Raw genomic sequence first — 72,089 nt, forward strand, 5'->3', positions numbered from 1 at the left:
TGCATACACTTCAGTTATGCTGTCCTCCGTTTTTGTACATTTTTTAGGTTTCTGGAAAATAGTTATAATCTGAGTATTTTTTAATTTGCATACTTATATTCTAAGTAGCATATACAACTTTCATGTGGATACTCTGAATGTTAGTAGTGTAACAAGCAAGTTAGTAAATGTTAAACTGGCAAGTCAAATGAGAATTCTTATTCTGAATTGCTCATAGGCTACTGCTTTTGTTTATGTAAAGAATTTTATTTTTTTCTGTAAAGGAAAAGATGATAGTTGTTAGGTGGAGTCACAGTAATTCAGACCAGTTTGGCAAGATGGGTTTGAATATCCTCATGCTATTTTTTCAAAGATTATGGCCCCATGATAAATTTTTAAAATACGTAAAATAGTTTATATATTCTCCACTTAAATAATCCAACAATGGGTAGTCACTAAAGTGTTGTCAAATAATATCAATGTTGAAGGCAAATTTTTCTGTTGACCACATTCAAAATATATATTTATATCCTAACATTATAAGGAGGGAAAACTGACTAAAAATAAAATCAAGCTTTTATTTGCAAAAATCTGTGCCTGCTGTCCAAGAACGTACCTTCAGTTCTCAGTTGTTGACTTCTTGGTGATTTGCTGACTCGCTGCGTACATTAACAGAAACAGAATTTTCATAAGCTGGCACCTAAACCACATCTCCTCCTTTCCCTAAACCAAAAGGGCAACTTCACTGATTGACATGAAATGCTACCCAGGAGATCGTAGTCATACACATGTATAAGCACAAGGAGATTGGCAATAATATATGACAAGGCAAAGTTTAAAAAGGAAAAACATATTCCCTGTTTGCCTAAGACCAGTTTTCTATATTCTTTAGTACAGAATCAATACAGCATTATATGAAAACTGCAGTGGCAAATATCATGCTGGGTTTCAAGCAAATCCTACAGCATGAATTCTTGAGTGACGACATGAGAATTTTAAAAATGAGCAGTCCCCCAAAGCTGCAGTCATCAGCCAACCTTAGAACTGGCCTTTACCTTTTTTCTTCCTTATTCCTCCTCCCCCATTTATTCCTTTCAGGAAAATGTGAATCATAAAAAAATGTTTAATAATTTCAAGTTGAAAGCAACAAACTTGTGGGATTAGGACTTATATTACAACTGCTAGAATTTAAGACATAAAAATAAGTCCCAATTCACATGATGAAAGTGAATTTATTCATTCCTTCTACAGCTAAAGAATAGAAATGAGTATAGTGCATAGCCCTACCCTCTTGTATCTTACTGACTAGGATTTTTCTGTCTCAGTACAGATTTTTATGGTCACTCACTCCAGTCTTTGGCAAAGACAGAGAGTTATGCACAATTCCCTGAGTGGTACCTCTACCTCCAGCCTTTGCTCAAGCCTGATTCCAATACTTTAGAGAGCTAGGATACTTCCGTGATAAAGACAAACGTGTAAATAACTAATTACAATAAAGGGCTAAAAGTTCAAGGACATTGTAGCCAAACCAGAAGAATGCCCCTCCCCAGCACACTACGGAAATTCTGGCCTTCCCTTTCCTCACAGTCATCCCAACCCCATTATACAGAACCAAGTCATCAATGAGGGCAGAAAACTAAGGAATCTAAAATAGGGGATTCATAATTCATGGAAGCATCTGTGGGGCTCTGAGAGAGTTAGAGATGGGAAGAACGGGAAAGTGGCTAGTTTAAAAAGTGGTCTTTTAACAACTGTATAAAAATGTAGCTTATGAGGGGTGACAATGTGATTGGGAAAGCCATATGGACCACACTCCCCTTTGTCTAGTTTATGGATGTATGAGTAGAAAAATGGGGAAGGAAACAAACAAACAAAGGGACCCAGTGTTCTTTTTTACTTCAATTGCTCTTTTTCACTTTAATTTTTATTCTTGTTATTTTTGTGGGTATAGTAATGAAGGTGTCAGGGATTGATTTTGGTGATGAATGCACAAAATGCACATATGTGGTGGTACTGTGAACAATTGAATATACACTTTGTTTTATATGACTGCATGGTATGTGAATATATCTCAATAAAATGAATTTAAAAAAAAGAGTGGTCCTTTAAAAGATATGACTCAGCTTCATGGCTCAAGCCAGACACAGAGAAAGAAATGGGAGAATAACAAGTCAACAGGCCTAGCAGTAATCAGACAGCATTCTTTTTCCCACCTTCTCTCTAGAAAACAACATATTTGTGTGTCTGTGTTCTGGGTACATTCCAGGCTAGAAAGAGGCAAAGCCAGCTAGAAAGGCAGAAAGTGACACTAAGTGTAGGCAGGACTAACCTATGCATATTTGGTTGTCCTTCAGTGTTTTAACAAATGCATTTGTAAGCAATATAGGATACAGTAAGATTTTGTTCTTCCTTTGGAAAAATAACTACTCTCTGTAAAATACTGGAAATTTTTCAGGTCTCTTAGGAGAGGTAAGAAGAAGCAAAAATTCTGTCCCCAGAGGAAGCTAAAACTGCTAAAATAGGACCCTGGGCATCAGTCCGAACTACATTTAATGGTACCAGGAAACTAAGACAATCCTCTTCCTCCCCTCTCCTGGCTCATTTTAGCAGCCCTGAGCCTTTCTGAAAGTCAGTCATCCCCTTTCCACTTTTGGCCAAAAGCATTTCTTTATGCTCAACTGACAAATTTAGCCCAGTTCCCCCTCCTTGGGATGTTTGCTCCAGGTCCCCTCTAGTTTTACAATTCTATTTTTCTAACCTACATTTACATCTTTCACAATCATAACTTAAATTTTAGCCATGCTTATATCTACACCCAGTCACCCAAGCCAGAAAGCTAGGAGTCATTCTTTTTTGTTTGTTTGTTTTGTTTTGTTTTTTCCCCAATCTAATTTTTTTTTATTAAATTCAGTTTTATTGAAATACATTCACACACCATACAATCATCCATGGTATACAATCCACTGTCCACAATATGATAACATAGTTATGCATTCATCACCACAATCTATCTCTGAACATTTTCCTTACATCAGAAAGAACCAGAACAAGAATAAAAAATAAAAGTGAAAAAAGAACACCCAAATCATCCCCCCATCCCACCCCATTTGTCCTTTAGTTTTTAACCCCATTTTTCTACTCATCCATACACTAGATAAAGGGGGTGTGATCCACAAGGTCTTCACAATCACACTGTCACCCCTTATAATCTACATTATTAAATAATTGTCGTCAGGAGTCCAGACTGCTGGGTTGGAGTTTGGTAGCTTCAGGTATTTACTTCTAGCTATTCCAATACATTAAAACCTAAGAGATGTTATCTATATAGTGCATAAGAACGTCCACCAGAGTGACCTCTCGACTCCATTTGAAATCTCTCAGCCACTGAAACTATTTTGTCTCATTTTGCATCCCCCTTTTGGTCAAGAAGATACTCTCAGTCCCATGATGCCAGGTCCAGATTCATCCCCGGGAGTCATATTCTGCATTGCCAGGGAGATTTACAACCCTGGGAGTCGGGTCCCATGTAGGGGGGAGGGCAGCGAGTTCGCCTGTCGAGATGGCTCAGTTAGAGAGAGAGAGGGCCACATCTGAGCAACAAAGAGGTACTCAGGGGGAGACTCTTAGGCACAATTACATGCAAGTTTAGACTCTCCTTTGCAGTAACGAGCTTCATAAGGACAAGTCCCATGATAGAGGGCTCAGCACATCAAACCGCCAGTCCCAATGTTTGTGACAACATCAACACCAGTCCAGGTGATGATGTCCAACACATCCGCACCTTCCCCCAGATCCTTGGGGCTGGGTAGGGGGAGGCTGTAAATATATTTTTTATTATCTGCCCAAATTACTCTGGGATGTGTCACTATTTCACTCCAGCCTATACTAACCTACCATATCTCACTTCCTATTCAAAGTTCCATGCAATTGTGGTGTTTGAACAAATCGACTGTAGAGTTGTACCGTTTAGAAAATTTAGATCTTGTACCAAATAGATATCTCTTCCCTTGGTCTCATATGGAAGTTGAAGTTTTAAAACACAATCAGTTTCAACCTTTACCCTTTGGCCTGGCTTGCGCTGGTCTTAACCAGACCTGCTTCATTCATATCACTGATTGAAGTCTGGGCTCTTTTTCAGCTTTTTTTTTTTTTTTTTTTTTTTTTGACAGTGGCTGTATGCACTAATACTGACATTCATATCTGCCGAGCTCTAGCTCTGAGTTTCAGGTGTCTCAGAGATATGCATTGTTCCAGAGATCAATCAGGTTATACACTAGGGGATGAGCATCTCAAAGTTTAAAGATAGGCATTACAATTCAGGGATAGAGTTAACTGCTGTAAGAGCTTACAATCTAGGGACTATTACAATTATTATGTCCACGTTAGGCTATGTTCTAAGATTCAATTCTGAGTTTACACATTGTAGTTAGTCCATATTGGTGAGGCATCATCCCTCTCACCATGTTTTCTCCAACACTTCTACTCCTATATATATATTTTCCTACAATTTTATAGTTATATTCACATACCATACATTTATCCACAGCGTACAATCAGTTGTTCATGGTATCATCATAAAGTTGTACATTTATCACCACAATCAGCACTTGAACATATTGATTACTACAAGAAAAAAAAATTTTTTTTTTAGCAAGAAGAAAAAAATGATAAAAAGAAAAATAACATGTCATACAATACAATATAATAGTAAGGACAGCAAATAACACCACTACCAAGAATCCCATATTCCTTCCCTATATCCCCCTCTCATATACATTTAGCATTGGAATATTGCCTTTGTTACATTTAATGGAGGTATATTACAATGTTACTGTTGACCATAGACTTCAGTTTGCTTTGATTATGTTTTTTCCTGAATACCATCCCCTTTTCAACTCTCTACATGGTTGACATTCATTTGCTTTCCCACATGCAAAAACATTTTTATATTTGTATATTTAGTAACAGTCATTGGCCACTCCAGTTTTTACCAAGTTATACAGTCCCAGTCTTTATCATCTATCTTTACCTCTGGTGTCATATATTCTCCTATCCCACCTCTTTCAGCTTTACTCACAGACATCTTTGTTCAGTGTACTTACAATACTGTGCTACCATCACACAGTATTATGCTATCTATTTCTGGATCTATGCAATCAATCCTAAACATTCTGTAGTCCTTCAGCATCAAATGGCTGGTCTCTGCCCTCTTTCTATCTCCTGGTCGCCTGTGTTGTCAGCTTTTAACTCCCAAAGTTTGTTCATTAATGTCTGTTCATATTAGTGAGATCATAAAGAATCTGTCATTTTGTTTCTGGCTATGGGAGTCATTCTTGCCTTGGCTCTCTCTAGTATTGGACTTTCAGTCATGGGAATTTAACTTCTTAAGTATTTTAGATTCATTCCCCTATTACTGCTGTCTTGGTTTAGGCCTTCATCATCTCTGGTCTGAATAACTGCTCTCCACCATCACCGGGTACTTTTTCTTGCAGCCTCAATCATGTCACTTCCCAGATTTAAATCCTATAATGCCCCTCTCCCCACCCTGCAGGATAAAACCTCAGCTCTTAAGCATGGCTGACATGGTCTTTTTTCACCTGGTCCCTATCGGCTGTCCCTGTAGCTTGTCCTCCGTCTGCCTACACACACTCACCCAGCAAGTTCATAATACTGAACCTCAGGAAGTTTTACAAATGCACCATGCTCCTTCCTAGCTCCATGATGCTGCATGTGCTCTTCCACTGCTTGAGACACCCAACCACTCTTGTCTACCTTTAGGCCATCGCTTGAAATTATTTCTAATCTCCCAGGTGGAGGTAGGAAGTTTCCTCCAGAACACCTTGTCCACTCTTGCACAATAGCACTTATAACCTGGCATTGTGATTGTTTGATTATGAGTCTTATTGCACAGTGCCCTCCTTAAGGGCAGGGACTGTATCTTATTTCAGCATGGTGCTTGGCACATTTGTCGAATGAGTGAATAAATGAATCAGAAAAGGGATAAATTAGAAAATAGAGGGTAGTTTTATCACTGGCCCACAGCCTCAGTTCAGAGACCCCAAAGTTATGTCTTTCAGGAAAAAATTGCAAGTAGATGAGCTCTGAAATGAAGTTCCACATTGTTTTTCAAATGTGCTAGATCATCTTTATGGTCTCTTGTTCCTTGCTCATATTTTCAACATTCCCTTTTTTTTTTTTTTAAATTTATAAAACATTATATCTTGTTACCTGTACCTGACACAGCTCTCAACTATAAGTTCCCAAGCACCACAGCTAAACAGACTCTCTCAGGCTGAAATCGCTCCCTGGGATTCATTCTTTCACTTTGTTTTTGGTTTCTGTGGTTTCCTTACTTCCCTCCCAGCTCAGCAATTCATTTCTCATGATAGTTGCTATGTCTTATTTAGCTTTTGTATTTGTTTCTGTTTGGAGGGTCCTTAGGATAGCTGATCAACAAGCTTGCCCTCCATTTATCCTTGTAACAGACCCAGCACATTCTGTTCTCAGGACGGACAGATGACCCAGGCTGAGACCATCTAGTCTTCACTCCCTCTGGGCCATGCAATTGGTCCAGGCTGAGAATGTGCCCCAAGTAGAGCCAGAATCCCTCCCTAGGATTCTTCCAACCAGAGCCAACAGAGGAAGGGGATTTTTAACTGTCCTTGGTTTTGAGCTATTTCTGGCACCCATTTTTTTCCATGCCCCATGAGGCAAAAGCCTGTTTGCTATGGAAGAAGCTAAAGCCAAGCAGCGATCAGCAAAGATTAGAGATGAGTTGAGAAAGACAGAGACAGAGCAAAAAAGAGAGCAATTTGGTGGTATCAAGTCTCCATTTTCAATCCCTGAGATCCTTAGAGCTACATGAGTTCCTACAGCTCTTCCTTTTACTCTGTAACAAACCCAAATATCCTTCTAATAAATTGCTTAAGCTAGTGTGAGTGGGCACCCTATGGAAACTCGGGGCCTAGGGCCGTGAGATAATGAGGAGACAGCCTTAGAGCCACTTTTACTAATACTACCCTGACACGAGCTGGCAGCTGGTGAAAGTAACAATCTGTTATCACGTCTAATCACAAAGGAATGGCTATACCCAACAGAATGGCTCTTGGGCTAAGGATTCAGGATGAGGGAGATTAGGTAAGATCACTGTGCAGGTTCCTGATTCAGAAGCAGAATCAGTTAGCTGAGAAGAGGCAGTCTTTGCAGTATTGTCCAAGACAAAACTAAACCTGCAGCCTCTAAATTTGTCAATTCAGATCCTTTACCAACACTCTATTCATTCATATCAATATTTAAGAAAAATTAGCTCTCTTATGGTAATTGTACACTTCACTCTACATTTCCACAGTTACTGCCCAAATCTTGGCAGATACAATATCTTGAAACGTGACTGAATACTTAACATACTTTGGAAAGTAAATAGGAATAATTAATTTCAGGATTATTTTCAGTTTTTGCTTTTAGAAAAAAAACTAACACCAAATTTTACAGAACCTTTTAAACATTTCTCAAAAAGAAATGAAAAGCACATTACATTAGCATTCATGTTCCTTCCACTTTTAAAGCTTGTCAGACATTGAGGTTTAATTTATTTTAAACAGTTGATAAGCAAAACTGAGTCATAGCACTATAATCAAGTTACTTATCAAACTCCCTCTTGATGTCATGGGGGTGTCTCTTGGTGCAATTATCTTCACCTGAAGTGGAGTCAGTAGGTGGAGATGGACTGGGCAGCTCTTCATTATCCTTGATTAGCAAGCACCATGTCCTATCAGTTTCCTGGGAGATCCAGTAAACTCTTAAGGCCAGTCAAATTTCTAGTCCTTTTACAACACCATTAGTGGAGCTCCTGACCTCTAACAAGGCAAACTATATTAAATCATCTATGAACATTTGAGGAAAGAACCTCTACTCTCAACCAGTCTTTAAAGGACCAAAATCAACTGAAATGACAAAGTCAACTCTCAGTCCGAGACATCATCAAAGGAGCTAAAAAAGCAAACAGTAGGTGGCTTGAAAGTGCATGTACCCCAGAAAGTATGTTCTTAAAGTTAATCCATTCCTGTGGGTACGGACCTATTGTTAGCAGGATCTTTTGAGTGAGTAGGATCTTAAGTTAAGATGCAACCCACCTCATTCAGGGTGGGTCTTAATTCTCTTACTGGAGTCCTTTATAAGAGAATGAAATTCAGACAGAGAGAGAGAAAGCCAGGGAAGCAAGAACCTGGAAGCAACGAAACATGGAAGAGAAGGGAAAGGCCAGCAGATGCCACTATGTGCCTTGCCATGTGACAGAGGAGTCCAAAATTACCAGCAGCCAGTCTTCAGGAAGAAAGCATCATCTTGATGATTCCTAGATTTGGATGTTTTCACAGCTTCTAAACGGAAAGCTTGTAAAGCTAATAAATTCCCACTGTTAAAGCAAGCCCATTTCATGGTGACTGCTTTCAGCAGCAAAGCAAACTAGAACAGTACCTAATAGCTGTTTATCTCTTCCTCCTTCCCTTACCCTCCCTCCCTCCTTCATTCTCCATCAGTACTAATTTTCTATGGCTACGATAACTACCACAAACTTGGTGGCTTAAAACAATACAAATGTATTATCTTACTATTCTGGTGGTCAGAGGTCCAAAATGGGTCTCACTGGGCTAAAATCAAGGAGTTAGCAGGACTGCTTCCCTCTGAAGGTCCTAGAGGAGAATCTGTTTTCTTGCCTTTTCCAGCTTCTAGAGGCCTCTGCATTCTTTGGCTCCCAGAATCAGCAATCATATCACTTTGACCTCTGCTTCTAGCCTCACCTCTCCTTCTCTCAGTGACACTGACTCTTCTGCCTCCCTCTTCCACACTGAAGGATCCTTGAGATTACACTGGGATCATGCAAGTAATCCAGGATAATCCAAATAATCTCCCTATTTTAAGGACAGTAGATAAGCAAACTTAATTCCATCTGCTACCTTCATTCCCCTTTGCCAAGTAACCTAACATAGTCACAGTTTCCAAGAACTAAGACGTGGACATCTTTAGGGGGGCAATCTGCCTACCCCACAATCTTTCTCCCTTTTAAGCCATTATAAGGCAAAAGTTACATTTTTAAGATTGAAAATAAATCTAGGATGATGAAAATGTTCTGGAATTAGCCTTGATAACTGCATAATTCTGTGAATATGTTAGAAACCATTGAATCATATACTTTAAAAAGGTGAATTTTATGAAACACGCAAAAAAAAGTCTAAGTTGACCATATGGGTTCTGTCTATCTTGCTTTTCTACCTATTGTTTTACATATATGCAAGCAGGAAATATCACTCACAATCACTCCTTTCCCAGCTTCATCCATGCAACTTTCTCCTAAGTGAAAACAAGGTTAATGGATCCAGAAGTTATCAATTTCTAGAGAAATTAAAGAAGAGATACTCAATGGAATAGGGTGTGTTGGAGTGTAGGAGTTCAGGGGATTTTAGCCACCTGAAGATTTCAGCTCTGAGACTAACCTTAGGCACACTCCAGCAGATCTTCTCATTGGGCTCTATATAATTTGAAATTATCCCTAAATAAATAAAGTATGTGCTTGGAAATGTCCTGGAATAGTATATGGAGAACGTTGAAAGGCACATGGTGGTAAATATGCTGAAGGAGGAAACAGCGACCATTAGATATCAGCTGCAGCCTCATCCCAAAATAAGCAAGTAGAAAGCCTATGCAACCAAGGAGAATTTCAGATGGGTTTTCATGACACTAAATCATGAAGAAGACAAAAGGAGAGTAGAGCTCTGAGTTCTTAACATGAGGCCACATACTCAAATCACATGGAATCAACTAGTAAGACTTATTTATCAGAAAACAGGAAAGTTGATCCAAAGAACTAGGGGCAGATATAACTATTAAGTAGATGGTAGGTTTGGAAAACTTCTCTTTGCTATACATGTCAAAAATCTATGTATAGAATATGTGTGGATGTTTGGAGCAAGCTCTCCCAGCTTCACTTCTCATCAGGCATCAACTTGATTAGAAGGGAGAAGATATTAGAAATACATAGTGAGTGTGGAGATGGAGAAAATGTACAATACTACAGTCAGGACTGAAAACAGAACACTTTGGGCTGCCATTCATGTTAGGGTACACTACAATAAAACAACTAACTGGTTATCCCAGCTGCCTCCTTTAGCTGACTACTCACCTTAGGGGAAATTTAAAACTTATGTTCAGAAAACGGTATTTGTATCTATTAAAACTACTGTCCTTCACTCTGTAAAGAGCCTTTATTCTTCAGGAAATCTCATAAAATTTATTAATCCTCCCACCTTGCTGTTATAAAAGACAAGCTGAGATAAGCTCTTTTTTTGTTTGTTTTTGCTTTGAGTCTCCACTGCATTTTAAAGAATATGATGCTGAAGGAGAGGTTTAAGAATTTACAACGAACTCACTGAGTTATTTACCACAGAACTTTTCCTTCACTTTCACCAAGGGAGATATATTTATTATATTTTCTCCTTCCATGCATTTACATTTCTGAGAAACCTCCAGAAATGGAAGGAACTGGGGAACCAGTATACTTACTTTGCAGCCAGGGAGACTCTTCATTTGTGAATAGTTTATAATGCCAAAGCAGTAGTTGAAGCAAATACATTTCTTGGCTAGAGACTGTGTCTGTCTGACTTGATTTTTCAAACTGTGATCAATCCATTCCCATATTGCTCGTACAACTGGATGGAGTTAATATTTCAAAGTCTCTAAAAACATATTACAAATTTTCTTATTTTAGATGCTGTAGGAAAACCCTTTGATGTTCAAAGAAGTGGATTTTAGTATGTGGGCCAGAAAAAAAATTATATCCTAGTACCATACTTGAAAAAAAAGAAGAAAAACAAAAACCAAAAGCCTATAATTCAATGAATACATCTGATTAATTTGGAACTTCCATAGTCATTTCACTCCAATCTCTCATGGGTCCTAAGAAATGTTGACAGTCAAACCAAAATTAGCAACAGGTATACCATACAAGCTATGACTTATCCACAATAAATTTTGAAATCCCAAATTGCTTCTGCATGCAATATTTCTGCTCTATTCCCCCCAAATTCACATATACATGCATTATCACTTGGTTAGTTTTGATGAAATGTAACAAAGCTTAATGCAATAAAATTCTGTTACAGGTGTATTAGTTAGGGTTCTCTAGGGAAACAGAATCAATGAGAGGTGTCTCTGACTATCAAATTGTGAAAGTGACTCATGCAACTGTGGGTATGCATGAGTCCAAATTCTGTAGAGCAGTCAGCAAACTGTCAACTCCAAGGAAGATGTCCAATGAGCTCCTCAGGAAACAAACCGGCAACTTCGACGAACTCCTCAGGAACTGAACTGGGATCTTCGACGAACGTGTTTGATGAACTCCTCAGGAAACAAACCAGCAACTTCGACGAACTCCTCAGGAAATGCTTCACTGGGCAGCCGAAGAAGAAGAAGAAGGTCTTCTATCTGTCTTGCTTATAAGTCTTCAACTGATTAATTGGATTAAATCCAGCCAATTGCATTCTCTCATTGTGGAAGGCACGCCCTTTGGTGAGTCATCAGTCACAGCTGCAGTCAATTGACTGATGATTTAATAAACCAGCCTGTTGGTTTATTAACCAGCCTCAAACGTCCTCACAGCAATTGTTAGGCCAGTGTTTGCTTGACCAGACAGCTGGGTACTATCACCTGGCCAAGATGACACATGAACTTAACCATCACACAGGGTACCTTGCTGTCCCACAGATTTGAAGGACATGAAACATACAACCCATTTCTTTTCCAAGCCTAAGGAACTGGGTTCCATTGCAATTAGCCTAAACTAGAAACTATCAGGAAAGATTTATAGGCAATCAGTTCCTCAAATAGGTCATTTAAATAGAGTCTCTCAACTTCAGAACAATTAACATTTGGGGCCAGACTATTCTTTGTTGTGGAGCACTATCCTGTGCCTTATAGGATACATAGCAGCATCCCTGGTCTCTACTAGATGTCAGTAGCACTGCCCCTCCAATTGTGACAACAAGAAATGTCTCCATACATTGCCAAATCACCCCCAATTGAGAATCACTAATCTAAAGTACTACAAATATTGGGTTCAGCTCTACTGCTCCTCTTCCTTTGTCAACATGAATAATTGGAAGTGCATTCTGTTATAGTTCATATAAAATACAAACATTTATGCAAAGTGGGTTCCTAGACTTATACCAAACACTAATCCTCATCCAGTGGCAATTCCACAGGGCAAACATCTTTTAGACTGATGACCAAATTCTTCTGCTCACAAATTTTTCAGTCAGTCTTTCCTTTACTCATGTAAACTCACCTCTTCCATCATGACAATCAAGTAAGCCACTGACTTGTTACCTTTCTCTCTTTGCTGCCTTTTTAGAGCTGTGGGCACCACTCACAAATTGAATCAGATGTTGTTTCTTGGGCCAACACTGCCCTGCTTGCCCTATTTTGTGGGCTTTCCAGATCCTGTCAATTGAGTAATATGCACATTTTCTCAAGAGATGCTTTTTACAGTAAAAGGCCTCTTTGTCATATAATATGCTGCTGTTTAGAATTTGTTTTGGTTGGTTTGCAGCTTTTTTAAAACACCTGTGGGTTTTTTTTTTCATTCCTGGCTTATATTTATCCCTAGATTGCAAAAAGATGGTTTAAATAGTCCCAAGGCTCCCCAAGCCTTTTTTTCATTTTATGTTTTTACCTATTCCTTGCATTTTTTTTTTTCAAATACCTGCAATTTATACTGGTACTTTTTCTGAATTTGAATTACCCTATGATGGATTTCTTGTTCTCTCTCTTTCACCAGAAAGGTGAATTTAATTTCACATGATTATATCAAGTCAGAATCATCTTTGGGAATCAGCAACTCATTAAGGACCTGAACTTCCTGAATTCACAGCTTACACTGGACTGGGGAGACAAGAACTGAAATGCCACAGGGAAGGAGAAAAGAAAGAACTGAGGCTCAGAAAATGGCATCTGCCCAGCCTCACCCTTTTGTGGCCTTTACCCTCATCTTCCCTTTATAGCTGCCATTAATGACCATTTTAACTGAGTCTCACCAGTACACAAATGAAGGACAGGACAAGGAGTGCTCATAGCTCACATGTCTGAACCCCCAGGACTGGCCCTGTGAACACTGGCCAGCTCTCCAGAATGATTCCTGAGCCTATTTTTATTCCACACTCAACTCCAAGACCAAAGAAATGCCTTTATTTTTTGACTCTCAAATAGCCTCTTTGTCCTTTACAGAAACCTAATCTCTATAAACCTCGTGCTACTGGAACTGAATCTTGTGCACATTTTTCTTTTGTCAGCTAGCAACATGTTAAGCTTTGCCAATGGAGGGCCCTAAAAAGACACTGCAGAGGGCGGGGCAAGATAGCGGAGTGGTGAGGTGCAGAATTTTGTCTCTCCCCTAGAGCAGCTGGCAATTATCCAAGAACTATATGAAACAGTGTTTTCGGGGTCTCCAGTAACCAGTCACACATCGGACGCAAGTTTGGAATTCGAGGAAAAGCTGAGAACTCAGCGAACATTGTTTAAGTTCCCCAGACCAGGGGTCTGGTGCCCCTCCCTAGCCTGACCTCACAGACTGCCTTGCTGTTGGCTCCCTGAAAGAGGAAAAAAAAAAAAAAAAAAAACAGCAATCTGCTGAGGGCAAGAAGGGGGGCTCAACTCAGCCTCAACTGCAGAATTAATTAACTAATTAATTAACTAATTTTGGGAGCTGGGGTTGCTAAAGAAGGGCTGGGCTCTGAGAAGGGGGGCCCATAAAAGCAAGCACCCAATCCCAGGCTCCAAAAAAGCCATTTTTTTTTTCCCTACATTTTGTCCCTTCTGGCTTCTCACTGATTCCTTATCTTTTTGCATTTCAATAGCCCCAGGCAGGGGTGGAATTGAACCTGTTGGAGAGTAATTATCAGACAACAGCCCAAAGTACATCTTTAAATGCTCTACTCTGACACTGACAAAACTTCCAGGCTGGGGAAAGACTATTAAAAGGGACTACATTTTTTTTTCTTTTTTCTTTTTCTTGTTTTTCTTTTCTATTTTTTTTAATCTAAAAGTAACATATGTGGTTATTTTCTATTGGAAAGCCCAGGTTGAGGGACTAGGCTGGGCTTGGGGGGAGACAGAGTACCCACGGTATCTTTGAGTTCCAGATTCACTTCTGAAGGTCCCCACCCCCATCTTTAATTGGCAACTCAGGCCGACCAAGGAATCTAGCTGGTGATGCCCCAAAAAGGAGAGGGGAGATGGGAATAGTGCCCCTGAGAGACAACTGGAGTTCCGAGGATTGGGAGAGTTAAGGGAGGTCCAGCTCAACTGGCAGTCCTCCTTCTGGGAACTCAGACCCCAGGGCCTGGAATTCAGATTCCGGCTTCAGTCAGCCACGCCCCCAACAGGATCAGACACCAGGAGAACTAAAGTCTCCATACCTCCTTACACTGGTGGGGGAGCTGCGGGCTGGCAAGTGCCACCTGCTGGACAGGAGAGGAAAAGCACCGATTCTAAAGGCCTCATAGGAGGGTCTCATTATCAGAAAAACTCCATACCCTCCCAATGAGACCTGGGCCTCTCTAGACTGGAAAATCTGACTGGGGTCGACCACATCTGAGGAGACCCTCTCACAAAAAGGCTACATAGAGGCAGAGCAAGAAACAGAAAAAACAAGAGGTGAAAAATTCTGATCAACTAAATAGAACCTAAGTTAGTGATCTAGATAAGTTGAACTGAATAACAGAGGCCAGAGAACAAAGTCAACTAACAAGAAAACCCCTAGCTAAAAGATAGAAAACAAGCTCCAGAATAAACTAATCAAGAAAATCAGATGCCTAGACAACTTAAGATAACAAGCCATACCAGGAAACATGAAAATATGGACCAGCCAAAGGAACAAACTAATAGTTCAACTGAGATACAGGAGTTGAGGCAACTGATGCTAAATCAATTCAATGAAATGAAGGAAGATATAGCAAAAGAGATGAAGGATATAAAGAAGACACTGGATGACCATAAAGAAGAATTCATAAACTTGAAAAAACAAATGGCAGAACTCATGGGAATGAAGGCCACAGTGGAGAAGATGAAAAACACAATGGAGGGACACAACAGTAGATTTGAACAGGCAGAAGAAAGGATCAGTGAACTGGAAGACAAGACATTTGAATTCATACACACAAAAGAACAGATGGTGAAAAAAATGGAAAAATACTAGCAGGGTCTTAGGGAGCTGAGTGACAACATGAAATGCACAAATATACATGTTATGGGTATCCCAGAAGGAGAAGAGAGGGGAAAAGGGGCAGAAAGAGTAATGGAAGAAATAGTCACTGAAAATTTCCCAACTCTTATAAAAGACAGAAAATTAGAGATTCAAGAAGTACAGCATACCCCAAATAGAACAGATCCCAATAGATCTACTCCAAGACACTTACTGATCAGATTGTCCAATGTCAAAGACAAAGAGAGGATTCAGAAGCAGCAAGAGAAAAGCAATCCGTCACATACAAGGGAAGCTCAATAAGACTATGTACAGATTTCTCTGCAGAAACCATGGAGGCAAGAAGACAGTGGCATGATATATTTAAGATACTGAAAGAGAAAAACTGCCAACCAAGAATTCTATATCTGGTAAAACTTTCCTTCAAAAATGAGGGAGAGATTAAAACATTTTCAGACAAACAGACACTGAGAGAGTTTGTGAATGAGACCAGCACTATAAGAAATACTAAAGGGAGTGCTACAGGCTGATAGGAAAAGACAGGAGAGAAAGAGTTGGAGAAGAGTGCAGAAATGAAGATTATCAGGAAAGGTAAAAGGAGAGAGAGGAAAAAATAAGATATGACATATAAATTCCAAAAGACAAAATGGTAGTAGAAAGTCCTGCTCTTACAGTAATAACACTAAATGTAAATGGATTAAACTCCTCAATAAAAAGACACAGACTGGCAGAATGGATTAAAAAACAGGACCCATCTATATGCTGTCTATAAGAAACTCACTTTAGACACAAGGACAAAAATAGACTGAAAGTGAAAGGTTGGAAAAAGATATTTCACACAAACAACAACCAGAAAAAAGTGGGAATAGCTATATTAATATCAGACAAATTAGACTTCAAAAGTAAAACAATTAAAAGAGACAAAGAAGGACACTATATATTAATAAAAGGGTCAATTCATCAAGAAAACATAACAATCATATTTATGCACCAAGCCAGAATGCCCCAAAATTCATGAGGCAAACATTGAGATCACTGAAAGGAGAAGTAGACACCTCTACAATAATAGTTAGACACTTCAATACACCGCTCTCATCAATGGATAGAACGTCTAGATAGAGGATCACTAAAGAAACAGAGATGTTGAATTGTATGATAAATGAACTAGACTTGACAGACATTTATAGAACACTACATCCAACAACAGCAGGATACACTTTTTTCTCAAGTGCTCATGGAATATTCTCTAGGATAGACCACATGTTGGGTCACAAAGCAAGTCTCAACAAATTTAAAAAAGTTGATATTATACAAAACACTTTCTCAGACCATAATGGAATGAAGTTGGAAATAAATAAAAGGCAGAAGGTTGAAAAATTCACAAACATATGGAGGCTAAACAACATCCTTTTAGAAAATCAGTGGGTAAAGGAAGAAATTACAAGAGAAATTAGTAAATACGTTGAGGTAAATGACAATGAAAACACAACTTATCAATACTTATGGGATGCAGCAAAGGCGGTACTGAGAGTGATATTTATTGCCCTAAATGGCTATATTAAAAGAGAAGAGAGAGCAAAAATTGAAGATTTAACTGTTCACCTGGAGGAATTAGAGAAAGAACAGCAAACTAGCCTTAAAGCAAGCAGAAGGGAAGAAATAACAAAGATCAGAGCAGAAATAAATGCAATTGAGAACAGGAAAACAATAGAGAGAATCAACAAAACCAGAAGTTGGTTCTTTAAGAAAATCAATAAAATTGATGGACCACTGGCTAGGCTAACAAAAAAAAAAAAGAGAGGATGCAAATAAATGCAATCAGAAATGGGAAAGGAAATATAACTTCTGACCCTGCAGAAATTAAGGAGATAATGAGAAGATAATATGAGTAACTATATGCTAATAAACTAGACAACTTAGACAAAATGGACAACTTCCTAGAAAAGCATAAACAACCAACATTGACTCAAGAAGAAATAGATGACCTCAACAAACCAATCACAAGTAAAGAGACTGAGTCAGTCATCAAAAAGCTGCCAAAAAGGAAAACCCAGGACCAGATGGCTTCACATGTGAATTCTACCAAGCATTCAAGAAAGAATTAGTACCAATCCTGCTCAAACTCTTCAAAACAATTGAAGAAGAGGGAAAGCTACCTACTCATTCTGTGAAGCCAACATAACCCTAATACCAAAATCATCAAAGATACTACAAAAAAAAAGAAAATTATAGACCAATTTCTTTAATGAATATAGACGCAAAAATCCTCAACAAAATACTCACAAATCGAATCCAGCAACACAATAAAAGAATTATACACCACGACCAGGTGGGATTTATTCCAGGTATGTAATGCTGGTTCAACACAAGAAAATCAATTAATGTAATACACCACATCAATAAATCAAGGCAGAAGAACCACATGATCATCTCAATTGATGCAGAAAAGGCATTTGATAAAATTCAACATCCTTTCCTGATGAAAACACTTCAAAGGATAGGAATAGAAGGGAACTTTTTCAATATGATAAAGGCAATACATGAAAAACCCACAGCTAACATCATACTCAATGGGGAGAGACTGAAAGCTTTTCCTCTAAGATCAGGAACAAGACAGGGATGCCCGCTATCACCATTGTTATTCAACATTGTGCTGGAAGTTCTAGCTAGAGCAATTAGGCAAGAAAAAGAAATAAAAGGCATCCAAATTGGAGAGGAAGAAGTAAAACTTTCACTATTTGCAGATGACATGATTCTACATGTAGGAAATCCAGAAAAATCTATAGCAAAGCTACTAGAACTAGTCAATGAATATAGCAAAGTGGCAGGCTACAAGATCAACATGCAAAAATCTGTAGTGTTCCTATACACAAGTAATGTGCAACAAGAGGAGGAAATCAAGAAAAAAATCCCATTTACAATAGCAACCAAAAGAATCAAGTATTTAGGAATAAACTTAACCAAGGACACAAAAGACCTTTACACAGAAAACTATAAGAAACTGCTAAAAGAAATTGAACAAGACCTAAAAAAATGGAAGAACATACCATGTTCCTGGACTGGAAGACTAAATATAGTTAAGATGGCAATTTTACCTAAACTGATTTACAGATTCAATGCAATACCAATTCAAATCCCAACAACTTACTTTACAGAAATAGATAAAGCAATAACCAAATTTATTTGGAAGGGCAAGGTGCCCCGAATAGCCAAAAATATCTTGAGAAAGAGGAACGAAGCGGGCGGTCTCACACTACCTGACTTTGAAGCATATTACAAAGCTACAGTGCTCAAAACAGCATGGTACTGGCATAAGGACAGATATACCAACCAATGGAATCGAATTGAGTGTTCAGAAGTAGACTCTCGCATCTACAGACAACTAATCTTTGATAAGGCAGTCAAGCCAAAGCAACTGAGAAAGAGCAGCCTCTTCAATAAATGGTGTTTGGAGAACTGGATATCCATTTCCAAAAGAATGAAGGAGGATGCCTACCTCACACCTTATACAAAAATTAACTCAAAATGGATCAAAGACCTAAACATTAGCCCCAAGACCATAAAACTCTTAGAAGAAAATGTAGGGCAATATCTTAAAGATCTTGTGATAGGAGGTGGTTTCTTAGACCTCACACCCAAGGCACAAGCAACCAAAGAACAAATAGACAAATGGGATCTCCTCAAAATTAAACACTTTTGTACATCCAAGGACTTTGTCAGAAAAGTAAAAAGGCAACCTACACAATGGGAGATGATATTTGGAAACCACATATCAGATAAGAGTTTAATATCCCGAATATATAAAGGAATCCTACATCTCAGTAACAGAAAGACAAACAATCTAATTAAAAAATGGGCAAAAGACATGGACAGACATTTTTCTGAAGAAGAAATACAAATGGCTCAAAAACATATGAAAAAATGCTCAACTTCACTGGCTATTTAGGAAATGCAAATAAACAAACCACAATGGGTTATCATCTCACACCTACCAGAATGGCCATTATCCAAAAAAACAGAAAATGACAAGTGCTGGAGAGGCTGTGGAGAAAGAGGCACACTTATTCATTGTTGGTGGGAATGTAGAATGGTGCAACCACTCTGGAAGACAGTGTGGAGGTTCCTCAGGAAGCTAAATATAGATTTGCCAGATGACCCAGCTATTCCATTGCTAGGTATATACTCAGAGGAACTGAAGCTTAAGACACAAACAGACATTTGTAAACCTATGTTTATTGCAGCATTATTCATGATTGCCAAGAGATAGAAACAGCCCAAATGTCCATCAATGGACAAGTGGATAAACAAACTGTGGTATATACACATGATGGAATATTATGCAGCTGTAAGACAGAACAAAGACATGGATCATATAATAATGTGGATGAACCTTAAGGACATTATGTTGAATGAAGTTAGTCAGAAACAAAAGGGAAGATTCTGTATGGTCTCACTAATATGAACAGACATTAATGAACAAACTTTGGGAGTTAAAAGCTGACAACACAGGTGACCAGGAGATAGAAAGATGGCAGAGACCAGGCATTTGATGCTGAAGGACTACAGAATGTTTAGGATTGATTGTATAGATCCAGAAATAGATAGCATAATACTGTGTGATGGTAGCACAGTATTGTAAGTACACTGAACAAAGATGTCTGTGAGTAAAGCTGAAGAGGTGGGATAGGAGAATGTATGACACCAGAAGTAAAGACAGATGATAAAGACTGGGACTGTATAACTTGGCAAAAACTGGAGTGGCCAATGACTGCTACTAAATATACAAATATAAAAATGTTCTTGCATATGGGAGAGCAAATGAATGTCAACAATGTAGAGTGTTGAAAAAGGGATGGTATTTGGGAAAAAACATAATCAAAGCAAACTGGAATCTATGGTCAACAGTAACATTGTAATATACCTCCATTAAATGTAACAAAGGCAATATGCCAATGCTAAATGTATATGAGAAGGGGATATAGAGGAGGAATATGGGATTCTTGGTAGTGGTATTATTTTCTGGCCTTACTATTATATTGTATTGTATGACATGTTATTTTTCTTTGTATCATCTTTTTTATTATTGCTAAAAAAAAAAAAAATTTTTCTTGTAGTAATCAATATGTTCAAGTGCTGATTGTGGTGATAAATGGACAACTTTATGATGACACCATGAACAACTGATTGTACACTGTGGATAAATGTATAGCATGTGAATATAACTCTATAAAATTGTAGGAAAAAATATATATAGGAGTAAAAGTGTTGAAGAAAACATGGTGAGAGGGATGTACCTATCTACTGTTGATGAGCAGGTAGAATGGTGTAGCCTTTCTGAAGGTCAGTGTGGTGGTTCCACAAAAAGTATGTGGGGACCATAAAGTCCTGCAACCTCATTATGGGGTATGTCATTTGAAGATCTGAGAGCAGAGACATGAATGGACATTTGCAAACTGTTATTCATGGAGACAGTAATCATGATTTGCAATGGGTGGAGGTGACCTAAGGGTACATAGACTGAGGAACAGAATGGTGAACTGTGGCGTATGCATACAATGGAATATTGAGCAACTACGAGAAGGAGTGAAGCTGTTGAGACACACAACGAGGTGAATGGATCCTGTACACAGTAATTGAGTGAAGTACGCCAGAAATAAAAGCAAACACTATAATGCCTCACCAATATGGACTAACTACAATGTGTAAACTCAGAATTGAATCTTAGAACATAACCTAATGTGGACATGATTATTGTAATAGTCCCTAGATAGTAAGCTCTTACAGCAGTCAACTCTATTCCTGAATTGTAATGCCTATCTCTAAACTTTGAGATGCTGATCCCTTACTGTATAACCTGATTGGTCTCTGGAAAAATACGTATCTCTGAGACACCTGAAACTCAGAGCTAGAGCTCGGCAGATATGAATGTCAGTATTAGCACCTACAGCCACTGTTAAAAAAAAAAAAAAAAGCTGAAAAAGAGTCCAGACTTCAATTAGTGATATGAATGAAGCAGATCTGGTTAAGACTAGGGCAAACCAGGCCAAAGGGTAAAGGTCAAAACTGACTGTGTTTTAAAACTTCAACTTCCATGTGAGACTAAGGGAAGAGATGTCTATTTGGTGCAGGATCTATATTTTCTAAACAGTATAACTCTACAGTCGGTTTGTTCAAACACCACAATACATGGAACTTTGAATAGGATGTGAGATACGGTAGGTTAGTATAGGTTAGAGTGAAATAGTGACACATCCCAAACTAATTTGGGCAGAGAATAAAAAATGTATTTACAGCCCCCCACCCCCACCCTGAGGAGCTGGGGGAAGGTGCAGAAGTGCTGGAGTTCCTCACCTGGACTGGTGTTGATGTTGTCACAGACATTGGGACTGGCGGTTTGATGTGCTGAGCCCTCGATTGTGGGACTTGCCCTTATGAAGCTTGTTACTACAAAGGAGAGGCTAAACTTGCATATAATTGTGCCTAAGAGTCTCCCCCTGAGTACCTCTTTGTTGCTCAGATGTGGCCCTCTCTCTCTCAAACTGAGCCACCTAGGCAGGTGAACTCACTGCCCTCCCCCCTACATGGGCCCCAACTCCCAGGGATGTAAATCTCCCTGGCAATGCAGGATACGACTCCTGGGGATGAATCTGGACCCAGCATTGTGGGATTGAGAGTATCTTCTTGACCAAAAGAGGGATGCAAAATGAGATGAAATAGTTTCAGTGGCTGAGAGATTTCAAATGGAGTCGAGAGGTCACTCTGGTGGACGTTCTTATGCACTATATAGATAACATCTCTTAGGTTTTAATGTATTGGAATAGCTAGAAGTAAATACCTGAAACTACCAAACTCCAACCCAGCAGTCTGGACTCCTGACGACAATTATATAATAATGTAGATTACAAGAGGTGACAGTGTGATTGTGAAAACCTTGTGGATCACACTCCCTTTATCTAGTGTCTGGATGGATGAGTAGAAAAATGGGGATAAAAACTAAATGACAAATAGGGTAGGATGGGGGGGATGTTTTGGGTGTTATTTTTTTACTTTTATTTTTTATTTTATTCTGATTCTTTCTGATGTAAGGAAAATGTTCAGAAATAGATTGTGGTGATGAATGCATAACTATATGATTGTACTGTGAACAGTTGATTGTATACCATGGATGATTGCATGGCATGTGAATATATCTCAATAAAACTGAATTAAAACAAAAAAATAAATAAACAAAAAGACACTGCAGGAGGAAAGGCCTTCTCTTTCTGGTCCCTGTGTGCTTTCCTTCCTCCTTGCTCCTGCAGTACTCAGCTAGCATGCAGGACGCACAGCAGCACTAACCTCCAGCGGTTTCCTGGCACCCAGGCAGGCAGCTTTCTAGCAAGTTCCATGGGCGCCCCAGCTGACTAACCAGCAAGTTCAGGCACATCCCTCACAGACAGCTTCCCACTGAGTCTTGTGGACCTGCCAGCCCGATTCCCTGTAGAATACCCCACTTCCTCTGCCAGGTGGGTGGCTTCCTAGTGAATCCCACTGGGAACTCAAGTCAACTTACCAGAAAATTCAACATCAGCTCCTCTGCAGGAAAACTTGCCAGTGATTTTCTTCAGTACCCTAGCAGGCTACCTACTGCTTGCTAGGGAACTTTAAGGAATTCCTTTGCCACCTATTGGGCCACAGCCATATCCTCCCCAATGAGGTGTGACTATCAGCCAAAGGTAGGGGAGAAAGGGTTCTCCCAATGTTGTTTCTTCCTTGGGCACTTTAGCTCAGCCCTAGGGGTAGTAGCTATTTCCTAAATCTGCTATTCTTGTTAATTTTTTTAAGTTCTCTTAACCTCTTAGTAGCCAATCCCCTGTTACTCCAATCTCTTGTTGCTAGTTAATAATTCCATGTATTAAACTTTCCCTGTTCTAATCACTGTGTGGTTTGTTTCCTGAATGGACCCTGTCAAATGCAAGCCTATCATCATTTTGGTTGAATAAGAACTCTGCCATCTCATTATTTTACTTGCGAAAAGCATGTTGCCAGTATAGACCAGGATGAACTGATAATTCCCACATCAGAAATCCATTTGAAAAAACAGTCATCTTGGGGTGAAAAGAATGATTCCTTGGTATAATGAAAACATTGTTTACAATATCACACACATTCAGAGCAAAAGAGGTAATTTATTAGTTAGGATGATTTGGTTACAAGTGCAAGAAACCAAACTTCTATTTAATTAAGCATTAAAAAGGAATTCCAGGATCTTCCCCATGGGGAGTTGGCTAATTATTCAATAAGCCTATTCACACTCTACATTCTGAATCTGAGGAAGTAACCAAAGAATGGGTACTTGGTACCTCTGGACCCATTGTTAAATGGACTCAGGCCAAAACTATGACTTCACCTGATTTCCATAATCCCCTACTCTGACAAGTGTTCTTGAGGCACCATAAATGTCTTGATAACCTACAGAATATCATTCTACTCCATTTCAAAGATGATATTATGCTATTGATACCATTTCAGGATCAGTATAAATTCAAATATAATATCTAATAACGTTTAAAATTTCTCATGTCTTCTGCCAACATCTGTGAAACTATGGCAGATTTCAAGTAGGATAAAATCTCAGAGCCGTTACAGTTCATGACATCTCATTGGTCTAACACCCTTAGAGACGTACAATCCTGCTGACACAGATTGGCGAGACCTTGTAACTGTTGCCGTATATAAAGCACCTCCTCCCAGATTTGGTCTCATACCTCTCCTAAAATTATGATCATAAGCCCTGAAGCAATAAGAAGTGGTGGGGATGGGTGCTAGGGAAATATCATCTTGTGAGGCAATTGTCCAGGTGTAGCCCTTGGAAGGCTTACAGGGAAAATACTTGATTTTCTCACACAGGGAACAGGGTCTGCATCCACCAAGAGAGTTTCAGAAAAATTTGGAGGTTCCAAATTGTCAGACTTGTCTATATTTGCTCGAATATTTGCTTGAATATGGAGATATTCGAGCATAAGAGAACTTACAGGGTTAAGTATTTAAGCCAAGCCTTATAATCAGACCCCAGTCTTGGTCCTCAATCATATCTGTCCTGTGACTACAGGTAAATGAGGCTCTTTCAAGATGCCATGGAGGCCTTCTGCTTCTCCTTGACTATTCTTAAAAATATGCTCAGAGTTTATGTTTTCCTTTTCTTCCTGATGGGCACTCTCTAAGGCTACAAGAAGAGGCTAGGCAGTTCTCCAAACTTTAAGATCCTTAGTAATTGCCCTATCAAGCTAAGTGGTCCAGCCACTTGATCTCTCAATGCCTTACCCTCTGCCTGCACTTCATCTCATGCTGCCAATATAAAATATAAGTGATGATGGTATCACCATGTACCATGGATTACCCTTTACTCAGGCAAAGACAGGAAAGTTATCCCTGTGCCACTCCAACATATGACAAATCTAATCCCAGAATCCCATTTGAAGGATCTCTTTCCTAAGACCCCTCTCAGTACCAATTATTGTATTAAGGTCCCAACAGGAAATAGATAGCATACACAGATTAATATAATCCAAGGAGGGTGTATCTCCAAACAAGTAGACAGGGCGTAGAGAATAAGGAATTCCAGAAACCCAAGCTAACAGCATCAGAACTGTAATTAACCATGGTCAAAAGAGATGAGGTGAGGGAGAGGTTACCAGAATCCAAAAGGAGTGAATCATGTAGAGTAGGCCACCTTGAGAGGAACAAGGGTCTTAGTTGAGGGACACAACCCTTGTAGGAAAGAAGTCAGGAGAATAATTAGCCTAATATCACTTTCCTCCTCTGATCACCAATTGGGAGGTTGGCCATACCCTAATGGAACTCAGAGGGCATGAGAACCCTGTTGAAGTAATCAAACAGATCAACCTCCCGGAACAGAGTAGAAGGTGGATCTCCAGGAACAAACAGAAGACATCTGGCACATGTATGTCCTAACTGGCCTCCTTGCTCCTAACTTTCCCCCATCCCCAACAATCCATATTTCACAGCAGCCAGAATTATCCTTCAAAATAAAATTCAATGGGGTTGCCATATGGTCCTGCAACCCCATTATTGGGTATATACCTGAAATACCTGAAACTGTTGGATTGCAATCCAGTATCCTTGATTCTTGGAGATGACTGTATAACTGTGTAGCTTACACAGTGTGGTTGTGCGATTGTGAAAACCTTGTGGCTCACACTCCCTTTATCCAGTGTATGCACAGATGAGTAGAAAAAGGGGGGACAAAAAGTAAATGAATAATAGTGGGGGGGAGAAGGAGTATGAGATGTTTTGGGTGTTCTTTTTTACTTTTATTTTTATTCTTATTTTCATTTTTATTTCTTGGAGTAATGAAAATGTTCAAAAAATGATTGTGGTAATGAATGCACAACTATATGATGATACTGTGAACATCTGATTGTACACTTTGGATGATTGTATGGTATGTGAATATATCTCAATAAAATTGCATTATAAATAAATAAATAAATAAATAAATAAATAAATAAATAAACAAATAAAATTCACTTCCTATTACTACCTTGATTAAACCCCTACAGCTCTTTCCATTCCACTTAGAATTCCACAAAGTACAATCTCCATATCTTGTCCTTCAAGTTTCTCTCTACATAATCTAGATTCCCATCCAACTCCACCTAGTTTCAGTTTTTTCTTGTTCACTATGCTTTAGCCATATTGACCTTCCATCAGTTTCCAAAATTTTTTCACCCTTAAAGTCTTTACACTTGCTGTTCCATGCTTCTGGAAAGTTCTTCCTTGACTTCATGTGCCTTTATAGCCAATAACTCAGCATAAATAGCACGTCCTCAGAGAAAACTTCAATGATCACCCCATCACAATGATTGGTTATTTCTTTAATAACACATAATGCAATTTGCAATTATTTCATTTATTCACTTGTTTACTTGCCTATTGTCTGTTTTGCTTACTAGAAGGTAAGATCCATGAAGACAAGGAACTTTCCTGCCTTGTTCACCATTGTATTCTTAGTTACTAGCTTGATGCTTGGCACAAAGTAGTGTTCAATAAATATTTGTTGAACAAATCAATCAATGAAGGGTTCCTGGCCTCAAGAATCATCCTTAGAATCCCATATTATGAATACTATGTGTCAATCATGTATTAACATTATTATTTTCTCAATGAGGTATTTTTGTCATGGTGCTGCTGTAGTCTTCTGTTTAAAACTGATCAAGACTCACTAGAAGTCATGGATCCCTAGAAATCCTCAGAAGCTAGGAAAAGTTGTACAGATGGTATAGGAGGTATTTTTTGAAGAGGAGACTGAGTAAACACAATACTTCTGCTTGGGCTTTAAACAAGAAACACAAGCAGAGGCTCAGGTACAGTGACCTTCAGGGGACTTCCTAAGAAAATAAGGAACAGAGAAATACCTGCAGTCTCAGAATATCCATTTGAGAACATGGAAATGATGTATGTATTCTTTGATTATTTTGAAAGCCAAACCTCATACTAAACTACCATCACTGCATCAGTAAAGGGAAGCTATCCTTACCAAACTGAAAACATATGAAAGGAGAGAGGAAGTCATTTTAGCTGCTGTGTAGGAAACCCATCATAGAAAGTTAGCATAGCTGGAACTTCTACAAAGTCAACTTTACTTGATCAGACAACTTCATAGTTCCAAAGCGGTGATGGCCATGAAATATGGGCCAAGGGAAAATAGCATAATCATGTACACAGATAAATATTTAGTAATAGAATAAAGGTCTTCAGACAAATATTTCAGATCACCTTTTGAACCAGACTACAACAAAGAAATCTCAAAATAAAAAGTAACATTTTAGTATTTCACCATATTTTCTCCATACAAATGCAGAAATCCAAATAGTGTATCACACTGTCAGTAGAGAGGACACTGAGTCTTTAATCACTTTTTCTCTCAGTCCCATTAGCCATAGAATGCTATTCAGTGGACCTATTAAATATTCTATGTACTTGTATGTGTGCCAGTCTGGAAATAGAAACTCTTAGCCCTGCATCCCAGAATAGTTCTAATCATGCCATGACCTTAGACACCTGTAAGCTTGTGATGTCCCATACTGCAATGCAAAAGTTCTAATGCTGAATATCCAACACAGATCAGGAGATATTTGTCAAAACCACTGGACCAATGCTGAAGGATATTTAGTGCCTCCAAGGTAGAAGGCATTTTCCAGAAATCTGGGAAGAAGATCAGAGACATTAACTTTTGGTTTTCCAGTTATTCTGGGCAGGGCAATATAAATCTTGAACTCTTCTATCTCTCTGGGAAAGTTCACAGTCCTCACCGAATATCCAGAGACTTAAGGCTCAGAGAAATGTAGGAGTGCTCCAGCAGAAATTTCTTGACTGACTTCCCAAACTAGAGTCCCTTCCAGAGGGACAGATGACCCCTTTTTCATGACTTGATTACAGTCCAGTCTAAGCATTTGGGAAGAATATAATGCCATTCTTGAAGTTTAAGTGGTCAAAATCATATGCAGGACTTTAGACCAAGTCAGCTTGGCCTAACTCTTCATTCTCTATTTACTAAATCATTCATTCAGTGGGCTGATCAACAAACACCTCTGAGAGTTCCTTTAAATGTAACAAAGGACACAAAGGATAATGAACAGCCTCATTTTAAATGGGAAAATTTAAAACATACAAACACAATAAGACCATACAGGAGTAAACACCAACTGATGAGTGCAGATATTCCTGTTGATTCCTCCAATAGAGTGATCACTACAAATGGAAAGGTGATTAACGCATGAATATAGAGGAAAAACAAAGCAGATAAGCAAGGTAAGGGAGAGTACTAAGGTATGAGTGCACTGCCAGACCTGATATGGGAGTAATGGCAGACAGTGTTGGAAATGTGTGTTAGAACCAGACTGAGGAAATCCTTGAATGTCAATTTGGGCTTAATTTTCTAATTAACAGGGAGATTCTCACTGTTGTTGAACAGAAGAATAATAGAATCATAATATCTTTGTGTCAGAAATGCCTTTAGAGATCAAAGTAGTGCTCTAGGAAGGTTAATACTGCAGTGCTGACTTGCTCCATTAGAGGACAGAGTCTGGAGGCAGGGAGGTAAGGAACAAGTGATAAAGGATTGAACGAGATTGAGACTATAGAAGTCAAAAGGAATCTAATGTGAGAGGTATTATGAAGTAAGAACTGACAGGCTTGGGTGATTGATCATGAAATATAAGGAAGACAGGAGAGTCTAAGAAAACTCCAAAGTTTCAATCCTAGGTGAACACGACAATGGTAGAACTCACCATTAGACAAGCCTATTTTGGGGACATGAGCATAGATGATAATGACAGTTATGGTTAAGTTCAGCTGAGATGAGCAAGATATCCAAGTGAATTTCCATATGGTGGGTGGAGTTTTATGACTGGAATTCAGGAGAGGTCAAAGCTAGGGATGTGGATTTGGAAGCCATTTGTGTAGAGGAGGATTCTGCCAATATTGAAACTATTGTCCGTGAACAGTCTCTGGCTTCTAAGAAACCACAGATATTGTGGCTCTATTATGTGGACACACAAGAAAATCATTCCTTATTTTTGTTATTCCAAAAGATAGAATAACAGGCAAAGTATACTCCACAATTGGTACTTTTCCTCAGAAATCACAATATACCTTGTATAAGGTAGAACAAAGAGGCCTATTCTTATTTGTCTTTGCATTCCTGGTGCCTAGCACATAGTAGGTAACCCACAAAATACTTGCTGATTGATTGAATTAAACTGAAAGCTAACTTTTAAGATAATTTATATAACTAAAATAGGCATTGTGAAGTATTTACCATGCTCAATATTTATCCTGAGTTCTTCCCTTGAGAAAGGAGTAAAAAGCCCACAGAAGATGAAAGAATCTCTGACTATGTTTTTTTCCAAAAGGAACGAAAAAGGTTAAAATTCTTCTTTATGTATCTTAATTAATTATTAGTAACAATTTTTGGAACCAGAAAATCAATCTTGAATTATTATTGTCACCCTTAATCTTCTACTGTAGTACTTAGAGCTGTGCCTTAAAATTGAGCATCTGGTTATACATTCGTTTTCTTTATCCTCTAGATCATTGAATGAAAACTTTAGAACTGGAAAAAGCCTTAGTATTTATTCATTTACAACGGTAAAACTTTGGAATGCTAATAGCTGCTTCACATCTCCAGATCTTATCTCCTATCTTATCTCCCACCCCCAAACTACATATTCATAAAGTCTACATCCTCTGCTTATATGAAACCCCCATGTATGTCTGTCTACCAAACAAGACCTTAAACACCAAAACCAAAAAGAAACAGGCTGCAGGGGTCAGCGGAGGCTTCCACGTGTAAGTGATGGGGCGGAGCTAAACCCGGCTGCCTTTCCCCGCCGCCCCTCGGCTGTCTCTGCCTGCACCTGCGTCTGTTGCCGAAGGAACAGAACAGGCTCGCAGAGTCTCTTCCCTTGGGTCCTAGGTCCCCGTTGGCATAGGCTTTGAGTCCCTAATCGCCACAGCTAACGGCTGCGAGAGATTGAGACCGGAGTAAGTGGAATAAATTCAGGGATGGGAGCGAGTTCAAGTGAATGGGAGGCTTCCTTCCCCTTGGCCGCTGCGGTGCTCCGCACCCTTGAATGACCGGCGGCCGGCTTTAGCTGTCTCCTTCCGCACTCCCCTCTCCTGGGAGCCCACGGACTTCCTCTCCCGTCCTCAGTTCTGAGCTCCTCTTGCAAGACTGAGGTATTTCTTTAGAAATGAGTTGCACAGTTGAGAAGGCACTTGCTGATGCTAAAGCTCTTGTTGAAAGATTGAGAGATCATGACAGTGTAGCAGAATCTCTTATTGAGCAAACCACAGCTCTCAACAAGCGAGTAGAAGCCATGAAGCAGTATCAGGAAGAAATTCAAGAACGTAATGAAGTCGCAGGACACCGGCCACAGTCCACATTAGTTATGGGAGTCCAGCAAGAAAACAGACAAATCAGAGAATTGCAACAAGAGAACGAAGAATTGCGTACATCCCTGGAAGAGCACCAGTCTGCCTTGGAATTAATAATGAGCAAGTATTGAGAACAAATGTTTAGATTGTTAATGGCTAGCAAAAAAAAGATGACCCATGTATAATAATGAAGTTAAAAGAGCAGCACTCCAAGGAATTACAAGCACATGTTGACCAGATAACTGAAATGGCAGCAGTAATGAGAAAAGCAATTGAAATTGATGAGCAGCAAGGTTGCAAGGAACAGGAACGAAGATTTCAACTTGAACAAGAAAACAAAGGCTTGAGAGAGATCCTTCAAATAACCCGAGAATTATTTTTGAACCTTAGGAAAGATGATGTGTCAGCAAGTACATCTTTGTTGGCATTAGTGACCAATAGTGACTTGAGTCTGAGGAATTGCTGAAGAGCCTCTAAGTCTGTGAGCTTCTTATAGAGCTCCATATGGTCACTAGGACTTGCCTACTAAATGATTAAATTAACGGAAAAGTCAATCTCTATTAACCCTGTGTTTTATTTTTTATATATACTATGTACAGTACACTGGCAATGACATTTTTAAGAAATAGCAACAAAAAATGTTTACTTAATGGTCATAGACTTTATTCCAAAACATAATTGAAAAATAGAAACTGAGCCCTTGTTAACTAGTGAACACATGAAAGGTTTTGACAGTTACTGCTGAATATATTGAGAACTTTCAGCAGCGCTTTTGGTATTCTGTATGATACTTGGATAAACTTGAATATTCCCAATAAATGTTTGGAAATTTATAGAATTATTCCATGTTAAAAATACAAATTTTGCCACCATATTGTAAATGGAAGATCTTCATACTAAATTTTATCCTTCCTTATTGGTGTTAAAAGTTACCAGATGGCCATGAGACTTCAGATTCAGTGATTGCCTATAATCCCATTAATTTAAATTTTTGTCAAAGAAAATTCAGTTTAAAAAACTAAGAATGTTCTATATGCACCATAAATAAAAGGTTAATTTTTGCTAATTTACTATAATTGATACTTAGCTAATGTCAAAAACTTGCTTGAGTGTATGAAATATTTCAGGAATGAAAGAGAAGGAATACTACTTTGTATGAAAGAAGATCATGTAAGAGACATACTTAGTAGGTTAAACTACTCTGAAAGAGTATGTTTTGGCTCTGAATCAATAATAAAGATAAAATTTTTCTCTTCCCTGGTTGATTTTTAAGAATGTTATACAGCTCATTTAGCTTAACTGAGTTGAAATGTTTGATATGCTAAGTTAGATATGATAATTTCAAATTAAATTGGGAATTCCCTTGGCCTTGACTCTTCTTTAAATAATTACTCTTAAGAGATACTAACAGTAAAAAGTAAATTATGGAGGTCAGAAGATGGCAGCATACAGAGGAGTGGAATTTAGTCAGTCCCCTGAAACAATTAGTAAACAACCAGGAACAACAAGTAAATAATCTGGAATAACTGCTGGGGGACAACCATGACTGTCCACAAATCATACACCAACCTGGATTGGGAGGAATGCCTGAGATTGCAGCATAGAATCTGTGAGTAAAAGCTGTGGAACCACACCAGGAGCCCCCTCCCCTCATGGCAGCCCAAACTGCAAAGCCTCGCTGTGCTAGAAACTAGCAACACTCTCTTAGCGGAGCCAGCAAATATAGCTCAGCTGAAATCCAACTGGGGTTTTAATTAACAAATGTAGACTGCAGAATACAAGCTACAAACCGCTGACAAACAGACAGAGGCTTTTATTGATGATTGACCTTAAAGAACCTAAAGATTCATCTGTACTGGGAGGGGGAGCCCAGAAGACCAGGTGTTACCTCTGGCCAATGAGTGAAACTGGGGGGCCATGTACTGACTACAAAAGGGGGCTTCCTGCCCCTCTTTCTCTCTCTCAACCTGAGGGGCTCAGAGGACAGAGTTGCAGCCATTTTCAGTTCCCAGCGCTCTGACCCAGATAGGGATGGCGATAACAGTCAGAGAGACAACAATTCAAATGCAGATGATAACTCCCTAGGGGGTTTATCTTCCCTAAGAGTAAGGAGGTGGGGTCCAGATTTCCTTCAGAACCAGATCCCAGAGACTGGGGGAAAATAGCCAAAACTAAAACTGAAGGGACCACACCTCCTTACACCAGTCAGGAGTGACAGGCTGATAGGCACCATATGCTGGGCAGTTTAGGAAAAAAACAGCAACTGGAAATCTCACAGGGTGTGTCAATCTTCTAAGACACACCCTCAGGGAAAGCCTTCTGAGACCTGAGCCCATGCTGGTCTGGGAAAACCTGATTGAGGTAACCAAGGAAACCAGATGCCTAAACAACAGAAAACTACAACCTACACTGGGCCCAGGATGTGGCCCAGTCAAAGGAACAAACTTATGCCTCAATCAAGATAGAGTTGAGATATTGTTTTACTTTAATGAAACAATCTATTAAAGATTTTCAAAGAAATGTGCTAAACCAAATTAACGAGTTCAGGGAAGATATAACAAAAGAGATGAAGGCTATAAAGAAAACACTGCATGAACATAAGGTAGAAATTGAAAGTTTGAGAAAACTGGCAGAATCTATGGAAATGAAAGGCACAACACAAGAGATGAAAAACACAATGGAGACATACAACAGCAGATCTCAAAAGGCAGAATAAAACATTCAGGAATTGGAGAACAAGATGCTTGAAATCCTACACGCAAAAGAACAGATAGGGAAAAGAATGGAAAAATTATGAGCAACATCTCAGGGAATTGAGTGACAGCATGAAGTTCATGATTGTGCATGTCATTGGTGTCCCAGAGGGAGAAGGGAAAAGGGGCAGAAGCAATAATAGAGGAAATAATTGACAAAAATTTCCCATCTCTTATGAAAGAAATAAAATTACAGATCCAAGAAGCACAGCATAACCCAAACAGATCTGAATAGACCTACAGCAAGACACTTAATAATCAGATTATCAAACATCAAAGATAAAGAGAGAATCCTGAAAGCAGCAAGAGAAAAGCATTCCATCACATACAAAGGAAGCTTGATAAGACTATGTGCAGATTTCTCAGTAGAAACCATGGAGGCAAGAAGGAAGTGGTGTGATATATTTAAGATACTAAAAGAGAAAAACCAGCAACCAAGAATCCTATGTAAGGCAAAACTGCCCTTCAAATATGAGGGAGAGCTTTAAATATTCTCTGACAAACAGATAATGAGAATTTGTGAACAAGATACTTGCACTACAGGAAATACTAAAGGGAGCACTACAGACAGACAGGAAAAGACAGGAGTGAGAGGTTTGGAACACAGTTTTGGGAGATAGTAGCACAGCAATGTAAATACACTGAACAAAGATGACTGTGAGTATGGTTGAAAGAGAAAGATTAGGAGGATGTGGGAAATCAGAAGGAAAGAGGGAAGATAAAGACTGGGACTGTATAACTCAGTGAAACCTATAATGCTCAACAATTGTGATAAAATGTACAAAAGTGTTTTTTCATGAGGGAGAACAAATGAATGTCAACCTTGCAAGGTGTTAAAAATAGGGTGGTATTGGAGGAAAAAATGCAATCAATACAAACTAGAGACTATAGTTCACAGAAACTTTGTATTATGCTTCCTTTAATGGAACAAAGGCAATATGCCAAAGCTAAAAGCCTTTAAGAGGGGGACATAGGGGAGGGGTATGGGACTCTTGGCATTGGTGATGTTGTCTCTTTTATTCTACTTTAGTTTAATTCTAACCTTTTAACTGTCATGGTTTTTTTTCTTTCTTTTTCTTTTTTCTCTCTACCTTCTCTAACTCTTCCTCCTTCTTTGTAAAAGAAATGGAGATGTCCTTCCACAGGTAGTAGTGATGGTGGCGAATACATAAATATGTAACTATACAGAGAACCATCAGTTGTTTACTTAGAACAGAAAGTACGGTGAGTGAACAAAACCATCTTTAAAAAAATGGGTTGACGAAGAAATACTGAGTGCACTACATTGAGTGAAATAAGTCAGACACATAAGGACAAATATTGCATGGTCTGACTGATATGAACTAATTGTAATATGTAAACACATAGACATGAAATATAACAGGATATAGAACAAGGCGAAAGAATGGGGACCGGTTGCTTATTATGAGCAGAATGTTCAACTAGGTTGAACCTAAGTGTTTGGAAATGGACAGAGGTGACAGTAGCACATTATTGTGAGAATAACTAATAGTGCTGAATGGTGTGTGACTGTGATGGAAAGGGGAAGCTTAAAGTCACGTATGTCACCCGAAGGAAAGTTGGAGGTTAAAAGATGGGAATGTATGAAACAGTGAATCTTGTGGCAGACAATGTCCATGATTAATTGTACAAATATTAGAAATCTCTCTCATGAACTAGAACAAGTGTATGACACTATAACTAGAAGCTAATATTAGAGGGGTATACAGGGAAAAAATATACCTACTGGAAACTATGTACTACAGTTAACAGTATTTTAACATTCCTTCATCAACAGTAACAAATGTACTATGCCAATACAATGAATCAATAATGGAGGGGGCTGGTTAGGGGTAGGGGAGGAACTGAGTTTTCTTTTTTGTCTTTATTTCTCTTCTGGAGTATTGAAAATGCTCTAAAAATTGGGAAAAAATTAATTATGGTGATGAATGCACAGCTGTATGATGGTACCATGGGCAATTGATTGTGCACTTTGGATCTTTGGATAATTGTATGGCATGTGAACAATCTCAATAAAATTTAAAAAAAAAAAAAGAAAAAGAAAAAAAAAGTCAGCTCTCCAAAATAGGGACTAGGAAACCTTTTTTGTTTGTGTTGTGCTAATTAAATCATAAAAAATTCTGGTGTCAGTGAAGATCCCAGGCTTTATGGAAAGCAAGGTAGCAAGGTAAATGCTATCTTTCATGGAAACTTTTCTGAAAGCATTGCCTAACAGAAGAGAAAAGTAAATAGTAAGTAATTTGGCTTCCAACTAGTCATTGGAACATTTTGTTCATGCATCCTCATTTATTATATATATAAATATAAAGCCAACTTCTGTAGGCTTTTTTACTACTTTCTTGATAAAAGTACTTAGAATAAAAATTGAGCATTGTAAACACTTTCCAAGGCCTATTTTAGTTATAGTCTTCATTTATGAGAGAGATACATAAACATAGTGGAGAGAAAACATGTAATTGTCAGATGCAGTTGTAATACTTTCCGCTTATTCAGAAAGTATCCAGGTGGGTATTATGTGATGTGCCTGAGAAGATGTTGCTTATTCAGTTTTGATAGGCATTTCTTGATCAAGGTTAGTCTGGTAAATGGTCTCTCTTCAAGGCTATAAATCAGACATAATTGTGTAAGTGAAATAAATGCCGTACCAAAAGTTAGGATTCTTGGACTCCAATTCTGACTGTCTCACTTGGAGCATGCTCTTCAGTCTACCTATTCACCTCACGATCCTTGGGGTGTCTTGCATATGATGAGGTGCCCTGTCTCCCTCACAGCCTTATGTAAGGAGCAGACAGAAACCCAAATGAGAAAGCACTTTGAAAAGTGTATGTGTGCGTGTTTGTGTTTATGCATATGTATGTATATGTGTGTGAATATATATAAACATATGTATTTTTTTAATTTACCAGTACCTAAACAGAGACCCACCTACAGACTAGTGTAGAAGTCAAACTGCAGGGAAAGCCACAACATGATGTCTAGATCTCTGTATGTTAAACAGGGGCTATGAAAATGTGCATGCCTTGTACGTATCTTTTTGTAATTTCACTTCTACACTTAAGGAGTGAAAAGATCAACAGCAGCATCAAGTTGATGCTTCTCCAAGAGATAGTTCTGAGTCACAACAGCAAAACCAGTGGCTGCCTCAAGCACTATGTCATGATTCTCTTACCTGCCTCAGAGGAATGCAGCAGACAAAATGAAAGGCAGTTTTACAGACTAAACATTAAGTTGTTGTTCTTCACATTTGGCTGAACTCAGAAACAAGGTGCTCAGGGGGCACAGAAGTTCTTCACGAAGGACTTGCAAATTCAATAAGCACAACCTCAAACAAAGTATTCAAAGGGAGTGGGTTCATACTTGACTGCAGAAGGTCAGCAGACGTGGCATTCTAATACCTCAGCCTGACTAATGCTAGTTTTATGGTGCTGTTCTGCCCCCATGTGGGTATTTATGTGACGTGCCTGAGAAGATGTTGCTCTGAACTGGGAATCCACTAACACAAATCCCTTTAGTCAGAGAAACAAGTACAAACTGAGAACAGAGGCTTCTTTTTCAATAAGAAATTTATATGAGAGATACACATTTTCTGAGTATAGTGCTACTGGATGCAAAAAGACAAGTTATAAATGACTTAGAAAGAAATTTATGGCTGCCAGATGGTTTTTAATTCACCCACTTGTAAAGCTGAATTTAATGTTCCTATATACTTGTCTTCTAATTTTTTCCAAGGTGAAATGTCATTTGTTGGTGTATGAAACATGGTTATGAGTTTAAACATGAAAATCAGGAATAATGAAAATAACAGTAATTGAGCAATTCCTGTGTGTCAGCACCAGCAAATATTAATCCATTTAATCTTCACAACAAACCTATGATGAGGGTACTAGTTCTTTACACTTTTCAAAGTGTTTTTACATATGTTTTTTCACTTGCTCCTTAAACAGCACCCTGAGGGAGACAGGGAACCTCATCCTACACAAAGGACCCCAAGGATCATGAGGTGAATAGGTAGGCTCAAGACTACATCTCAAATGACATGGTCAGATTCAGCATCCAAGTACCCTAACTCCTGGTACAGCATTTATTTCACCTACACAATTATGTCTGCTTTACAGCCCTGAAGAGAAACCTTTTACCAGACTCACCTTAATTAAGAAATGCCCATCAAAACTGAATAAGCAGAAAGTATTACAACTGCATCTGAAATTACATGTTTTCCCTCTACTATTTTTCATATTGAAAGAAAAGGATGCTAACTAAATTAGGAAAGCTATAAGGCATAATGATCATTTATTCTATTATTTTATTACTTTTATTATTTAAGCAGGCTAGTTTAAAGTAAGTTAATTAGCATTAAGTTCCATCTGAAGGCCCAAATGAACTTGAAATTATTCTGCTTTCCCAAAGTTCTTTTTTTTCTTTCATTGCTTTTATCTAATTCAATACAGTTCCTAAAATCTAGATATCTATACAAGAGTTTCCAAGGCTACTAGAACTTTGTCTTAACAAGTCAACTGCTTTTTGCCTGATTGTTTCCTTTTCTTTTCAATTTAGCCACTGTGGAGTTAATAGTCACCATCATTTATATTTGTAATCTTCAGTCTTGTGGTGAATTGTTTTTGAAAACTGCAGACTAAGTTTAGCTTGGTTTCACCAACAAGTTTCTCAAGATCAAGATATTTTATATTTTTAAAAACAAAATCCCCAGCTTCATACTGGCTGTGCCTCATATGACAGTTTACAAGTACAACCAAAGAAAGAACAAATACAAGGACTAGGATAAATTTTAGCATGGACTAGACAGAACAGCTTCCACACAGAATTCAGTTGCAACAAGTTCATTTGCAAGACAGTTGTATGGATATTGTGATGGATTTTCACAACACAAAGGTAACAATGATAGCATTTGTAAATGTACAATTCAGTGGCATTTAATACATTCACAATGTTGTGAAGCCATGACCCCTAAGTAGTTCCAAAACATTTTCATCATCCCCAAAGGAGACCCATACCCATTAAGCAGTCACTTCCCCATTCCACCCACTCTCTAGCCCCTGGCAACCAGTAATCTGTTTTTCTGTCTCTATGAATATCTCTATTCTGGATATTTCATATAAATAGAACAGCATTTATTTTTAGTATAGCATTTTTTGTTTACAAAGCACTTAATGATGCACCATCCTTAGACTCAGGTAAGAAGGACCCCTGCTATGCACCCCACATTTTAAACGTCCTGGCACATTGGACCATCCCCGGCTTGCCCCTCTGCTTGGAGCAAGTTATCTGCAGGGCTATGGAGATGTGTCCACCAGGAGTCCTCCCTCTTCTACAGGACCCCCTGGATCCCCAGTGCACGGGAGAATGGGGGATGGCCATTTGCAGAGAGATGGACAGAAAGTCAGGGTACCTGCCCTCTGTGCACGAGTCCCTTAGGGTGCTGGACAAGCCCAGGCAGGGAAAGAAGGAGGTGGCCTGGGAACCAGAAATTGGTTTGGGGGCCACATCTCCCTGCAGCTCCACATTCTGGCAGGAATGCCCAAAGAGTCTGAAAAATTTGAACCTGGCATTCCAAGTCCTTATAAATGTGTAATAGCAAGGAAGGAGATCAGAACAGTTTATTCAAATATTTATTACCTACATTTAAATAGTAATATTAACAATAACAATAAACTAGGCAAATGATAGACACAGGCAATGCCTATTAGAAACACCATTAATGACTAATAAATATATAACAATGTGTTCAACCTTGGGAAAGTGCAATGCAAATCAGTCAGAACTTTTTTGCCTATCAGATTGACAATAACTAAAGGATTGCTAAAATGCAATATTGGAGTAAAAATACCACCCAGAGAATGGGAGAACATATATGCAAATCACATATCTGATAAGGGACTTACATCCAGAGTAGATAAAGAATACTTATAACTTAATATTTAAAAGACAGCCCAAATTTTTTAATGAGCAAAGATCTAAATAGACATTTCTCCAAAGAAGGCATTTATAAAAGGCCAATAAACATGTGGTGGCAAGATGTTCAATGTCATTACTCATTAGGATTATGCAAATCATAACTATTAAGAGATAGCACTTCACAACCACTCGGATGTTTATAACCAAAAAGACAGACAACAGCTATTGTTGGCATGGAAGTGAGGAAATTAGAACCCCAGACGCTGCTGATGGGAATGTAAAATGGTACCTACCATCACTTTGTAAAAGAGTCTGGAAGTTCCTCAAAATTTTAAACATAGAGTTAGCATATAACCCAGCAATTCCACTCCTAGATACATACCCAGGAAAAATGAAAACATACATTCACACAATAACATGTACACAATTGTTTATAGCATCTTTCATAATAGCCAAACATGGGAACAATCCGAATGCCCATCATTTCGATGAATGGATAACCAAAATGTATATACACACAATGGAATATTATTCAACCATAAAATGGAATGAAGTACTGGTACACACTACAACATGGATAAACCTTGAAAACATTATACCGAGTGAAAAAAGCCAGTCACAAAAGGTCACATATCATACGATTTTGTTTATATGAAATGGCTAGAAAGAGGCAACTCTATAGAGACAGAAAGTACATTAGTGACTGCCTAGGGCTGGGAGAGGAGGAGTTGGGAAGAAATAAAGAGGATTTCTTTTTGGGGTAATGAAAATGTTCCCAAATTAGACTGGGGTGATTGCACAGGCTGTGAATACACAAAAAACCATTGAATTGTACACTTTAAATGGGTGAACTGTATGGTATGTAAATTATAGCTCAATAAAACTATTCTTTTTAATTCAATGTGGTTGGTTATTATACTGGATAATAGATATTCTCTTATACAGCTAGAAATATATAGCCTTTTAAGACAACAATTTCTCTTTCAAAATGTAGAATACATATACGCTTTGACATGGAAATTCCAATTCTAGACATCTCCCCATTTGCATATATTTGCACATATTTACAAAAATGTTTTAAAGGATGTTTGTTGCAGGATTTTGTAATAGTTAAATATAGAAATCCATCTAAATGCTCATCAGTAGGAGAGTGATGAAGTAGATTATGGTACCTTCACACTATTGTTGAAAATCAGATGTATTTTGTTTGGGAAAGTGAATCTCCTGGAAATGCCCCTTTTTTTTTTTTAATTCCTCACCCAGCAACTAGAGAATTATATCTATGATTTTGAATCTAGATATTTTCCACTACCTGGCAAAAGAATTTACATAATTTACATAACAATGCATTAATCATAAGATCAATTAGATCATTTGAATGGGTTAATTATCACAAGGTTGGTGAATATTTTTAATTTCCTGAAAAAATACAATTCCTTAGATGTGCTGGTTTGGATATATTATATCCCCAAAAAAGCCATGTTTTAATCCAATCTTGTGGGATATTTGGATGAGGTTGTTTCCATGGAGATGTGACTCACCCAACTGTAGGTGATACTTTTGATTAGTTTTTATTTCCATGGAGGTGTGGCCCCACCCATTCAGTGTAGTTCTTGATTAGTTTACTGGAGTCCTGTAAGAGAGCTCACAAACAGAAGGAGATCAGAGCAGCTGAGAGAGACTTTTGGAGACTCACTTGGGAGCTGATGCTTAGAGATGCTTGGAGATGTTTGGAGATACTAGCCCAGATTTTTCTCTGGGAAAGCTAAGAGAGAAAAGCCCAGAGACATTTTGGAGAAAGCCATTTTGAAACCAGAACCCAGGAGCAAGAAAAAGCAGGCACCAGCCACATTCCTTCCCAGCTGACAGAGGTGTCCCAACACCATCGGCCATTCTTCAGTGAATTTATCCTTTTGTTGATGCCTTAGTTTGGACACTTTTATGGCCTTAGGACTATAACTCTGTAACCAAATAAACCCCCCTTATAAAAACCAATACACTTCTGGTATTTTGCATAACAGCAGCATTAGCCAATTGGAACACCTAGAATAAAACACAATTTCTTATAAAAAGCCTATTGTGTATTTACTTCAGGTTACAGGTTACACTTTTAGTACCTGGTTATCATACTATCAAAATTTAAAAGAAACTGTAATCACATTTGCAAGAGAAGAACATGTATAAACTTAGCCTTAAAGAACCTTTTCTTGCCTGCAAGCATTGTCCACTGTGTTCTTGAGAACACTCTATCTTCCTTTTGGAAATTAACCTGATAACTAACTGTTAAAAAAAAAAAAAAAAAAAAACCTCGCAACAACATTAACTTTGGGATCTCACAGTTTTATTAGGCAATTCATGAATTGGGCAGCATCCATTCAGGAAATAGAAGGGACTTCCACTGAGGGGGTGAAAAGGGGGAGCTTATATAGGACAAATGCAGAAGCAAGTGAGGAAGTGTTCTGATCAGCTGATGTTAAGTTCCATTTTACATAGAGGGGTTCTTACAAAGCGGAAAGCAGACATACATTGATGAATATGGAAGGCTTGGCCATTCTGATAAGCTATCTCTACTGGACCAAAACTGGTTTATTACCAGGTATTGCTCATCTAAAACCCTACAGGGTTCATTCATTTTCTCAGAAAGCCCCTGTAGTCAATTGTTTTAGTCTTCTGGAAAACTCCTTTTCAGAAAGGGGTCCCTCCCAGCAATACTCAATGCAGGTAGCCATTTTATTTTACTTACCATAGCTTAGTCCTCTTTTCTTTCTCAAGATTTCTTATTGAATACCATTGAGATTGAAAACTATGGTTCTTCTAATTCTCATTTTAACCAAAGCTGAATTTTTAGTTTCTATTTTTTTTTAATTTATACCCAATTGAGCAGATATAAAAGTGGATTACATTTTTATTCAACATATATCCAAATTATTTGTAATTTTATAATGCACATTAATTCATGAATTTCTTGTGTAATCTAAGTAAATAAATAAATATGATGTAACTGGATAGATTATCCTGGGAGAAGAGCTCCATGTGGTTCAAGAGGATAAAAGAGGGGTGGGGCAAGATGGCAGCATAAAGAGGTGTGGAATTTAGTTAATACTCTAGAGCAACTAGTAAATAGCCAGGAACAACTAGTAAATAGTCTGGAACAACAGTTGGGGGACATCCATGACTGGATACACGTCATACACCAGCCTGGAATGGGTGGAATGGCTGAGATCACAGCATAGAACTGTAAGTAAAGCTCCCCAAACTGCAGAGCTGGCTCCCCTCCCCAACTGGCATGGCACGCTGAGCTGAAACATCTCCCTGTAGAAAAAAGAAGCAGGCTACTAGAAGCGAGGGAAAGTAACTCAACTAAGCTCCAATTGCAGTTTTAATTAATAAATTTGGACTACTGAATACAAGCTATGAGCACAGATAAACCCAGAGCAAGCAAGAAAGGAACCCTGAAGTCTCTGTTGGCAGAGAGAAGGTGGGGCTAATGGAAAAAAATAAAAATAATTGAAAACAGAGGCTTTTGGAGACAGCTGAGCTCAGAATACTGGAAAATGGCTGTGTCCCATTAATAGGGGCACAGACAACTGGGTACCAACTCTGGTCAACTGGCGTAACTGGGGGGCTAGGGACTGGCTCTGAAAAGGGGCTTTCTTTCTTTTTCCTTTTTTTCCTCCCATTATAAGTAGCTCATTTAAGAAAGCATCAGGCATTTTCAATTGTCAGCTCTGACCCAGGCAAGGGTGGAGTTAGAGAGTCAAAGAGACAAAGGAGGAATTCAAGTGTAGGAGATAACTCCCTAAAGGGTGTATCTTCCCTAAGACCCTCAGAGAATTCAGACCACAGAGCATGGGGGGGGGGGGCGGGCAGAAACAACTTAAGCTTCCCTTCTGATACCCTCAGTCTCTGGCCAGTACAGGGGCTATTTACACCAGCAGGCTGCAGGCTGACAAGTGCCACCTGCTGGACAGGATAGGAAAAGCACAGACTCTTGAAACCTCACAGGAAAGTCTGACAAACTGCTGTGCCTCATCCTCAGGGATAATTGATACTGATTACACATTCCTCCTGAGACCTGGACCCATCTAATAAAATGTGATTGGGGTAATCAAGGAAACCAAATGCCTAGACAACAAAAAATTATGAGTCACATTAGGCCCAAAGATATGGGCCAAAGGAACAAACTTACACTTCAAATGAGATACATTTAATTAGGAGCTGAAACAACTAATTAAAGATGTTCAAGCAAATCTAAATCAAAAAATGAGGTGAGGAAAAATGTGACAAAAGATATAAAGGATATAAAGAAGACACTGGGTGACCATAAAGAAGAATTAATAAGCTTGAAAAAACAAATGACAGAACTTATGGGAATGAAAGGCACAATAGAAGAGATGAAAAACACAGTGGAGACATACAACAGCAGACTTGAACATGCAGAAGAAAGGATTCATGAACTGGAAGACAAGACATCTAAAATTCTACACACAAAAGAGGACATAGGGAAAAGAATGGAAAACTATGAGCAGTATCTCAGGGAACTGAATGACAACATGAACCACATGAATTTATGTGTCATGAGTGTCCCAGAAGGAGAAGAGAAGGGAAAAGGGGCAGAAACAATAATGGAGGAAATAGTCACTGAAAATTTCCCATCTCTTATGAAAGACAAAAAATTACAAGTCCAAGAAGCGCAGCATACCCCAAACAGAATAGATCCAAGTAGACCTATGACAAGACACTTAATAATCAGATTATCAAATGTCAAAGACAAGCAGAGAATTCTGAAAGCAGCAAAAGAAAAGTGATCCATCACATACAAGGGAAGTTCGATAAGACTACGTGCAGATTTCTCAGTAGAAACCACGCACATCAGAAGGCAGTGGTATGATATACTTAACTTACTGAAAGAGAAAAACTGTCAACCAAGAATTCTATATCCAGCAAAAATGTCCTTCAAAAATGAGGGAGAGTTCAAAATATTCTCAAACAGACACTGAGAGAGTTTGTGAACAAGATACCTGCTCTACAGGAAATATTAAAGGCAGCACTACAGACAGATAGGAAAATACAGGAGACAAAGGTTTGGAGAAGAGTGTAGAAATGAACACAATCAGTAAGGGTAAAAAGAGAGAGAGATAAAATAAGATATAACATATAAAATCCAAAAGACAAAATGATAGACAGTAGACATTCCATTGAGTGAAATTAGCCAAAAGGACAAATACTGTATGGTCTCACTAATATGAACTAACATTAATGAGAGAACCTTGAAAGTTTAAGTTGAGAACACAGCATATTAGGAGATAGAAAGAGGGTAGAGATCAGGCATCTGATACTGAAGGAGTACAGAATGATCAACAGGATTTATTATATAGATCCAGAAATAGATAGCACAATACTGTGTGATGGTAACACACTACTGTAAGTACTCTGAACAAAGATGAGTGTGAGTATGGGTGACAGAGGAAGGGTAAGGGTATGTATGATACCAGAAAGAAAGACAGAAGATAAAGACTGGGATTGTATAATTTGGTGAAAACTAGAGTGGTCAATGATGATAATTAAGTGTACTAATATAAGAATGTTTTAACATGAGGGAGAACAAATGAATGTCAACATTGCAGGTGCTGAAAACTGGATGGTATATGGGGAAAAAATACAATGAGGGCAAACTAGACTATACAGTTAATAGTAATATTGTAATATGCTTCCATTAATTGTAACAAAGGCAACATACCAAAGCTAAATGTCTATAAGAGGGGGATAAAAGGGAGTGGTAAGGGATTCTTGGTGTTTTTGTTTCATGACCTTTTTGTTGTATTTTTTTTCTTCTATCTTTTTTTATTCTTCAATTTTTTTCTCCTCTTCCTCTTTCATTGTGGAAGAAATGGAAATGTCCTCATATAGATTGTGGTGGTAAATGCATAACTATGTGATTATACTGGGAATCACTGATTGTTTACTAAAGAAGGATTGTATGGGGTATGAATAAAACAGTTTAAAAAATAAACAGGATTCTGGGAAGATGGCAGCATAGAAAGAAGTGGAAGACTTAGTCTCCCCCAGAACAATTCATAAATGAACAAAAAACCAGTAAATAACCTGGAATAACAGCGGAGAGACAAACGTGACTGTACACTCAACATCCACTGACATGAATTGGGAGGAATGCCTGAGATCACAGGATAAAATCTGTAAGTAAAACTGCGGACCCGCGCTGAGAGCTGAGAACCTAGAGCCGGGAGCCCCTCCCTCACAGAAGCCGCGCCGTGCACTTTCTCAGCCCAGCTCCAAGTGAGGTTTTAATATTAACTGCTCAATACAGACAGTGAATCCTCAACAAGCAGACAGAGGCTTTTGGTGACAACTGACCTTGGGAGAATTGGGGAACATATCTGTCTCAGGATAGGGATTCCAGAGGATCGGGTGCTATATCTGGCTGACGGGTGAACCTGGAAGTTTTTCTGTCCCTCGCTCTCTCTCTGTGGAGAAAACCTCAGCTGTTCTCAACCCACAAGGCATTGCAGTAAAGACAGCCTCAGACATTCTGCAATCTGAAACGAGCTGAGAGCCCTGCGGCACACCCCGGCGGCCCAGGGCTTCCCTTGAGGGACGGCGCACACTGATGACATAGCACGGCACTCCCTTGGCTGAGGGAGGATCGCGGCTGGGAGGGGGGATCCGCTCAGAGAACCCAGGGGCGCTATGCCAAGTCCGGTGGTTTGTGCGACACTGAGAGAGAAGGTCTGGGGCTGAACTGAAATGAAGGCTTAGACTCTTGCGGCAGCCTTGAATCTCCTGGAACCTGGGAGATTTGAACAGTAGAACTGCCCTTCCTACCTGGCCACCCGTACACACACCCCACATTCAGGGCGGACGGCTCCAGCAACACACCAAAACTGAGTTCTCCAACTGAACACACAAGAATCATTTCCCCACACTCCGTGGAAAAAAGGTTGAGAACTGATCTGAGGGATATAGGTGACTCACAGGCGCCATCTGCTGGTTAGTTAGAGAAAGTGTATGTCACCAAACTGTGTCTCTGAAAAATTAGATCGATATCCCTTTTTTTTGATACAACCTGAAAGAACCCTATCAAGCAAAACAAATGCCAAGAGGCCAAAAACAACAGAAAATCTTAATGCATGTGATAAAACCAGACAATATGGAGAATCCAGCTCCAAACACACAAATCAAGATTTTGGAAGAAACCTTGTACCTCACAAAATTAATCAAAGAACTACAATCGAAGAATGAAAACATGGCAAAGTATTTAAAGGACATCAAGAGGACCATGGCCCAGGATATAAGTGCCATAAAGAAGACCCTAGAAGAGCATAAAGAAGACATTGCAAGAGTAAATTAAAAAATAGAAGATCTTATGGAAATAAAAGAAACTGTTGGCCAAATTAAAAAGACTCTGGATATTCACAATACAAGACTAGAGGAAGCTGAACAACATCTCAGTGTCCTAGAAATCCACAGAACAGAAAATGAAAGAACAAAAGAAAGAATGGAGAAAAAAATCAAAAAAATCGAAATGGATCTCAGGGATATGATAGATAAAATAAAACGTCCAAACTTAAGACTCATTGGTGTCCCAGAAGGGGAAGAGAAGGGTATAGGTCTAGAAAGAGTATTCAAAGAAATTGTTGGGGAAAAATTCCCAAACCTTCTACACAATATAAACACACAAAGCATAAATGCCCAGCGAACTCCAAATAGAATAAATGCAAACAAACCCACCCCAAGACATATTCTGATCAGACTGTCAAATACTGAAGAGAAGGAGCAAGTTCTGAAAGCAACAAGAGAAAAGCAATTCACCACATACAAAGGAAACAATATAAGACTAAGTAGTGACTACTCAGTGGCCACTATGGAGGCAAGAAGGCAGTGGCATGACATATTTAAAATTCTGAGAGAGAAAAATTTCCAGCCAAGAATACTTTATCCAGCAAAACTCTCCTTCAAATTTGAGGGAGAGCTTAAATTTTTCACAGACAAACAAATGCTGAGAGACTTTGCCAATAAAAGACCTGCCCTACTTCAGATTCTAAAGGAAGCCCAACAGAGAGACAAAGAAAGGAGAAAGAGCTATAGAGAATTTTAACAGACATATATAGTAACTTACATCCCAATCACCAGGACACTCATTTTTCTCTAGTGTCACAGATCTTTCTCCAGAAGGGACCATAAGCTGGGACACAAAACATGCCTCAAGAAATTAAAAAAAAAAAAAAAAAAAAAATTGAATATACTCAAAGCACATTCTCCAACCACAATGGAATACAAATAGAAGTCAATAATTTTTGAACTGTAACTCCACTATTTACTTCCTACATGATATAAAATACACAAACTCTAAGGACAAATCAGTGGTTTTGAACTCAATGTAAAATACGTAATTTTAGACAACTATATAAAGGTGGGGGAATGGAGTATAGGAACATAGTTTATGTGTCCTATTGAAGTGAGGGTGGTATCAAAGAAAAACAAGATTGATATGGATTTAAGAGGTTAATTTTAAGCCCCACAGTAAACACAAAGAAATTATCAGAGAATATAACCATAGAGATGAAAAGTAGAGTTTGGGTTAAGAGAAATGGGGGAAGGGGCAATGGGGAGTTAAGAAATGAGTATAGGGTTGCTGTTTGAAGTGAAGGGAAATTTCTAGTAATGGATGCTGGGAAAGAGCATAACATCATTCTAAATGTGATTAATCCCACTAAAGGAAGGCTAGGGAGGGGGTGGAATGGGAAGATTTAGGCTGTATATATGTTTCCACAATTGAAAAAAGAAAAAAAAAAAGTCTAACTAGACGACAATTGAATGCTAAGGATGAACTTGGATGGGATTGGAGGGTGGAGGACAGGTGGCTTGAAGGGACACAGTTGAGACATAAGGAAAAGGAAACATAGAATGTAAGCATTGTATCATTGTTGAATCTCTTATACTTCTTAGCTGCGCTTAATGGAATTACGTAAAAAAATGTTCTTGTTCATGGGAAGTATATACGCGAATTATAGTGTATGTTCAAGGATGTGTGCAGCTAACTCTCATATGTTCAGAAGACAGAGAAATAGATGATGGATGATAGGGAGGGAGGGATGGAGGGAAAGAAACAGTGATGTGACAGCATGTTCAAGTTGGTTGATTGAGCTATCGGGGGAGGGGGGTCAGGGTATGATGGAATTCTGTGTATGGGGCTAGTATTGTTTTTGCAACTATTCATGTAACTTTGAATTTATTTCAAAATAAAAAAAATTTAAAAAAAATAAAACAATAAACAGAGGTATACAAGTGCTGGAGAAAATGTGGAGAGAGGGATGCACCTATTCATTGTTGGTGGGGAAGTAGAATGGTTCAGCCCATCTGAAGGGCAGTGTGGTGATTCCACAGGAAGCTGATTATGGGGTTGCCATATGATCCTGCAACCCTGTTATTGGTTGTATACTGAGAGCAGGGACACGTGGACATTTGCACACCGGTGTTTGTGGTGGTAGTATTCACAATTTGCAATGGATGGAGATGGCCTAAGAATACATCAACTGATAAACCAAATGGTGAACTGTGGTGTATACATACAATGGAATATTGAGCAGCAGCAAGAAGGAATGAAATTGAGCTATGCAATTAGGTGAATGGATCTTGAGGACAATATGTTGAGTGAAATAAGCCAGAAATGAGAAGACAACATTATAACACCTCACTAATATGGACTGACAATAATGTGCAAACTGTGAGAATTGAATCTGGGAGCATGGGTTATTCGGAGAAAGCTTATTGTAAAGGTTCCTAGATTTTAAGTTCTTACAGCAGTTACATATATTCATGAGTTGTAACAGTTATTTCTAAATTTTGAGATGCTGAGCTGTTTGTTGTGACCTGGTCAGTCCCCAGAGCTTTGGGTGTCTTTGTGGCACCTGGGTCTCAGAGCCAGAGTTCGGCAGCTGTGAGTGTCAGCATTGCCCCATGCAGCAACTGTTAAAGAGGCTGAAAAGGAGATCAGACTTCGATTGGAGATATGAACGAAATGGACTTGGTTGAGACTGAGGTAGATCAGCCTAAAGGGTAAAGGATGATATTAACTGTTTTAAAACTTCAGCTTCTGTGTGAGACCAAAGGAAGAGAAGTTTATTTGGTGCAAAATCTATATTTTCTGTAGCACACTACATAATTTACCTTGTATGGTCAGTTTACTCAAACACGATAATTACATGGAACCTTGAATAAGGAATGAGATCGGTTGGTTTTATGGGTTAGCGTGAAGCCCCAATACATCCCAGAGCAATTTGGACAAAGAATAAAAAGGTTTTGCAATGTCCCCTTGAGGGACTAGGGGGAAATGTGGAAATACTAAATTTCCCCACCTGGGGAATTCCTGACATTCTCACAAGCATTGGTGACTACAAGGTTAGTAGGTCAAGCCGTTGATCTTGAGGCTTGCCCCTATAAAGCTTGTTACTGCAAAGGAGAGGCTAAGTCTACTTATAATTGTACCTATGAGTCATCCCCAGAGAACCTCTTTTGTCGCTCAGATGTGTCCTCTCTCTCTAAGCCAACAAGACAGATAAACTCACTGCCCTCCCCCCTGCATGGGACATGACTCCCAGGGGTGTAAATCTCCCTGGCAATGTGGGATATAACTCCTGGGGATGAGCCTGGCCCTGGCATCGAGGGATTGAGAAAGTCTTCTTGACCAAAAGGGGGAAGAGAAATGTAGCAAAATAAAGGTTCAGTGGCTGAGAGATTTCAAATGGAGTCAAGCAGTCATTCTGGAGGTAACACTTATGCATTAATAGATATCCCTTTTTAGTTTTTAGTTTATTAGAATAGCTAGAAGGAAATACCTGAAACTGTTAACTGCAACCCAGTAGCCTGGATTCTTGAAGACGATCATATAACTGTATCATTTATATGGTGAGACCATATGATTGGGAGACTTTATGGCCCACGCTCCCTTTGTATGGGCAAATGAGTAGAAAAATGGGGAAAAAAAGTAAATGAATAATAGGGGGGAGGAGGGATATGGGATATATTGGGTCTTCTTTTTTACTTTTACTTTTATTCTTATTCATATTTTTATTTTTTGAAGTAATGAAAATTCTCAAAAATTAATTGTGGTGATGAATGCACAACTATATGATGATACTGTGAAATGCTGTACACTTTGGATGACTGTATGGTATGTGAATATATTTCAATAAAATTGCATTTAAAAAATAGCAAAAAAAAAAATATATATATATAGATAAATGAAAGGACTCACTCACCCTGACTGTAAATGATTGAATATTCATTTAGTCCTCCAGATTTTTCATATTTTTAAATGACACTGTTCACTAACCAAAATTAATGAATTGCGCAGCATTTTTCTGAACAAATACAATTCCCTAGAGTGAAATGCAATTTCTTATAAAAAGCCTATTCAGTATTTACTTTAGGTTACATGTTACAACTTTTAGTACCTGGTTAACACACCATCAAAATTTACAAGAGAAGAACATATATGAACTTAGCCTTAAAGAACATTGTCCTGGCTGCAAGTATTTCATGCATTTAAAAAAAAAAAAGATGAAGTGAAAAACTGAGGAAGAATGGGCATTTTTTGTGGGAGGATATAAGGGTGTATAGGAGTGTGAGAAAAATCCTGTCTCTGGATTCAGTTCACTCCATCTTTTCCTGCCTTTTCCAACTACATTTATTCCTCTTATGAGCCCAGGGATTACCTAAAATCCCAAATTCTGTCACAGTTGATGAGTTAAGGGTGTGTGTGAGCACAGGTACACATGCATGAGGAAACACACAAACACATCTTTATGAGATGCTTATAAAATAAAACCAACTCTTCCCTTCCAAATTTAAGCTAATAAGTCTCAACCGTCTGAAAAAGAAACACTGACATCTTACCCTGGGCTCAACTGTGTCCACCATTCAATTAAGCAAGTTTGCATACATAGTCTGAAAAACATTTACATTCCTGAAAGCCTTGTATTCCAAGATAGATCACAAATAATACGATTATCCTAGTTTCCTTTAACAAAATACAGAAACACCTTTCTTTTTTTTAAATTAAAACAGAACTAACTGTCCCCTAATTAGCATTGTTGGCTGCCATATAATAAATTGAGCTATAAATACTGTTTGTTCTCTCAATTTAGGGAACCAGTACTTCTAAAAGCTGAACTTCCTTCCAAGTAATGCAGGGGAAGAAGGGAGGGAACTTTACTTACTGTTGAACACCTAAATAACATTCTTCCAAGAAGGGCTTCCTGCCCAAGACCCGATGGAAGCTTACTGAAGAGGAAGCAATGTCTATTCCCAAAGAAGAAATAACATTGGCAGATTGAGTCGTGGGAATCCAAGATAAATATATTCATTAAACAAATGGTCACAAATGTATAGGGTAGCACACTGTGTAATCTATTAGCAAAGGAAGCACAGGAACACACTTCTTATAAATCATACTTCTCATAAATCTTACTAAAATGATTGGCAAAGTACCAAGTCATAAGCAATACCTAGAGGGAGAAAGAAGCTCTCTTATCCCAGAACTGTCCCTAAAGAGGAAGAAGACGAAAGTAAACATACCCAGAAGGCCAGGGTGCTCCTCCAGTGAGCCTCAGGGAATTAGGTCAGGCTGCACATCTCCCAGAGTGTCCTCCTGGCTCACACAAGTTTGCCAGCTAACTGCGCACCTGCCTTCCTGAAGATCCCCCTCTACTTAGTCTCTCACTTTTTCCTTATAAGATGCTACATTTCTCAGCTTCTCAGAAAAAAAATAGAGATTAATTACAACTTCCTATCAGATCTATGAATAGTCTAAATGAAATTTAATGAGACCCCAAAATGCATGACTAATATTTATGAATAGTACTCACCAAAAGTATAACTGTACCATTTAAGTAGCCTGCTAGAACTTTTGGGGTATGTTGAGCTAGAAAAAAAAAATATATGCATCCAATGTTTTCCAGAAAATTGTCACTTAAATAAAACCATGAATAAAACAAGGCTTTTGCTTTACTTGAGTAGTATCTTGATTAATTTCTAAGCTGCATTTTCCAATTTGCAATGGAAACAGCAATTCTCTAACCTTTAAAGCATTCAGGGAGGCTAAAGCAGTCTGCAAAGTCTACATCCAGAGATTAGCAATAGTGTTAAGGGGGAAAATCACTGTTGACAAGTGAAAATAGGTCTATTCCCTGGAAATGCCATTGAGATAACAAGAAAGATGTGTTCACATGCCACAGACACACCCTCCCATCCATGCTAAGGGCACCAGTCAGCACAGAGAACAGCATTAGCAAGTCGCACCTCTATAGAAGAGGACAGGCATTCCATCATCACATTTCACCATTGAAAACATCGTTGCAAAAGGTAGAAATAAAGACAAAATGATGAACTATCAGGAGTGCTGGCTCCCTCCCCCAGGATCAACCCCAAGGATGCAGAGAAAGTAAACTGTGAGAAATCCCTGATGGGAGAAGTGTTTTGAACAGGTATGTGTAGTACATATAGCGGCTTTGGCCTAGAGCCAGAGGCAGTACAGCAAAAGAGGACAAAACAGGAAGGAACAGTTGGAATTCTGTTTTTGCTTCTCCCCTGCCACTGTGGCCTTGGAACAAGGAGTCCATTCTCATTCCTGAAGTAACTCTGACCCACTGGTCTCCAGCACTAACAGGGCTGGCTCTCAAATACCACTTGTTAAACTTTAAGGAATTTTAAAGCCAGTTTTTAAATACAGTCACTATTAAAAATTAAATTATATAAACTTAGAACTTAATAAATTACATTTAAAGCAAAGGCAATACAATCTCAATTTCCTGGCTTTGATTATGTATGATGTTATATAAGATGTTATCACTGACGGAATCTGGGTGATGGCTGGTGTAAACTCGCTGTACTATTTTTGTAACTTCTTGTGAATCTATAATTATTTCAAAATAAAAAAAGTTTTTTAAAAGTAATAAATACTCAAAATTCATCACTTCCTAATTATTTTACTGCATTTTGTTATTATCTATGTTCTTGAGGTTATTTCCAGCCATTGTGTATATATGGTGGAAATATTCCCAACTCCACATGAAATTAGCAATTGTGGGAGAATCAATTCCAGAGAAACCAGCAAATGCTATACACCCAGGCTTTTGTTTCTGTTGTACAACTGGTTGTTGAACCTTTAGCAGCACATCGGTCGTCCAGGTGCCCTTGGAATTAAAATCAGGGGAGCACTGAAGTCCTATGCTCTTGATGGACTGAGACAGATCGGTGGGGACTAACCTCAAAAATTGCTTCAAAACTTCAGAGCTGGGGAATTACAATCTAAGAAGTGTCCTCCTATTGCTGTTTCTTTCAGGAAGCAAAGGGGAAAGAACTGACCTGAGGGGGTTGTTTTGAGGGATAGGGGGTAATTGTTTGAGGGTTTTCCTGCTTGGAGTTCTCCATCCTCAGGCTCTTCCACTCCTCATCTCCTGAGTTCCTGGGATCTGAAACAGTCTGGGATGTGCCCTTCCCCTATTTCCTGCTCTTGGGGTGGAGATGGCTCCTCTTCTAAATTTCTGGCAATGACAGAGGCTGTGAACACTTTGAACTTTTTAAAGTGGAAGATTCAGGAGAAATCTGGCTTTGAACAGTGTGCTGGTCTGATGTATTATGTCCCCCAAAACACCATGTTCTTTGATGCAGTCTTGTAGGGGCAGACATATTAGTGTTGATTAGGTTGGAATCCTTTGATTGAGTGTTTCCATGGAGATGTGACCCACCCAACTGTAGGTTATAACTCTGATTGAATTATTTCCATGGAGGGGTGGCTCCACCCATTCAGTATGGGTCTTAATTAAATCACTGGAGCCATATAAGAGAGCTGACAAACAGAAGGAACTCAGTGCTGCTGCAGCCGAGAGACTCATTTTGGAGACGGCCATTGAAAGTAGACTTTTGCTAGTCTGGAGTTTGCCTAGGAGAAACTAAGAGAACACTCCCAGACACCTAGAGAGAAATGTCTTGGGAGAAAGCCATCTTGAAACCAGAACCCTGCAGCAGACATCAGCCATGTGCCTGTGCCTTCCCAGCTAGCAGAGGTTTTCCAGACGCCAACGGTGTTCTTCAGTGAAGGGTAGCCTATTGTTGATGCCTTTGTTTGGACACTTTTATGGCCTTAGAACTATAACTTCACAACCAAATAAACCCCCTTTATAAAAGCAAATCCATTTCTGGTATTTTGCATAATGGCAGTATTAGCAAACCGGAACAAATAGGGTACTATTTCTAAAGTCCTGAAGAAAGTACATCTGTATATGAGAACCAACAGAGAGCAAGGCTACGAAAGGAACCCCAGTCCCACTCAAGCATCCAGCCCCTGGCTAAAACTGAGTAGGAAAAGAAATTGACAAAATGGGCTTTGGAATTGAAGAATTTTAGACTTTGGACTTTTAACTCACAAGAGCAAGAAAATTTGATTTTGGATTTTAATTCCTTTGGACTTGTGTCTGGGCTTAAACTTGCAGGAGGATTTCATGTTTGAACTTTCATTTCTACCTGGGAATTTGGTAATGAAATATTCACATTTGGGGCAGTTTCACACTTACAGTTTTGTTTTCTTTTTTAACTAGAGTACCTTAATATTTTAATTCAGCCTCATGCAGAGCCTCTGATTTGCTGTGTAGGACTATGTTACTGAGCACAATTTGGGAGAGGAAAGAGAACAGGTAATTAATTTCCAGCCTTTGAAGTAGAAGGGCTTGCTGTTGATTTAGTAAACATATTTTTCTCACCAATTTCCTAGACTTCTGGGGCCAAAATCTAAACTCCCATCAACAATCCCAGGACGATGCCCAGAAGATAAGTGGTTGATCTGAGGGGAGCAGTTTCATGAAGAGAGAGGACACAACTGCCAACCACAACCCTGGTTGGCCACAGGCTTAGTAGCTAAGTCAGTGATTAAAACAACAAAAAGCTGGGAAATACAGGAATGGAATTCCTTTTTTCCACTTCTGGTCTCCATGAAGAAGCCTTTTTTCTAAGCACACTCCTCCCCCTTTGAACTGATCTGATTGTTAAATATTGGACGAATAACTGCTAATGAGAATTCTCTGCAATGCCCTTCTTTCTCTTGCAAGCCAGCTGCCCACAAGAAGCTCTCATCCCTTGTTCTTCCCCAGTCCCTTTACCCCTCCTGAGTTAAATCTGTTTAATTCTGGTGTTGAGTATTCACAAGACCACATGGTTACAGACTTAAGTCACATCCTCCAACCTCTTCTCTATCAGTAATAAAGATGTATTCATAATGTTGGCACTATTCAGACAGGGAAGAAGGGTGCTATTTATTAGGGGTCCTCTTGGAGACCCCTACATTGTAATTCATATTTTCCAAAGAGAAATGCAACTCATTAGAATTTCTAAAGAGTAAATAGCAAAAGCTTTTATATAATCTAAAAACACCAAATATATGAATCTTGAATACACAAGCACAGTATCTTAATCTTAAGATGATTGTATCCTTCATTCAGCAAACATGAGTAAGCATCCTGATATCCATCTTTTTTTCTGAATTCATTTGTCTCCACAATAGATGGAGTACAAGTAATACAAACTATAAAACATATAATACATACAGAACCTGCTCAATAATTTCCAACAGAAAGAGAATTCATTTGTTTGCCTAATAGTGGTTAACAGCAATCAGAATAATTGAATGAGACATTTCCTCACCTTCAGAAAGGAAAGTCAATTCAATTATTTTTTATTATAGCTGATATAAAACTGTTCACAGCATTAATAAAAATGCATAGAAAGGTCTCCTGAAGTGGAATCTAATTTATTTTCTTTAATAACAAAAGTGGGTTCCATAAACAAAGTCTTATTGAATGACAAAATGCAGTCTAGCAAAAGCCTAATGCTCCCTTGAATCCAATAGTACTATGTGACCAAATATAAATTTCTAATGTGATGTGGCAAAAATACATTTCAAAAGAGATAAATTATTGCTCTAAGGAATAAGATGCTTATTGGTCTTAAACATAGTGATAGCCTTTAGGCTGTTTTATTTTCAGAAACTGCTGAGGCTATTCACAGCAAGACAGATACCCTATACAAAGAAGAAATGAAAGGAAGAATAGTGACAGAATGTATTTTATAATAGGTGGTCAAAAACATGATCTATAGCAAATCATTTATCAATATTCCTGTTCTAAAATGGCACAACCCAGCAAAAATGAAGATGAAGGAGGAAAATATTGTAGGCCTCAACTGCCATTACAATGGTTCCAAAGTACTTTTAGTCAAAAAAGAATCAGAATTCCAACTCCCTGAACAATGTAAAATCAATGTCTTATAATGTAGAATACTGGGGACCTAATGATAGGCAGAAGCTAGTGGAGGGGGAATGATAATCTAATATGTTCAGGTATGTTAATGAGGGTGAATTCAAAGTTATGGCAATGGATAGGGGTGATGATTGTTAATGGGATTATAAATCTCAGAGCTGTATTGAAGGTGGATAGGATTGAAAGGGGTTGTTTAAAGGCATATATCCCACAGATCAGCACTACAAATACAGACAGGAGTTTGCATGATATGCTTCTAAGGTATGACACTAGTACAGAGTGTTGACAGTAGAATGGTATATGGGAAAAATCTACCTATTGCATACTAGGGACTACAATTAATAGGAATACGTTACTAGTACCACACAAATACCAGGGACAAATAATTAAGGGCTGAAAAGAGCTATGCGGTGTTTGGGGTCATGAGAATTGTTTAAAATGGAGAGTGATAAGGATTGCACAACTAAGTGATGATAATGTAAAAAATGGTTGGAATATCATGGACATAACATATGTTATGTGAACTTATGAACTCCCTACTTTATATTTCAAGCCCTTAATCTTGAGGCTTGCTCTTGTAAAACTTATAGTTGTAAAGGGGAAGCTAAGCCCACCTATAATTTTTGCGTGGAGTCACCTCCAGAGAACCTCTTTCGTTGCTCAGATATGGACTTTCTATCTCTAAGCCCAACTCTGGAAATAAATTCATCACCCTCCCCCTGACATGAGACAGAATCCCCCAGGTGAATGAGTCTCCCTGGTGACATGGGACCCAGATTCTGGGAATGAGCCTGACCCTGGCATCGAGGTATTGAGAATGCCTTTTTGACCAAAAGGTGGGAAAGAAAGGCAACAAAATAAGGTTTCAGTGGCTAAGAGAATTCAAATAGAGTCACGAGGCTGTCATGGAGGTTACTCCTATGCAACCCTCAGCTAGATATGCCAAATGGTCATGGTATGATATGCCCAAGTCAACAGTAGCCCCCAAAACCCTAAAGAATACCCAGATCCCTATCTGAGAACTATAAAAGTTTCACTCACTAAGTTTCTTCTTTAGAAACTTAAATCCTCAGAGAACTCCTAAGTCCCCAAACCCAGAGGCAATATCCTCTTCAAGAACATCAACCAGATGTGTCCCCTTTTCCCACAACGTCAACATCCCTTTTCAACATGAACAAGTTAGGGTGTCATTGCCTAGACATCCCTGAAGATTGGGAAAGTGATTAAACTAGAGGAAGGAGTAGCAACAGACAAAATGGAATTTAACAAAGGATTATGAATACTGAATCTCTATATAATTTTCTCTTTCTTAGTTGCTAGCATACTAGAATAACTAGAAGGAAATAATTGAAATGGTAGAATTGTAAACTATAGCACTCTTTGGAATTTGCTCTATAGCTACTTGTTAAATTGTAACTTGAAAGTTATTACCTTTTTGCATATGTTATATTTCACAATAAGGATATAACTGAAACTGTGGAACTGTAACCAATAACATGCTTTGAAATTTTCTAACTACTTGTTAAATTGCACTTGGAAAGTTATTGCTTCTATGTGTATATGCTATATTCCACAATAAAGGATATGATTAAAGAAAAAGAATAAGAATTCCAATTGACTTCTTTGTAGAAATTAACAAGCTGATTCTAAAATTCATATGGAAGCATGAGAAACCCTGAATAGCCAAAACAATCTTGAACAAGAACTAACTGGAAGACTCACACTTAATGATTTTAAAATTTAATACAAAACTATAGTAATCAAGACAGGGTGGTACTGGTGTAAGGATAAACACACAGATCCATGGAATAAAATTGAGACCCCAGAAATAAAACTTCACATTTACAGTCAATTGATTTTTTTAATTAAAATTTATTCAGTTATATTGTCATACCACACAATCATCCAAAGGGTACAATCAATTGTTCACACTACCATTACATAGTTGTGCACTCATCACAATTAATTTTTGAACATTTTTATTACTGCAAAAAAAAATAAGAAGATTGAAATTAAAATAAAAAAGAACACCCAAAACATCCCATCCCCTCCATCCCTCCCTATTATTCATTTACTTTTTGTCCCCATTTTTGTACCCATTTGTCCATACACTGGATAAAGGGAGTGTGAGCCACAAGTTTGTTACAATCTCTCAGTCACAACACAGTGTAAGTTATCTAGTTATACAATCATCTTCAAGAATAAATGCTAGAGGCGGGGCAAGATGGCAGACTGGTGAGCTGTAAGTTTTAGTTACTCCTCCAGGAAAGTAGGTAGAAAGCCAGGAACTGCGTGGACTGGACACCACAGAGCAATCTGTCTTTGGGCATACTTCATACAACACTCATGAAAACGTGGAACTGCTGAGATCAGCGAAATCTGTAAGTTTTTGCGGCCAGGGGACCCGCGCCCCTCCCTGCCAGGCTCAGTCCCGGGGGAGGAGGGGCTGTCAGCTCCGGGAAGGAGAAGGGAGAACTGCAGTGGCTGCTCTTATCGGAAACTCATTCTACTGATTCAAACTCCAACCATAGATAGACTGAGACCAGACACCAGAGACTCTGAGAGCAGCCAGCCCAGCAGAGAGGAGACAGGCATAGAAAAAAAACAACACGAAAAACTCCAAAATAAAAGCAGAGGATTTTTGGAGTTCTGGTGAACACACAAAGGGGAACGGCGGAGCTCAGGCCTTGAGGCGCATATGCAAATCCCAAAGAAAAGCTGATCTCTCTGCCCTGTGGACCTTTCCTTAATGGCCCTGGTTGCTTTGTCTATTAGCATTTCAATAACCCATTAGATCTCTGAGGAGGGCCGTTTTTTTTTTTGTTTTTTTTTTTTTGTTTTTTTTTTTTAAATCCTTTTTTCTTTTTCTAAAACAATTACTCTAAGAAGCCCAATACAGAAAGCTTCAAAGAATTGCAATTTGGGCACGTCAAGTCAAGAGCAGAACTAAGAGAGCTCTGAGACAAAAGGCAATAATCCAGTGGCTGAGAAAATTCACTAAACAACACAACTTCCCAAGAAAAGGGGGGTGTCCGCTCACAGCCACCATCCTGGTGGACAGGAAACACTCCTGCCCATCGCCAGCCCCATAGCCCAGAGCTGCCCCAGACAACCCAGTGTGACGGAAGTGCTTCAAATAACAGGCACACACCACAAAACTGGGCGTGGACATTAGCCTTCCCTGCAACCTCAGCTGAATGTCCCAGAGCTGGGAAGGTGGAGCAGTGTGAATTAACAAAGCCCCATTCAGCCATCATTTGAGCAGACTGGGAGCCTCCCTACACAGCCCAGCAGCCCAGAACTGCCCTGGGGGGACGGCACTCACCTGTGACATAGCACAGTCATCCCTCAACAGAGGACCCAGGGTGCACAGCCTGGAAGAGGGGCCCACTTGCAAGTCTCAGGAGCCATACGCCAATACCAAAGACTTGTGGGTCAGTGGCAGAGACAAACTGTGGCAGGACTGAACTGAAGGATTAGACTATTGCAGCAGCTTTAAAACTCTAGGATCACCAGGGAGATTTGATTGTTAGGGCCACCCCCCCTCCCCGACTGCCCAGAAACACGCCCCACATACAGGGCAGGCAACACCAACTACACATGCAAGCTTGGTACACCAATTGGGCCCCACAAGACTCACGCCCCCACTCACCAAAAAGGCTAAGCAGGGGAGAACTGGCTTGTGGAGAACAGGTGGCTCGTGGACGCCACCTGCTGGTTAGTTAGAGAAAGTGTACTCCACGAAGCTGTAGATCTGATAAATTAGAGATAAGGACTTCAATAGGTCTACAAACCCTAAAAGAACCCTATCAAGTTCAGCAAATGCCACAAGGCCAAAAACAACAGAAAATTATAAAGCATATGAAAAAACCAGACGATATGGATAACCCAAGCCCAAGCACCCAAATCAAAAGACCAGAAGAGACACAGCACCTAGAGCAGCTACTCAAAGAACTAAAGATGAACAATGAGACCATAGTACGGGATATGAAGGAAATCAAGAAGACCCTAGAAGAGCATAAAGAAGACATTGCAAGACTAAATAAAAAAATGGATGATCTTATGGAAATTAAAGAAACTGTTGACCAAATTAAAAAGATTCTGGACACTCATAGTACAAGACTAGAGGAAGTTGAACAACGAATCAGTGACCTGGAAGATGACAGAATGGAAAATGAAAGCATAAAAGAAAGAATGGGGAAAAAAATTGAAAAAATCGAAATGGACCTCAGGGATATGATAGATAATATGAAACGTCCGAATATAAGACTCATTGGTCTCCCAGAAGGGGAAGAAAAGGGTAAAGGTCTAGGAAGAGTATTCAAAGAAATTGTTGGGGAAAACTTCCCAAATCTTCTAAACAACATAAATACACAAATCATAAATGCTCAGCGAACTCCAAATAGAATAAATCCAAAAAAACCCACTACGAGACATATACTGATCACACTGTCAAACATAGAAGAGAAGGAGCAAGTTCTGAAAGCAGCAAGAGAAAAGCAATTCACCACATACAAAGGAAACAGCATAAGACTAAGTCGTGACTACTCAGCAGCCACCATGGAGGCAAGAAGGCAGTGGCACGATATATTTAAAATACTGAGTGAGAGGAATTTCCAGCCAAGAATACTTTATCCAGCAAAGCTCTCCTTCAAATTTGAGGGAGAGCTTAAATTTTTCACAGACAAACAAATGCTGAGAGAATTTGCTAACAAGAGACCTGCCCTACTGGAGATACTAAAGGGAGCCCTACAGACAGAGAAACAAAGACAGGACAGAGAGACTTGGAGAAAGGTTCAGTACTAAAGAGATTCGGTATGGGTACAATAAAGGATATTAATAGAGAGAGGGAAAAATATGGCAAACATAAACCAAAGGATAAGATGGCCGATTCAAGAAATGCCTTCACGGTTTTAACGTTGAATGTAAATGGATTAAACTCCCCAATTAAAAGATATAGATTCGCAGAATGGATCAAAAAAAATGAACCATCAATATGTTGCATACAAGAGACTCATCTTAGACACAGGGACACAAAGAAACTGAAAGTGAAAGGATGGAAAAAAATATTTCATGCAAGCTACAGCCAAAAGAAAGCAGGTGTAGCAATATTAATCTCAGATAAAATAGACTTCAAATGCAGGGATGTTTTGAGAGACAAAGAAGGCCACTACATACTAATAAAAGGGGCAATTCAGCAAGAAGAAATAACAATCGTAAATGTCTATGCACCCAATCAAGGTGCCACAAAATACATGAGAGAAACACTGGCAAAACTAAAGGAAGCAATTGATGTTTCCACAATAATTGTGGGAGACTTCAACACATCACTCTCTCCTATAGATAGATCAACCAGACAGAAGACCAATAAGGAAATTGAAAACCTAATAATCTGATAAATGAATTAGATTTAACAGACATATACAGGACATTACATCCCAAATCACCAGGATACACATACTTTTCTAGTGCTCACGGAACTTTCTCCAGAATAGATCATATGCTGGGACATAAAACAAGCCTCAATAAATTTAAAAAGATTGAAATTATTCAAAGCACATTCTCTGACCACAATGGAATACAATTAGAAGTCAATAACCATCAGAGACTTAGAAAATTCACAAATACCTGGAGGTTAAACAACACACTCCTAAACAATCAGTGGGTTAAAGAAGAAATAGCAAGAGAAATTGCTAAATATATAGAGACGAATGAAAATGAGAACACAACATACCAAAACCTATGGGATGCAGCAAAAGCAGTGCTAAGGGGGAAATTTATAGCACTAAACGCATATATTAAAAAGGAAGAAAGAGCCAAAATCAAAGAACTAATGGATCAACTGAAGAAGCTAGAAAATGAACAGCAAACCAATCCTAAACCAAGTACAAGAAAAGAAATACTAAGGATTAAAGCAGAAATAAATGACATAGAGAACAAAAAAACAATAGAGAGGATAAATAACACCAAAAGTTGATTGTTTGAGAAGATCATCAAGATTGACAAGCCCCTAGCTAGACTGACAAAACCAAAAAGAGAGAAGACCCATATAAACAAAACAATGAATGAGAAAGGTGACATAACTGCAGACTCCGAAGAAATTTAAAAAATTATAAGAGGATACTATGAACAACTGTATGGCAACAAACTGGATAATGTAGAGGAAATGGACAATTTCTGGAAACATATGAACAACCTAGACTGACCAAAGAAGAAACAGAAGACCTCAACCAACCCATCACAAGCAAAGAGATCCAATCAGTCATCAAAAAGCTTCCAACAAATAAATGCCCAGGGCCAGATGGCTTCACAGGGGAATTCTACCAAACTTTCCAAAAAGAACTGACACCAATCTTACTTAAACTCTTTCAAAACATTGAAGAAAATGGAACACTACCTAACTCATTTTATGAAGCTAACATCAATCTAATACCAAAACCAGGCAAAGATGCTACAAAAAAGGAAAACTACCGGCCAATCTACCTAATGAATATAGATGCAAAAATCCTCAACAAAATACTTGCAAATCGAATCCAAAGACACATTAAAAAAATCATACACCATGACCAAGTGGGGTTCATTCCAGGCATGCAAGGATGGTTCAACATAAGAAAAACAATCAATGTATTACAACACATTAAAAACTCGAAAGGGAAAAATCAATTGATCATCTCAATAGATGCTGAAAAAGCATTTGACAAAATCCAACATCCCTTTTTGATAAAAACACTTCAAAAGGTAGGAATTGAAGGAAACTTCCTCAACATGATAAAGAGCATATATGAAAAACCCACAGCCAGCAGAGTACTCAATGGTGAGAGACTGAAAGCCTTCCCTCTAAGATCAGGAACAAGACAAGGATGCCCGCTGTCACCACTGTTATTCAACATCGTGGTGGAAGTGCTAGCCAGGGCAATCCGGCAAGACAAAGAAATAAAAGGCATCCAAATTGGAAAAGAAGAAGTAAAACTGTCATTGTTTGCAGATGATATGATCTTATATCTAGAAAACCCTGAGAAATCGACGATACAGCTACTAGAGCTAATAAACAAATTTAGCAAAGTAGCGGGATACAAGGTTAATGCACATAAGTCAGTAATGTTTCTATATGCTAGAAATGAACAAACTGAAGAGACACTCAAGAAAAAGATACCATTTCAATAGCAACTAAAAAAATCAAGTACCTAGGAATAAACTTAACCAAAGATGTAAAAGACCTATACAAAGAAAACTACATAACTCTACTAAAAGAAATAGAAGGGGACCTTAAAAGATGGAAAAATATTCCATGTTCATGGATAGGAAGGCTAAACGTCATTAAGATGTCAATTCTACCCAAACTCATCTACAGATTCAATGCAATCCCAATCAAAATTCCAACAACCTACTTTGCAGACTTGGAAAAGCCAGTTATCAAATTTATTTGGAAAGGGAAGATGCCTCGAATTGCTAAAGACACTCTAAAAAAGAAAAACGAAGTGGGAGGACTTACACTCCCTGACTTTGAAGCTTATTATTAAGCCACAGTTGCCAAAACAGCATGGTACTGGCACAAAGATAGACATATAGATCAATGGAATCGAATTGAGAATTCAGAGATAGACCCTCAGATCTATGGCTGACTGATCTTTGATAAGGCCCCCAAAGTCACCGAACTGAGCCATAATGGTCTTTTCAACAAATGGGGCTGGGAGAGTTGGATATCCATATTCAAAAGAATGAAAGAGGACCCCTACCTCACCCCCTACACAAAAATTAACTCAAAATGGACCAAAGATCTCAATATAAAAGAAAGTACCATAAAACTCCTAGAAGATAATGTAGGAAAACATCTTCAAGACCTTGTATTAGGAGGCCACTTCCTAGACTTTACACCCAAAGCACAAGCAACAAAAGAGAAAATAGATAAATGGGAACTCTTCAAGCTTAGAAGTTTCTGCACCTCAAAGGAATTTCTCAAAAAGGTAAAGAGGCAGCCAACGCAATGGGAAAAAATTTTTGGAAACCATGTATCTGACAAAAGACTGATATCTTGCATATACAAAGAAATCCTACAACTCAATGACAATAGTACAGACAGCCCAATTATAAAATGGGCAAAAGATATGAAAAGACAGTTCTCTGAAGAGGAAATACGAATGGCCAAGAAACACATGAAAAAATGTTCAGCTTCACTAGCTATTAGAGAGATGCAAATTAAGACCACAATAAGATACCATCTAACACCGGTTAGAATGGCTGCCATTAAACAAACAGGAAACTACAAATGCTGGAGGGGATGTGGAGAAATTGGAACTCTTATTCATTGTTGGTGGGACTGTATAATGGTTCAGCCATTCTGGAAGTCAGTCTGGCAGTTCCTTAGAAAACTAGATATAGAGCTACCATTCGATCCAGCGATTGCACTTCTCGGTATATACCCGGAAGGTCGGAAAGCAGTGACACGAACAGATATCTGCACGCCAATGTTCATAGCAGCATTATTCACAATTGCCAAGAGATGGAAACAACCCAAATGTCCTTCAACAGATGAGTGGATAAATAAAATGTGGTATATACACACGATGGAATACTACGCGGCAGTAAAAAGGAACGATCTGGTGAAACATATGACAACATGGATGAACCTTGAAGACATAATGCTGAGCGAAATAAGCCAGGCACAAAAAGAGAAATATTATATGCTACCACTAATGTGAACTTTGAAAAATGTAAAACAAATGGTTTATAATGTAGAATGTAGGGGAACTAGCAGTAGAGAGCAATTAAGGAAGGGAGAACAATAATCCAAGAAGAACAGATAAGCTATTTAACGTTCTGGGGATGCCCAGAAATGACTATGGTCTGTTAATTTCTGATGGATGTAGTAGGAACAAGTTCACTGAAATGTTGCTATATTATGTAACTTTCTTGGGGTAAAGTAGGAACATGTTGGAAGTTAAGCAGTTATCTGAGGTTAGTTGTCTTTTTCTTACTCCCTTGTTATGGTCTCTTTGAAATGTTCTTTTATTGTATGTTTGTTTTCTTTTTAACTTTTTTTTTCATACAGTTGATTTAAAAAAGAAGGGAAAGTTAAAAAAAAATAAAAGAAAAAAGACAAACAAGGAAAAAAAAAAAGATGTAGTGCCCCCTTGAGGAGCCTGTGGAGAATGCAGGGGTATTCGCCTACCCCACCTCCATGATTGCTAACATGACCACAGACATAGGGGACTGGTGGTTTGATGGGTTGAGCCCTCTACCATAAGTTTTACCCTTGGGAAGATGGTTGCTGCAAAGGAGAGGCTAGGCTTCCCTATATTTGTGCCTAAGAGTCTCCTCCTGAATGCCTCTTTGTTGCTCAGATGTGGCCCTCTCTTTCTGGCTAAGCCAACTTGAAAGGTGAAATCACTGCCCTCCCCCCTACGTGGGACCAGACACCCAGGGGAGTGAATCTCCCTGGCAACGTGGAATATGACTCCCGGAGAGGAATGTAGACCCGGCATCGTGGGATGGAGAACATCTTCTGGACCAAAAGGGGGATGTGAAAGGAAATGAAATAAGCTTCAGTGGCAGAGAGATTCCAAAAGGAGCCGAGAGGTCACTCTGGTGGACACTCTTACGCACACTTTAGACAACCCTTTTTAGGTTCCAAAGAATTGGGGTAGCTGGTGGTGGATACCTGAAACTATCAAACTACAACCCAGAACCCATGAATCTCGAAGACAGTTGTATAAAAATGTAGCTTATGAGGGGTGACAATGGGATTGGGAATGCCATAAGGACCAAACTCCACTTTGTCTAGTTTATGGATGGATGTGTAGAAAAGTAGGGGAAGGAAAGAAACAGACAAAGGTACCCAGTGTTCTTTTTTACTTCAATTGCTCTTTTTCACTCTAATTATTATTCTTGTTATTTTTGTGTGTGTGCTAATGAAGGTGTCAGGGATTGATTTAGGTGATGAATGTACAACTATGTAATGGTACTGTAAACAATCGAAAGTACAATTTGTTTTGTATGACTGAGTGGTATGTGAATATATCTCAATAAAATGATGATTAAAAAATAAATAAATAAAAAAAAATAAAAAAAATAAAAAAAATAAAAAAAAAAGAATAAATGCTAGTGGTTTGCAGTTCAACAGTTTCAGGTATTTCCTTCTAGCTATTCTAATAAACTAAAAACTAAAAAGGGATATCTATATAACACGTAAGAATAGCCTCCAGAATGCCCTCTCGACTCCATTTGAAACCTCTCAGCCACTGAAACTTTATTTTGTTTCATTTTGCATCCCCCTTTTTGTCAAGAGGCCTTTCTCAATACCTTGATGCTGAGTCCATATTCATCCCTGGGAATCATGTCCCTTGTTGCCAAGGAGATTTACAGCCCTGGGAGTCATGTCCCATGTAAGGAGGAGGGCAGTGAGTTTGCCTACAGAATTGACTTGGAGAGGCCACATCTGAGTAACCAAAAACGTTCTCTGGGGATGACTCAGGCACAATTATAAGTAGGTTTAGCCTCCCCTTTGCTGTAACAAGCTTCATAAGGGCAAGCCCAAGATAGAGGGCTCGGCCTTCTAAATTGGTAGTCCCCAATGCTTGTGAGAATATCAGTAATTCCTCAGGTGCGGAAGTTTAATATTTCCCAGCCCCTCAAGGTGGGGGGGTGGGGCGAAGAGGTTGCAAATACATTTTTATTCTCTGCCCAAATTACTCTGGGATGTATCAAGGCTTTACACTAACCTGTACAAGTCAACCAGATCTCACTCCCTATTCAAAGTTCCATGTAATTATGGTTCCTGAATAAACTGACCATACAAGGTCAATTATTCAGTGTGCTACAGATAATAAAGATTTTGCACCAAATAAACACCTCTTCCTTTGGTCTCACACAGAAGTTGAAGTTTTAAAATGCCTTTCCTGTATAATCACATAGTTATGCATTCACTGCCACAATCTACCTGAGGACAGTTCCATTTCTTCTACAAAGAAAGAGGAAGAGGAGAAAAAAAGAAAAAAAAAAAATGATGACTAAAAAAATAAAATAAAAATAAAATAAAATTCAATAAAAAGTTCAGACAACAACACCAATGCCAAGAGTCTATATTTCTCCTTATATCCCCATCTTATAGACATTTAGCTTTGGTATTTGCCTTTGATACAATTAATGAAAGCATATTACAATGTTACTGTTAATTATACACTCTGTTTTGCATTGATGATATTTTTCCCCAATACAATACCATTTGTAATACCTTGCAAAGTTGACATTCATTTGTTCTCCCCCATGTAAAAACATTCTTATATTTGTACATTTAATCCAATCATTGACCACTCTAGGTTTCACTAAGTTATACAGTTCCAGTCTTTATCTTCTATCTTTCCTTCTGGTGTAATAGCTATTCCTAACCTTCCTTTTTCAACCATATTCACAGTCATCTTTGTTCCATGTACTTTGTTCCATGTACAATATTGTGCTAGCATCACAGAGTATTGCGCTATCCATTTGTGGATCTATACAATCAGTTGTCTTTAACATTCTATACTCCTTCAGCATCAAGTGCTTGATCTCTACCCCCTTTCTATCTCCTGATATCTTCATTTCTACACTCTTCTCCAAACCTCTCTCTCCTGTCTTTTCCTGTCTTTCTGTAACACTCCCTTTAGTATTTCCTGTTGAGGAGGTCTCCTGTTCACAAACTCTTTCAGTGTCTGTTTATCTGTAAATATTTTGAACTCTCCCTCATTTTTGAAGGACAGTTTTGCTGGATATAGGATTCTTGGTTGGCAGTTTTCCTCTTTCAGTATCCTGAATATATTATACCACTGCCTTCTTACCTCCATGGTTTCTACTGAGAGATCCGCACTTAGCCTTATCAAGCTTCCCTTGCATGTGATGGATTGCTTTCTTCTTGCTGCTTTCAAAATTCTCTGTCTATGACATTTGAAAATCTGAGTAGTAAGTATCTTGGAGTAGGTCTATTTGGATCGATTCTGTTTGGGGTATGCTGTGCTTCTTGGACTTGTAGTTTTATGTCTCTCATAAGAAATGGGAAATTTTCATTGATTATTTCCTCTATTATTCTTTATGCCCCCTTTTCCTTCTCTTCTCCTTCTGGGACACCCATGACATGTACATTCATGTACTTCATGTTGTCATTCAATTCCCTGAGACACTTCTCATATTTTTGCTGTCCAAGAATCTGATTTTCTTGATTAGTTTATTCTGGAGGTTGTTTTCTATCTTTTCCTAGGGTTTTCTTGTTGGTTGTCTTTGAGCTCTATTTTTTCTTTGTTTCTCTTACCAGCCAGTTGTCAGATTGGCTCTCTCCCCCAGTCTTCCCCCCCCAAAATCAGGCACCCACAATGGTCTGCCACAGGGATGGGAGGTAGGCACTGGGCATCACAGCAAGTTCACTGTGTGTGGTAATACAAATCTGCTGACTTCCAGTGGTGCTCTGCTTTCCACCGGCCAGCAAGACCTGTGTTTGTTTTAGAGCTCTGCTTTACAGCTGGGTCTTCTATATGTCTCAACCAAAACAGGGCCAGGTTCCCAAACAGAGCATGTAGACCAGTTCCTGTTGTCTTAAGAAAGGGTCTGGAGCATCTTTTTAGAAGTTTTTTCACTTCCTTTGCACCTTCTGGACTGTCCAGCAGATGGTGCCGTTCAGTAACTTAATTGCCTCAGAAGCTGCTTTGCCTCTGAGCATGGGTTGTGTCTACACAGCTAAGCTGAAACTGCAGGATTCCTATGCACTTAATTTGCCAGCCAAAATCTGACTCAATTTGGGGCTCCAGCTGTGGCAGAGTACTCCCTTAGCTGACCCAGTACTCTAGCCGCCCCCAGGCAAGGAAACTGCCACCAGCTGCTGCTTTCCTCAAAGGTGGGGGAAGGGCTATCAGACCTAGGGCTGGAAACACAGTGTCTGTCCATGTTTTCTCAGTCTCTTTGTCCCTCACTGACCTGGGCCTTGACATGTCCTCCCCTGTCCCCCGATCTTTAAACAAAGGGGGTATGTCTCACTGTTGTGAGAGATTTTGTAGTCTGTGTCCATGGTGGGAGGGGCCCCATCTGCTGATTCTGTGCCTTTCCCACATGAGACTAAGTGAGAGGGAGGGGAGAGGACCAGTTGGCCCAAGATGGAAGATCCCTACCTATTTTTTTCTTTCTTCAATTCAGCATTTGCAGGGTCCTTCTCCAGTCTATATCCTCTTCCAGAGTTTCAAACAATTCAGAATTGTCCTTATTTTCATTGACTCTCTGGAGAGAAATTTTCAGTAGCTATTTATGTCACCAGGTTGATGACATCCTACAGTCAACTGATTTTTGACAAGGGTATCAAGACAATTAAATAAGGACATAGGTCTTTCATCAAATGTTGCTGAGACAAACTGAATATGCATAAGCAAAAAATGAATTTGTAGCCCTACCTCACAGCATTTGCAAAAATAGATGCAAAATGGATCAAAGATCATGTTACCACTAGAATGGCTACTATTTAAAAAAAAAAAAAAAACAGAAAATAACAAGTGCTAGAGAAGATGTGGAGAAATAAGAACAAATATTCATTGTTGGTGAAAATGTAAAAAGGTGCATCCACTTTGGAAAACGGTTTTGCTATTCCTCAGAAAGTGAAGTATAGAATCACCACACTTAACACTACTTCTAGGTATATACCCAAAAGAATTGAAAGCAGGGACTCAGATATTTGCACACCAATGTTCATAGAAGCATTATTCACAAATGCCAAAAGATAGAAGCAACCCAAATGTCCGTCAACAGATGAATGGATAAGCAAAATGTGGTATATATACATACATATAATGGAATATTATTCAACTGTAAAAATGAATAAAGTTCTGATGAATGTGACAACATGGACAAACCTTGAAGAATCATGTTGAATGAAATTAGCCAGACACAAAAGGACAAATATATGGTCTAACTAATATGAAATAATTAAAATATGCAAATTCAAGTTAAAAACTAGAATAAAGGTTACCAGGGGCAGAGTGGGAATAGAGAAGAGAGAATTAATGCTTAATGGGTACAAAGTTTCTGTTAGGGGTGATAGAAAAGTTTTGCTAATGGATGGTGATGATGGTAGCACAACACTGTAAATGTAACTAAATCACTGAATTACATATTTGAATGTGGTTAAAAGGGAAATTTTTAGGTTATATATTTGTTACTAGAATAATTAAAAAAAAAAAAAACCATAGGACTGTATAGTATAAACAGTGAGTCCTAATGTAAACCATGGACAATTTAATAGTTAATATATAGTTAATGTAATTATAATATAATTGTAAATCAACTATAATAAAGGTACCACACTAATTCCAAGTGTTAATAGGGAAAACTGTGTGTGTGAGGGGGAGTATATGGAATTCTGTATTTTCTGCATGATTTTTCTGTAAACATATAACTTCTCTAATTAAAAAATGGTCAAAGATCTAAACATAAGAGCTAAAACTACAAAACTCTTAGAAGAAAGCACTAGTGTAAAACTTTGTGACCTTGGATTAGGCAATGGTTTCTTAGATATGACCAACAAAAAGCACAAGCAACAAAGGAAAAAATCAACTGGACATCTTCAAAATTAAAACTGTGGGTGTTTCAAAGGATACCAAGAAAAAGTGAAAAGATAACCCACAGAATGGGAGAAAATTTTGGCAAATTGCATATCTGATAAGGAAACTTCTATCTAGAATATGTAAAGAACACTTACAACTCTATAATAAAAAGACAGATAACCCAATTTTAAAATGTACAAAGGGTCTGATTAGACATTTCTCCAAAGAAGATATACAAATGGCCATTAAGCACATGAAAAGATGCTCAACTTCATTAGTCATCAGAGAAATGCAAATGAAAACATGAGATATCATTTCCTAAACACAGGGGTAGATATAATCAAAAAGACACGTAATAGCAAAGTTCGGCGAGAATGTTGAGAAATTAGAACCCTCATACGCTGCTGGTGGGACTGTACAATGGTGAGGCCATTTTGGGAAACTGTCTGAAAGTTCCTCAAAATGTTAAACATGACCCAGCAATTCCACTCCTAGGTATATCCCAAGGGAAATTAAAACATATGCCCACACAAAAACTTGTCCATGAATGTTCATAGCAGCATTATCCAAAATAGCCAAAATGTGGAAACAACCCAAATGTCTGATAACTGATAAATGGATAAAAAATGTGGTCTATCCATACAGTAGAATATTATTCACCAATAAAAAGGAATGAAGCAATAGCTAGCAGTAAATACCTGAAACTATCAAATTACAACCCAGAACCCTTGAATCTTGAAGTCAACTGTATAACAATGTAGCTTATGAGGGGTGACAATGTGATTGGGAAAGCCATGTGGACCATACTCCCCTTTGTCCAGTGTATGGATGGATGAGTAGGAAAACCGGAGCAAAAAAAAAACACCCAGTGTTCTTTTTTACTTTAATTGTTCTTCTTCACTTTAATTTTATTCTTATTACTTTTGTATGTGTGGTAATGAAAATGTTCAAAAATTAATTTTGGTGATGGACGCACAACTATATAATGGTACTGTGAAAAATTGATTGTACGCTTTGTATAATTACATGGTATGTGAATATATCTCAATAAAATTAAATTATTTTTTTAAAAAGGAATGAAGCATAACAAATATATCATACTAATGCAAGGTATTAATAACAGGGTGGCATATGGGAAATCTGTATTTTCTGCATGATTTATCTGTAAACCTATAACTTCCATAATTTAAAAAAAAGAAAAACATAATAAAAAAGGAAAGAAGTACTGATACAAGCCACAACATGGATGAACTTTGAAAACATTATGCTAAATGATAAAAGCCAGTTACAAAAGTCCTCATATTGTATGATTCCATTTATATGAAATGTTCAGGATAGGCAAATCCACAGA

At 38.6% G+C, this 72,089-nt stretch overlaps 1 pseudogene; it reads left to right on the forward strand.

The window, feature by feature from the left end:
- The first annotated feature begins 29,985 nt into the window (after positions 1-29,985).
- Positions 29,986-30,635, forward strand: LOC119507752 (annotated as a pseudogene).
- Positions 30,636-72,089: the final 41,454 nt, after the last annotated feature.

The sequence above is a fragment of the Choloepus didactylus genome, chromosome 13 (assembly GCF_015220235.1).
Source record: "Choloepus didactylus isolate mChoDid1 chromosome 13, mChoDid1.pri, whole genome shotgun sequence".
NCBI lineage: Eukaryota > Metazoa > Chordata > Mammalia > Pilosa > Megalonychidae > Choloepus > Choloepus didactylus.